Source organism: Tachysurus fulvidraco, chromosome 12 (assembly GCF_022655615.1).
Source record: "Tachysurus fulvidraco isolate hzauxx_2018 chromosome 12, HZAU_PFXX_2.0, whole genome shotgun sequence".
In the NCBI taxonomy this organism is placed as follows: domain Eukaryota; kingdom Metazoa; phylum Chordata; class Actinopteri; order Siluriformes; family Bagridae; genus Tachysurus; species Tachysurus fulvidraco.
Genome location: NC_062529.1, coordinates 11,563,259 through 11,635,347, shown reverse-complemented (window position 1 = coordinate 11,635,347; position 72,089 = coordinate 11,563,259). Strand labels below are relative to the sequence as shown.

General features: G+C 37.6%; 2 protein-coding genes and 1 long non-coding RNA gene across 8 annotated transcripts; 1 reads left to right on the top strand and 2 right to left on the bottom strand.

Moving 5' to 3' along the window:
• Positions 1 to 15,977: 15,977 nt before the first annotated feature.
• On the bottom strand, positions 15,978 to 22,750 carry LOC113659751. The gene is made up of 3 exons (XR_003444682.2): positions 21,834 to 22,750; positions 18,901 to 19,033; positions 15,978 to 16,608 (listed from the first exon to the last, which is right to left on the bottom strand). It is a non-coding gene; the product is annotated as an uncharacterized LOC113659751 (long non-coding RNA).
• On the top strand, positions 22,651 to 28,290 carry otx2b (orthodenticle homeobox 2b). Of its 2 annotated transcripts, XM_027172107.2 has the most exons (4): positions 22,651 to 22,964; positions 25,239 to 25,426; positions 26,071 to 26,222; positions 26,656 to 28,290. In XM_027172107.2, exons 2-4 carry the CDS (start codon positions 25,330 to 25,332, stop codon positions 27,277 to 27,279), a joined length of 873 nt encoding a protein of 290 aa, XP_027027908.1. In that variant the 5' UTR covers positions 22,651 to 22,964; positions 25,239 to 25,329; the 3' UTR covers positions 27,280 to 28,290. The 2 variants fall into 2 exon arrangements, with proteins under 2 accessions (XP_027027908.1, XP_027027909.1); XM_027172108.2 differs by lacking the exon at positions 22,651 to 22,964 and having other exon boundaries at positions 25,049 to 25,426.
• Positions 28,291 to 45,724: 17,434 nt separating this feature from the next.
• Positions 45,725 to 71,597, bottom strand: tmem260 (transmembrane protein 260). Of its 5 annotated transcripts, XM_027172826.2 has the most exons (17): positions 70,977 to 71,597; positions 65,781 to 65,812; positions 63,879 to 64,030; positions 55,166 to 55,343; positions 54,956 to 55,069; positions 54,336 to 54,515; positions 54,145 to 54,185; positions 53,143 to 53,229; positions 52,825 to 52,933; positions 52,468 to 52,640; positions 51,002 to 51,173; positions 50,767 to 50,906; positions 49,887 to 50,063; positions 48,945 to 48,998; positions 48,716 to 48,800; positions 48,015 to 48,300; positions 45,725 to 46,773 (listed from the first exon to the last, which is right to left on the bottom strand). In XM_027172826.2, exons 1-16 carry the CDS (start codon positions 71,080 to 71,082, stop codon positions 48,028 to 48,030), a joined length of 2,073 nt encoding a protein of 690 aa, XP_027028627.2. In that variant the 5' UTR covers positions 71,083 to 71,597; the 3' UTR covers positions 45,725 to 46,773; positions 48,015 to 48,027. The 5 variants fall into 5 exon arrangements, with proteins under 5 accessions (XP_027028627.2, XP_027028626.2, XP_027028628.2 ...); XM_027172825.2 differs by lacking the exon at positions 45,725 to 46,773 and having other exon boundaries at positions 47,423 to 48,300; XM_027172827.2 differs by lacking the exon at positions 45,725 to 46,773 and having other exon boundaries at positions 47,423 to 48,300; positions 52,897 to 52,933.
• Between the last annotated feature and the right edge of the window lie 492 nt (positions 71,598 to 72,089).

The following is a 72,089-nucleotide window of genomic DNA, read 5'->3' as shown; positions in this document are numbered from 1 at the left end:
TTTAAATTACGCCAAACTAGCCCAAGACAGACTAGACAGACTGAATTACTGCAAAAGAAAGTTACATAATTTAACTCTAAGACAGTAAAAGTTTATGATATTTACTGGTTAATACCCACTAATACTCATCTTTGACAGTGTTAATCATCACTCAAAAACAACATCCCAATGTCTGTTTCACCAGTTGCAATGTGTCTACCCCCAGCTAAAGGGAGCATCTTACTCCTTTCCAGAAGAGAACAGTTCTTTTGGAGCTGGCGATTTTCATCCCAGACACTTCATGTCAGAGGTCTACTTAAGATGGTGTCAAGGAACAACAACATTTGCAAATAAAATGGGGGTAAGCTTTTGCTTTTGCATGGACTCCTGTCCATGAAAGCCACCAAATGTACGGACAAAGAGATACCCATAAAAGAATCTGACATTAAACAGTTTCATTTTAATGCCAGGAATTTGAACAAAAGTGTCACTGCACTCATACAAAGACCTATACCTACACCCCTGGAGTACATTCCAAAACAACAGTACAACACTAATCCAGTCTACATGTGTTTAAAATTGCTTGGCACGTCAATTTTAAACACATGTAGACTAGATTAGTGTACTCAAAAAAACCTCATAAAAGTGTGCAGTTTCTTTGTTCCATGGCCTAGGTGAAACCTACATTGTTCCTCCTGTATACTATGAGAAAGACTTTCCTCTTCAAAACACTGGCATAGGCTTTTCCTGGGATGCTCACTATAATTGGGACATTCCCTCTGCCGCTCAATTTTTTTTTTTTAAATATGGACCATCATCATAGTGTGCTAGATGCCAGAGATGTGTTATAGACCTCTACCAAAATTTTGTCTACTGAATTCAAAATTTTAATCTTTAAGACTCATCAATCCCTGCCACTATAGAGGATTTGGACTCCAAAGCTTGCCCACAGGTAGTGATGGGGAATCTCACCATATATATCAGATATTCAAGTCCTTGTTTACTCTATACATTTTAAATTCTACACAAATTCTAAATTCAACTTTTATTTGAATGGTGTAAGACACTACTTGATTGACATTTCACCTTTGTAGATGTTGCACACTTGTCTAACATCTTGCACACTGCCCTACTTAGCTTCCACACAGTTATTATTCCACCAAAATGGGAACTGCCACATAAACCAATGAAAGCTCATTGCAGCGGGAATCACACTACCCAGTTTTCGGTCTATGAACATTTACTGTGTGGGTGATGCAGCAGACAGAACAATTGATGGGGTTGCCAGATTGGATTAGATTAAAAAATACTCACTTTTGTTTATTGCCTCATCCTGGTCAGGGCTGCGTTGTATCTGAATCGTATCGCAGGAACAGTGGGTGTGAGACAGGAATATACACTGTCATAGTTAGGGACACCAGTACATTGTAGGGAACCAAACTCAAAAACATTCACAGCTAGGTCAAATTAGCATAGACAATCCTTCTACTGGGAGGAAACCAGACAACCTGAGAGGAAAGATAATGAGAATATGATTTAAAAAAAAAAAACAATTAATCCAAGCTCAGGTTAAATACATTCAATAATTCATCTCATTTACAATTACATAAAATATTGAAGTAAACCCTCTAACAGTTTATTAATGTTTGCTATGATTATTCTTACCAATCCTTATCCTTAGATGTTCCATACGAGTTTTCTCTAGATGTCACTGCATAGATTATGATCCAATAAACAAAAAAGAGATGTAGATTTTTAAATTTACATTTATATTTTACCAATAGTTTTTTTTTTATCACATTGCAATGCTTAAGGTTATATCTACAAGAATATTGTCCACACAGTGCAGCCTCATTTTATTATGATTTATGGAGAACCAGATCCACTTCCTCTGTGTATCTTTTTCTCTCTCAGGATAAAAGTGTGCTAGCCACTGGGTCCACTCTTGCTGAGAAGCAGGCCAGTGATTAGTGGGGCGGAAGGCCAGTACAGCCCCTTTCATTTGGGCCTAAAGTGGGGGGGGACACGGCGGTGTATCTGTGGCTGACAATGGCGATTACCTTCCCCTTTATCTGACCAAAGAAGGGGCTTTGAGAGAGCAATCTGAGGAGCGGAGGAAATGGCACGACACGGGATTAGCCACACAACAGGATGGTAAATTAAATGTTGGAGATGAAAGAATGAGCCTCTGACATGCATCAATAGAGAACATTGGCTGCATTCTAATAACGCAGAGGAAAGAAATACCTGCAGAGATTAGTGAGAGAGGGGGATGTATGCAATTGCATACTGTATACAGACAGTGATAACTGTGATTCTAAGTCTGTGTGTGTTTGAGTAATCAGTCCACTAGTGCTCACAAATGTTATTTCACACACACTTCATTCAGAACAAAACCAAAAGGGTATGAATGGATTACACTGATTTTCAGTGTGTCCTATGAAAAAATGGATTTTCAATAGACTGGGTTTAAAGTAAAACACTACCATCTACATAACTATAACTTCTCATATATTATCTGTATGATTTCTAGAGTAGATGACTTTACAGTTATTCATAAATGAGCACAAACACAATGTCTTTTTCTACTGTATCAGTCCGATATCTGATATACACTGTTATTGTTTAGAATAATACAGGACCATGGTTTTTATTTTTTATATTTTTTTCTTTATTAATAATTAATTTTAAAAAGCATTTGTCTCTATTTTGTGCTATGTATAACAGTCTTTTAATTATGTAGATCATTTACTCATTTTGTGATAAATTTTACATTTTCACTTGCCATTGAGTGTGATAATTAAATATGGAAAATAAGGTCCATTTCTATTAAAAACCAATTCAAAATAAATGGACTTCAGTCAAAGTCATTGAAAGTTGTATGAAGTGATTAAACAGATTAATCTTATGGCTAATTAAATGCCATGTTTAGATGTCGTCTTGATTCAAGATCTAGATTTACATTTTTAGAATAAATTTGTTAACATTTACAATCACCAATTTTTTATAATATCACATTTTCATTTTGATTTCAAAGACAATATAAATTCAACTTGGTTGTGACATTTATGAGTTATGACTGCAAATGCGATGGAAAGAATGGAAAAGCAGAAGTTTTAAAAGCAGACTGAGACTGCTCAGTAGACTGACTGGAAAATTATCCCAAGAGATCTATAAACCCTTGTTTATTGTGGTTCTGGCTACAAAGATGTAAATACTACATTTGTTTTGTTTGATCCAGCCAGGAGTAAAGACATCATGTAAATAATAATCATTAAGGAATTCATTAGACTCTTTGTTCTTGACTGACAGGTATTAGACATGGAGAAAGATGGGTAGATGAGAGAACAGAAAAAACTGACAAATGACAGGATTTCTAAGTGAGAAAACAGGGAGGAAAAGGAAAGAGAGACAACCATACAGAGGCAAATGAACAAAGATGATTCTATCAAAGCGATGCTTTATCAATGTTATTAACCTAGCTAGTCAGAAAGATGAAAAAGGTTTGGGCTTAAGCTCGGCAACAATAGCAGGCAACAAAGGCCCTTCTACAGCCCCTATCAGAGCCATATATCAAATCAGCTGCCTCTGAATGATCCTGCACACAGAGCAGACGGCCTGCTGAACCTGCGCCCTCACACTCACACACTTTCGTGCAAGACAAGTGTGCCGATAAAGCAGCATTTTATAACAGACACACGTGTGCCACTGATAAGACACTATATCTTTCCCACACAAAGAGTGACATATATCCCTTTTCTTCAATCTTCTTTAAGAAATGTGTCTTAAGTGTATATCTGGTCATTTAACCACACGGCATAAAAATCATTACACCCGAGTCCTGTAGAAAAAGCAAATGCAAAGAACAACAATAAAATGAATTTAAACTGATGTCAAATACAAAGCTAGCATTTTAACAGCCAAGTACATTAAATTATGCAAATTTTGGGTAAAGTTGTTTTGTTGTACATTTACCGAAAATGCTTAATAATGCCAATATGCTTAATAATGTAGCATTTGCTTGTAGCTCTCCTACCCAATATTCTTAATATTTAATATTCTTATTCTCAACTCTCTCTCTCTCTTTCACACACACACACACACACACACACACACACACACACACACACACACACACACACACACACACACACACACACACACACACACACACACACTCACTCACACACACACATCCATGCACACTTTATCCAACAGAGTTTTTGGACATTAGGAGAAATCTGTACTCCCCTAAAGAGTGACAGTTGGCACTACATTTCTGATGTTCACTCTGATGTCATTTTTTAATTATTTAAAATAGCTAGTAAATAAAAGTTAAGTTAATAAAGGTAAATGTGGAGTAAAAGAGCAAAACCAAGAAATTATCTTAAGAGGCTCTGGGCTCACCCAAAAGTAAGATATTCCAGGTAAATCATGTTTAAATTCAAACTGTTTATGTTACCCTAGAAATAAATTGCATCTCTGACAGATAACTTTGCAATTAACGGAATGGGCTTTGGAAGAATGGTGCTCATCACTCCAGTATAGTTCAGAGATCTGTAAGTTTAATGTCATATGTATATATACTTATGTACGTATAGCAATATAGAAATGATTTACTTGCAAGCAAGAAGGAGAGTGTGTAAGTCTCTATGTGTGTGTGTGTGTGTGTGTGTGTGTGTGTGTGTGTGTGTGTGTGTGTGTGTGTGTGTGTGTGTGTGTGTGTGTGTGTGTGTGAGTACAAAATCAATTAAGCAAGCATTTGTGTATTCACGAGCACTCCTTCAGCCCCACTACTCTCCCTGACCCCATGTTACCACTCAATCATGCCAGTCCACCAAACTCCATAACCTCTCCCAGGAGCCACACCACACATGGTGACCTTTGAACTGTCAAAGACAAAGCCTATCACTCCCGCTACATGCCATATGGATGAGAAGTAAGTAAAATGTCTTCACGCTGGATGGCACTTAGCAATGAGTGAAAAATGCCGCCAATTTCATTATCCTACAATGACAGGCTAATTATTGTGTTTGTTTGCCACAAATCACTGTACAACAGACAGCCTGTCTGTGTCCTGTTTTCAGCATCTTAATTACTTCTTCTTCTTTCTCTCTCTCTCTCTCTCTCTCTCTCTCTCTCTCTCTCTCTCTCTCTCTCTCTCTCTCTCTCTCTCTCTCTCTCTCTCTCGCTCGCTTTCTCTGTTTCCTAGCTTTGGCTTGTTTGCATATAAAAGGTGGAAACTAATTGTCTGGACTATAAATATTCAGCAAGCAATTAGTCAGCTGGCCTGCCTTTGCTGAGTGTTATCACCTCAGCATTTGGAGCACAGTGCAAGCTGCTCACTCAATTCCCCGTATCTAATGGGAGTTTGATAGCACGTCCTTTTGTTTTAAGGAACAAACATCACACTTTATGATGTTCTTGTTTTTTGCTCTGTTTATTCCATGAATTTGGGCATGAAGATTTTGTTTTACGTGTTTGTATTTAAGTCTGAGCATCTATGAGGCCTCCAGACCCAAAGATGGTGCTGATAGACGACAGGCTCTGAGAAGGTAAAGTACCCATTTATTCTTTCGTTTGGTGCTTTATTCCAAATGTAAAATGTATTATATATATTTATTTATTTATTAACCACTGTTCCGGGGGGTATGTAGAGTGATTGCTCGCTATTCTGTGATTTATTCAAAGCTTAAGCAGATGAACTAATCAGGTGGGATGGAAAGTATAACAAGCAAACAAGGAAGAGTGCAGCTGAAAAGGCAAGAAAAAAGGGAACAAGAATGGCAGCTCTTTACAGATGAGCGCTGCCCAGCTTGACCTGCTGAAGTGAAGACACCCTAAAGTGGTCTTTCATCTAACCTAAGTACCACTCTTCATGGAGCAAATGAACCTGTCAGTTCTCTCTCTCTCTCTCTCTCTCTCTCTCTCTCTCACACACACACACACACACACACACACACACACACACACACACACACACACACACACACACACACACACACACACACACACACACACACACACACACAAAAAGAAAAATCTTTACTCTTCTAAAGAGTTGGCACTACATTTCTGATGTTCACTATACTTTTAATCATTTAAAATAGCTAGTAAGTAAAAGTTAAGTTAATAAAGGTAAATGTTGAAGAAAAGAGCAAAACCAAGACATGATCTTAAGATGCTCTGGGCTCACCCAAAAGTAAGCGCTAAAGGACTGAGGTCAGCTAGAAGACAGTTTGTGTCTCAGCTTGAGGAGAAAAGCCTTCCCGAGGCACTTAAAAGAAACACAGCTGAGTTTATATGTAATTGTAGTGATTTGGAGTTTCTAGTAGGAGAGATTAGCCTCCCTATACATTATCAAAATAATGTTCCAACCAGCTTCATGCAAGTGTGTAGGAAGGATATGTCACATTATGTGTATCCTTAGTTTCTTTGTATTTATATGCATCTTTTTGTTGTCACACCACCAGTCCATGCATTACACAGTTTTACATTACACAGAAAACACATATAACACTGTTTATCTAAAATTAACAATTAACCTCCATTCACTCACTGATGTTCATAAATGCCCTAGCTATGTCCACCTTGTAAAAACACAAGGAGCCCTGTTTACCCTTGAAAACTGTAGCATTGTGGGTAGCTTTTACATTTCCTGTTGCCATGCCCCAGCCATGAGCTCCATTATCCGGTATGACTATGCAGACACATGGACCAATAATGAGATGCACAGAGTCAACATGTCTCACCACCCAAGCCTGGCTGACTGCTTCACTCTGACACCTCCATTCTCCTGTCTCCTGCAGAGACAGCCCTGAGTATGGCCTTGGAGATGCATACACAACCATGATTCTATGCGTATCTACATGGAGTCACACTGTCTTCACATTTCACATTCTCAGTACTTAAAGAGACAATATACAGTATATAAATCTATAGATTTATACAATTATTTTATATTCATGAAGCAGACAAGCACTCTTCATTGGGTAACAACAGATGGCGGAGTTGATCACTTATCCAGGTTAATTTGAGTAATTCCCTGCTTCAGAACATTACCAACTCACAACAATCTGCAAATTTAGCAGGTGATTAATCAAGGTCATTATCTATGAATTCTTACAAAACCAGCAATCTCTAAAGACAACACCTTATCACTTAAATGCTCATAAAAGCCACAAAGTGTTTATTGAAATAATTTCATTAATATTAAGTATCAGTATATACAAACAATTAGCTAGATATTATAAACATACTGGAACTGAGTTTGATCAATTTTACCTTAAACATTATTAGACTTATAATTAGCTTACTTAATTTGCAGACCAATTTGCTATTTAACAATGCTAATGATGTGGTCAAGCCACAGTGTGAATGTTCCTGTACATAACTAAGTAATACCAGTTTAGGAATTAGTAAAAATAGGTTTATTAAAACAATTTCAACCAAATACAATCTGCTGACCTGAGAAAGGGGTAATGTTAATCATAAAGCCAATGTAAACCATCATTTTAAAGAATCTTTTGATAAAATATACGTAAAGCTCTCTCTATGACCACAGTACAGTGCATAAATGTAAATATAAATTCACTCCAGACAATAGATCACCACTGCAAAATATCCTATCACAACCCTCCCAGACAACACATCACCTCGAATCCCATGTTGTACAATCAATCCAGTCACTGGAGTGAAATAAGTCCTAGCTTGATATTAAAAGATAATAAATAATTTACTTAATTTAAATTTACTTAACTTAAATAAAGTGTTTTCCAATCAAATATGTCATGCTTTAAGAAGGACTGTTGTTTGCACAAACCCTTTATAATTTATGGCTACTTTATGGCTACTGTATTTTACTGTGTGATATGGGAATCAGCCCTGTTGGCTGTAGCACAGTCATACTTTCTTTCACTTTCCAAAACTGCATCACATCTGTTCTGTCTCCAGAAAGGGGAAATCAAACTTGTGCCTTTTTCAAAACAAATAACTTCACACATGTTGCGGGAGAGGAAGTTTAGACTATGCCGTAACTGCCTTACTGCTTCACTGCCTCATTCTCATCCAGCAGCTCAGCTGTCTGCCCCACCGTGCCTGCCTGCTAATTAAACATCCACGCCATCAGGCAGCCAGCTGCCGGGCCTCCCTTGAGGACGCCAATTAAGTCAGCAAAACATTTAAACTACAAAACTGTACAAGGGGAGCCATCGTAATACAGCAATCATTCGCACAAGCCCCTTGAGGCCCCCACACTGACCTGTGTGATGGCCCCCCATCTGTGAGGTACTTGGGGAAATACCACCTATATTTCTCCGATGCTCTCCAGAGACTCAGACTTATGGTCATGAGTACATTAACATTGGATCAAAGTATTAATCATGTAATGGCAAGATATAACGCAAGAGTTACCAGTCAGAAGCAGATCAATTATTAATTATTGGTGCAAGACTGAATAAATAATTAATGGACAATGTAAACTGGCAGGCAAAATTAGCAGTGAGTGTTTTTGTTCATAAATCTGAAAACAGGGAAAGAAAATGCCACAGTTACACATTTAGATTTTAAGGGAATTAGGTCCACTCAATAGAAAGACCATAAATGTCTTTCTATTGAGATAGAAAGTATATTATCTATATAGAATATACTGTATATATTTTCATTTGGGTTTTTTTTTTTTTGCTTATTATTTACTTAAGCTGTAATCAGATATAATATAATACTATAATATCTAATTACAGCTTAAATAAATAATTAACAAAAGCTGAAACAAAATTTGTGTGATGGGTAAACATGGACTGACTTTTGGACATTTGGATGTGACATTTACAGTATAGGCCAGTACATATTTAGTCTAGATATTTTCCGACTATAAAAATGTTGAAGTTACAATTTAAATGTTTAATTTTCAAAATAAATCAATAAATGTGATCAGTACTGAACATGGACTTCCTTTCAGGCATTGACATGATTATTCATGTCAGTCGCTACACTTCACACTAGTTAACCAATCAGTTAACCAGCTGATTTGTGTGACAGTAATAATTCAATTATTACAATAATTTCACTAATACAGAGTCATGAGAAGAAATGACCAGGAGTCAGATTTTCTGAAGTCAAATACTTCTATACTTCTACATAACTCAAGCAATATTTCCCCCATAGAACACACAGGGATTTCCGATCACTGTGCAAACCGCTAAACATCAGAGTGACAGTTCGAAGAGATGATTAAGACAGAACAAGTAAATAATGTTTTCATTTCCATTCCACACACCCCTGCTCCTGTTCTATGATCTGCAGTGATTAGCTGTGATTTATTTGGAAGTTAAACGAAGTTACCATGTATTATCAGTGTCTTTTTAATTATTTCAATGATCATCATGTCAGTATGAGCTGTGTTTGAGATGATTTGTGACCACATTACCTTCAAGAGAGTGTTTATCAGTGGCAGAATAAAATGGAGATGCTGCAAGGAAGAGACAAAACAAGGGATGCAATTTATATGACTGGACGTTTGAGTTGTTATTTTGTTGGGGAAAAAAATAGTCTATACCTCTAATTAACTAGTAAGTAGTATTTTAATTTTCTGCATTTTTCTGGCTATTTTCTTGAGAAAAAATACACTGGTGAGGGTGAAACAGCTTATTTTTGTGTGTTAATGCCTGACCAATTTTTATCACAAACAAAATACTAAAATAAAATGATAAAGTCTTCAGAACTGGATTTGTGGATCTTCTTCACCCAACTACTACCTAAACACAACTAAATAAATTATTGTGGGATGGCACAGTAACATTACCATAGATTTGATCATGAGCTTTGGTCCTGTCTGTCTTTGTGAAGTTTCACATGTCTCTCCATGTTCTCTGGTTTCTTTTCACTTAACACAAGCATGCCAGGAAGTGAACTGATTCTAAATTGCCCTTTGATGGGAATGAATGTGTAAATCTGAGTTTGCATGGTGCCCAGAGACGGACTGGTATCCCATACAGGATGTATTCCTATAAGGCTTCAAATTCACCATGAACCTGATTAGGATACAACTGTTAATGAATATTAATGAATTATTCTATCTTTATCAACAAAAAAAAAAAAACAACAACAAACAAGCGCCTCTGACGCTATGGACTGTCAATGACAGTTAGTATATCAGTCCTCACTATACATCATATAATTCATAAATACAATAATATCATTACAGAGGTGACAAAATTAGACAAATTCTTAAAAAAGAAAGATAACACTATTGTAAAACCTTGTCAATCACCCAGGTATATCAACAACACAAATTTAATAATCTTTTAACTTTTACCCATGTCTCTGCATTGCATACATTTGGTTTTTAAAGATGAACAAGCTTAGCAGATTTGATTGGACTTTCACTGTAGCAGGAGTCTAATCATGGCTTTTAATAAAATATTCAGTGTGAATCTTTTCACAGTTGTCAGGTTACCAGTTGTGCCAATGGTCCAGTAAATACTACAAAATATCTAACGTCTTTGTGTTATAACCAAGGATCAAATTCATACCACAATACATAAGATGTTAGCAAATAATATTATTAAAAATTATTCTAATTTCTGTATTACTACTATTCTACCTTATATTACATTTCAAGACATATATATGGCTAATATCATACATTCTAAACCAGTACTTTTTTGTTTTTACTTTATCATGACTTTATGTGTCGGCATCACCTCTACATAACAGCACCAGGAATTAAGAGGCTCTTAGGAGACAACAGTCTTATGAGTGACAGTGAAAAGTATGTCCATTGTATACTTTTAGAAATAATCATTTTTGGTCAGTGTAATAGACCAGGGACAGACTGATAGCAGAAGGTTTAAAATTGTAATGAAAATACAAAAAAAAAGTGTAGAATGGAAACTTTTGATGCTATTTTTATTTTAGGGAGCAATAAAAATAGCTGGAAAATAAAAATTACTGGAAAATAAAAATGACTGGAAAATGAAAATGACGTTCTTGTTAGGGTTAAATTTTATGAGACCTTATCTTTGTTTTCCCAAAAACATCAGGGTGTTAAAAGGCACACATTCACATGCACAAACCCACACACACTCATATGAATGTAATGATGAGTTTTATGAATATCCACAAACTGCATCTTGAGAGAAAATCACACAAACTAATGAGATCCTTTCTTTACAATGAGCAACATTAATATATATGTAAATTAGTGGAAACAAGCTGTCACTGCTATATTGTGATGCTCCTCTCTCTTTTCTCCCCTCACTTTCTATTCTCTCTCTCTCTCTCTCTCTCTCTCTCTCTCTCTCTCTCTCTCTCTCTCTCTCTCTCTCTCACTCTCTCACTCTCAACTTCTCCTTTGCTCTCTTGTACTTACAACTGTTTGGCAAATGTTAACCTAAATGCACAGATTTGTGTGAGATTTCATATTAGCCACCCTAATCAGAAATTATAAGGCATAGAAAGGCATGGGTCACTCATTCATTCATGAAGTATAAAGTAATTTAAGTATGTAGACCACTTTCTGGTCAGTTAATAAAGGTCATGTAGTCAGATTGCAATTTATTGTTTCTTAATCTGATCTTTTCAGATAATCTGAGTTCAGCTCTGCATCGTGAACCTTGTATAGTGCATGTAATAGCACTGTTCCTGGTTCAGTTCAGAAGAGATGTGTGCAGCAATGAGGAAAGACCTGTTTTAAGGACTGGGGGCTGGGATGCAGAGGCCTGCAGGTCGGCTGTTCAAAGCAAACTCTGTGCATTGTTGGGCAGCTAAGGATTAGGTCTCTCCAGCCCTGCAGAATTTGCCTTCTAATTAAAAGGGATAAAGAGGTAGGAAAATAGTGGTGCACTGTTGGGTGGGTGAGAAAGAGACAGGGGGTGAGAGGTTGGTTTGAAATGCGCTGCTTGTAAGAGTATTTACCAGCTCAGCAGTATAAGGCATATGGTAGATACAATGCAGGATGGCATGTTGCTTTTGTTCTTTTGGTTGTATGGCTTGTACATCTCCAAAAAGAAGAGTGAATACCTAAAACTTGAAATGACTTGTTCTATTTTGAAACCAACAATTTTTCACCACTTTACCATAGAATTTAACTGAATTCACACAGTATTTATACAATATATACTTGCTCTTCTCTAGAAGACACAGTAGAAGTCTATGCACATAAAAAAATCACAATTAGGTTGTAACTAAAAACAAACCTTTGGCTCACTCTGGCAGAACAGTGCCTGTGCCCAGGAGTACTAGGTCCTGGGGGTGTTTTGTTTAAATACCTCTTCTCCTCCTCTGTTGCCTTCCCCTCTCGTCAACTCACAGCAGTTTCGAAGTCCATCCCCAGGCAAGAGGTCTTGCCCCCTCACCCCTCACCCAGGGGGTCCCACAAACAAATACCCCATGCTATAAGTCTCCAGAACAGCACTGATTCTCCCACAACAGACCCAGGAGGTTAACGATGTGCCAGTAAAAAACATGACACCCTCCACCTTACACTTATCTGTCCTTTGTGTGGAAATAGATTACGCCAAGGTTATGGCATGTGCCTTATTTCTTACAGCTCTGAAAATTTATAAAGAATGACTCTGTAAAATAATAAAAGAAATGCTAAACATTCTTGAATAGATTCTATTTTAAATCATGAAATATAGCCCTGCTGGTCCTAATCATGTCTGGGAGTTGTGATTAACCACTGAATCGATCATTCAAACCATTAGACCAATTTCCATTAAACTGTGGGTTTGTTCAACAAGTAAGACCCTTTAAAAAACCTGTCAGAGATTACAAATTAGATGTGAATAAACACAGAACTGTGTTGCAGATGCAGAATTAAGTGATGCCAATGAGAAAAAAATACAGTTTATGTAAAATTGTTTGTATCTAATTACATGGGATGTAATAATTCTAGCCGGCCTCATATAAGGTGTACAATTTTACATTAAACTTTGAAAATCTGTCATAAATCAGTCAAAGTCCATCTTTAGTCTCACTAATGAAGAGCCTGGTGGTGATATGTGATCTTTACCACCACTTGAGGGCAGTAAGTGTAATTGCTCATTGCCTTTTTGTTACTTCAGTGAACAGATGCCCTCGTCTGCTCCTCATGTAACCTCCTATGATATTCCCACCCAAACTCTTAGGCTTTGGCAAAACTCCCTCTCACATAATGCCGAATCATGAGGGCCTGCTACAGTTGCTATGGGGATATGGAATGCTAGTCAAGATCCTGGAGTTTGGAGCAAATACAAAACACTGGAGTAAAAGATTAGGAAGTTGAGGCATATGCAGTTGATGCAACAGACCAAACAATTCAATTTCCAGTTTATGCATTAAGTAAAGAATAAGTATAATTTAAAAGGAAAATGTGTGAAAGTAAAAAGGGGAAAAACCCAACATTTTGTGTTTTTTCTCCAGACAAATTTTCTAAGGCTGGGGTAGGTACTCTTTTGATTATATCATAGTGACAACCATGTCTGTAATACTGTATATATTTAATGAAATGTGACATCCCAAAGTAATCACTCACTCACATTGCAGTGGTTGTTGTGGTGGGGCAGATAGATTAGGGAAAGCTTTTTTCCTGCCTTTTGGGTCTGAGCCATTGGTTGGCAAGCAGACTTTACAAGGCTCCAGTTGGTCCATTGGGGGCTGGCTGAATGATGGGGAGAGGAGTGGACATGGCCAGTCTGGCCTTGATGAGGAGGGGGGATCTGGTGGGAATGACGGAGGGTTGCTGGACTTGCGCCCAGAGTGGTGACTGCCTGTCTGTCCAGCCTGTCCGTCTAGGCTTTTACCCCTGAGTGGGCATTTCAAAGGAATATGCCTGGCCTCTCACTTTCAGTCCCACATTTATTTGAACTGCTCTCTCTCTCTCTCTCTCTCTCTCTCTCTCTCTCTCTCTCTCTCTCTCTCTCTCTCTCTCTCTCTCTCTCTCTCATTGACCCATTCATGTTCTCGTTTTTGCTGTACATTCTTTCATTTATTATTAACACATTCCTTGTCTGTCATCAATCATGCATGTTATACACAGCCCATATTGTCACTCCATGTTGCACCTTGCTCATCTTCTCCTATGCACTGTCACCCTTTTTGCCCAATTCATCAGACTTAGGCTCTGATCAAACCCACTGTGGCGTGAGAGATCAAGAACAGGAGGGAAAGACACAGAGTGAAAAATAGAGTATAGAGGGGAGGGAGTTGTAGCACTACACTGGACCCATCTGCCCGATGTCTTCCCCTGCTGCGGAGCATGATGTTGCACCATGACTCGATGGGCTCCACTGTGGTGCAGCCCATTATGCTGCTGCTTTATTGAGCTGGGCCCCATAAGCTCTACAGCTAGAACCATAATGCCTCAAATGCAACTGAGCCACGCTTCTCCTCTCAGCAGTTTCACATTTATGTCCTTTCATAACAAACAATGTACATGCTAGTGTGCACTGAGCTACATAATGAATTTGAACATTACATAAAATTTATTTAAAGTTTCATCAACATTTTACACAGCATGACAAATCCAGTGTTTGCTTGTTTTTTTTACAGAAATCAACCCAGTTTGTTGAGCTAAGAGTGATTCATGGATATTTAAATAAATATCATATCTTTAATAAAAAAATATTAAACAGATTGAATTCTGTTACCCTATCTATCAATTTTATCACATGTGACACCAACATGTAAATAATTGAATAGCATTAAAATGTTATAAATTTATTTCATTGTGTAGTATAATTCTTAAAATGGGCAAATACAAACAGAAATGGAAAGATTCTACATTACATTAAATATAAAACCTAATGTGATGCCATCAAAATGACCACTACAAAATTTCCCATCTGAAACTCGATATAAAGATCCATACAAATGTTTCAAAAGGATCTATATCGGAAAATGTATTTGCTCCAATTTTCAAACTTTACTCAGGTAAAAATAAAATACTAAAGAATTTGCTCCTAAATCAAACATCTTCCACTTTCACCACCAGCTATTAACATACAGTAGCTCCCCCATCTTTTCCTCGTTTTCCGCCTGACATTTTCCTGGCAGTGGGTCCACTCAAATTCCTGCATCCCCATCGCCAGCCGTGAGGCGTTGGACACTCAGGATTCTCAATCTTCCCTCCCCCAGCACAAATACACACCACACACACACACACACACACACACACACACACACACACACACACACACACACACACACACACACACACACACACACACACACACACACACACAGCCTATCCCAGTCTGCAACTCCATCAGATTTAACATTCCTTTCAGTTTTGCTTGGCTTCTCTGGGTAACCAGGAGAATAATAAGGTGGTGATCTGTGGTGTTGGTCAGTATATTAAAGGAGTGATCAGAAATCAGAATTATTCATTTTTAAAGCTTTCCAAAGTGAACAAAATGTTATAAGAATTTGTCACTAGGTCACACTAATCTATACATATTTCAATAAATGTATGATGTCATTTTTAAATAATTACGCTTCTTTATCTACAAAGAAATACTAAAATAAAATCATATTAAAATATTGCAAATATTGTAAAAACAAAAAAGAAATATAAAATACTCCTTTTACTGTGGTATTAAATGTATAAAAGCATTTTTAATTGTCCTAGATATTTATTTTTAAATCCTTTAGAAAGGTTACAAACAACCAAGGTTCGTGAGATAAAAACAGGCATGTTTAGACAAATTAAAAAAATAATTAAATGTTTCATCCAACCATATTCAAAGAACATTTATTTATTTATTTATCTATCTATCTATCTATCTATCTATCTATCTATCTATCTATCTATCTATCTATCTATCTATCTATCTATCTATCTATCTATCTATCTATCTATCTATTTATTTATTTATTTATTTATTTATTTTGTGTATTGCAGCACTGTCTGCAATTAGAGCCTCCAAGAAAATTCTAGATTTGAATACAAAAATTTATTTTTACCTTTGGGCTAAGGTTAATTAATATAAATTGTAGCTTAAGAGACTTAATATAAATAATGTTTTATTAGAGTAAAAGACACTGACATTTCACAGAATTAACTAAGGTAAATAAGATTATATGTTTAAACATTCTCATCACTCCTTTGTCAATAACCTGTGAATACTCTACAATCTCTGACTCCCTGTTGGCAAACAATACTTTGTGTGTATGTGTGTGTGTTTGTGTATTTGTATAGACTCCACACTGTCTGCTTATCTTGGCCCATTCCCCTCCAGAGAAGAGAAAGAGATGGAGAGATCACACTGATGAGAACCTGGGTGTCGTTTTTATCATAGCTGGACAGCTCACCAAGCTTCAGGAGCCAGTTTGACGCCTCCTTACAAACACACACACACACACACACACACACACACACACACACACACACACACACACACACACACACACACACACACACACACACACAGCACAGATTGCCTTGTGTTTACAGTCCTAATTGGAGGGGAGGGTTCCAGTTGACGGACAAGCCCTCAGAGATTCCCAACCGCTAAGAACGGCTGGCAGCCTGAGGCTGGGAAAGTGCTGGACTGTAGGCTGGGAACGTTGCGAACATGGCACGAACACGGTGGGAACATAATGGAAACATCCAACTGTCATAAGTCCTGACAGACAGCATCCACCAGGCTGAAAGAGATAATAAAGAGTTGAGAGATACTGGCAATGTTGGGATCAGTGCAGATGTGTACTGGGTGCATATGTGTGAGTAAAGGAGAAGGGGTGGGGTTTGTATTTGTGGGATGGGTGTGTTTGCTTGTGTGTGTGTTCTTACACGTGTAAACAGGCACTATGTAGTTGTGAGAGGGGGTATATTTTGGAGACTAATCGAGGGTCTTTGAGTAAGAGTGCCAGAGTGTCACTCAAAACAACGTGGGGTTTGGACTGGGCACAAACAAGGAATGCTCAACCCACATGGGGGCTCGTCCTCAACTCGCATGCTTTTCAAACTGGATGGAGGGTTAATTATATCACATAATTAAAGCACGATGGTGTGGCTGTGCTGGTTACTCTGTGGGTGTGTGGGTGTGGGTGTGTGTGTGTGTGTGTGTGTGAGAGAGAGAGAGAGAGAGAGAGAGAGAGAGAGAGAGAGAGAGAGAGAGAGAGAGAGAGAGAGAGAGAAAGAGAAAGAGAAAAAGAGAGAGAGAGAGTTCAAAACAGATTATAAAATGTTATTGACTACATTTATACAGTATATTTATCCTTTTGAGCTATTTTTTAGCCCCTAATAGTGTTATCATCAATGATGATGTAAACAAATTTCTGAATATAAGGCATCTCCTATTAATTTGTGACTCCTCTTAATTTAAGTGCTAAAGGGAACAAAACTCGAATGAGATTCATGACTTTGCTGTTCAATAATCAACAAAATCAACCTTAATAATGGATTGAGATACAATAGAGAATCTTTTATAAGAATATAAAGTAAGGTTATTTACTCTATGGTCTATATGCTGTTTTTTTTACTTTTCAAAAGTCACATATGCTTATACATACACCTACAGCATACCTCTAAGGTTAAATCAGAGCAAAAAAGAAACTTAGGACCACAAACATGAATAGCCAATTCTTGTGCACACTTGGTGAATTTATTATGGGGATTTCACACAAAATCTCACAATGTAACATTTCTTAAACGTGATCTTCTGGCCTTGCACACTACAATTCAAATCCAGGGGTTTACAAAATATGCCTGAACAAATCCAGCCTTCTGAGCTCCTGTGCCTTTGAACTTGTGGAGAAGGGTGAGCGCCACACTGCAGGGCAGGTTCGAATACACACACACACACACACACACACACACACACACACACACACACACACACACACACACACACACACACACACACACACCACAGCAATGATAAGCACAGTTAGACAGAGGCTTTGTCTATGTTAAACACTAGAATCATTGGTAGGAGTAATAGTAGAAATAGTAGTGGGTGACTAGAAAACTGACAGATCCCTGTACCTTTGTGTGTATGTTTTATCTTCATACTGCTGACAGGAAGTTTGGAAGTGTGTTTTAATTGGATCAATTTCTTAGTCACATGGCTTATAGTGCAAATAACAGGCAAACAATTAGGCTGCAGTAGTTATCAAGTGCTGCTTATATTCAACAGGGAGCAAATGCAGCTCCTACATTGCATATACAATGACTTTACTCACAAATTTAGAATTTTATGGGAGTCAAAGTGAAAGATTTGTGAGTAAAGATTTTATTAATATTGTAATCAATAGTTATTGCATTAATAGGACTATTCAGATTAAAGTAAACTGAAATATCCTTGAGGGGTGATTTTTTTTACAATGGTTACACATCACTATAATTGCAATTAAGAGTTATTGCAGAATTGTAAAATGATTCTGCAAATGGTTAAATACTAACATGCCTGATTAGTCCAAATGATCGTTTAGATTATTTTGGACCTTGCAGTACTAAAATAGCAAATATCAAATGCACAAATAATCTGTATAGTAATATATAAAGAGCCTGAGAACATAGATACATTTCTAATGCACCAGATTTTGCAGTTATACCAAGATCACAATTTAGTTCAAAGCTAATCGTTCGAAAAAGTAATTATGTTAAGTCATTAATATAACTGTGATATGTGATATAACTGGTGATGTGGTAGCCTAGTAGTTAAGGTGTTGGATTACTGATCAGAAGGTCATGACTTCAAATCCCACATGCACAGATGGGCCTTAACCCTCAATTGCTCAGTCGTATAAATTGAAATAAAAAATGTAAGTCACTCTGGATAAGGGAGTCTGCTAGATGCCGTAACTGAATTTGATAGCTTTTGACAAACCGTTCAACAAAAATCTTAACTACACAGCAATACAAAATGTTATATGTAGCCTAAATGTATGAGAACAGGACCAAACTAAATTCTCTCTCTCTCTCTATTTAAATACCTTAACCAGTTTGCATGATCTCTTTCTCCATTTTGCTCCATCACCCTCCGATCTTCCATCACAGATTTTCTCAGACCGTGGAGCATCTCGTTTAACTCCATTTTAAGTTGTTCAACACTGGGAACACGTGGCACTGGGGAAATTAGGAATGTCAATAAGGATCAAACAGGCTCTTTTATTCACACTAATTACTCTGTGCAAATACACCTTCACGTTCAAGTGCTTTGCTCATTAAAGCTGTCTCTCTCTCTGCATGCCATTTGAACATGTCACAATAATGAAACATCAGCATTACATTCAGGGAAATACATCACCAGCGTAGCGTTGGACTATATTACAGAAGCGTGATCAGTGTCTGGAAATTCAGTATTATTGTCCCAGAGCTCATTATTTTCAAAACTGTTCACTGCAAGTGTAAATGTTTGCTATCCTCCTAAAGGTTACAGTCCTTTTAAAGAGAAACCAGGAGCCAGTGTGCCATGGATTTCATTTCAATCAGTCAGGAGTCACACTTGATTAAATGCATTTGTCTTTGCTTTTCTGTTATGACACTCATTTTGCCATTGTTGTCTTAGTTTGAAGCGTCACTAAATCTGCTGCCAGTGAGCACATCACATTTTGCCTTCTTAAACCTCCTATATCAGCTCATGACCAAACAATTATGTGTGATTTATTGTCTGATACAGTAAGTGACCTTGGCAAGTGTTCAGAATCTAAATATTATTACCTCCTTTATTTTACTTTTCTTCCTGTGTATAACATCCTAAACCAGTTCAACTGGGGTAAAGTCAAGTTTATGAACAAGCCTCCATTACAGTCCTCCTTGTCTGTTCTCCTTTAAAAATGTATTGCCCAGATTTACTGTGAGGTTGTGAGTCTGGTTTGTGGCTGTGTAAAATTCAAAACTCTCATTGAGTATGTAAAATCCTCTTTTTTAATACAGACACTAAGGGAAAAGATCACTCTTTTGGTAGCCTACAGTATTTGCCAAACTTTTGCACCTGTGTGTGTGTGTGTGTGTGTGTGTGTGTGTGTGTGTGTGTGTGTGTGTGTGTGTGTGTGTGTGTGTGTGTGTGTGTGTGTGTGTGTGTGTGTGTGTGTCGGAGTGTGTGTGTGTGTGTGTGTGTGTGTGTGTGTGTGTGTGAGAGAGAGAGAGAGAGAGAGAGAGAGAGAGAGAGAGAGAGAGAGATTAAAAGCTTTAGAGGTGTCAGTGTCTCTAATGATCTCAGATTGCTACCCTACTATCATACAATTCCATAAGGATTAATAGATGGGCGTGTTTAGGACGACCCAGGGGGATCTCTTTTTACCTCACCTCTTAAACATCAAGTGCAATTCCATTTACTTTCAACACAGGCCAATGTGCAGATCTCTCTATGAGTTTGAGCCTTTTATAGGCATTTTGAATATAAAATAAAATGTAATTGTTTTTTTTTTATTATTATTAATTTATTTTAAATAATTTTATCTTGCATTATTAATAACATGCAAGAAGAATAAAACGATGATGATAATGATGATGATGATGATGATGATGATGATGATGATGATGATGATGATTGATTTATTATTATTATTATTATTATTATTATTATTATTATTATTATTATTATTATTATTATTGTTATTATTACATTTTATATAATATTTATTTAGCGAGAGTCCTCAATATAAATCCAAAACGTTAATCTAAACCCAAACTGTCGATGAAAAGTAACGGCTCTACATTATTCATGCCGGGTTTTTTTTCCCCCTTCTTTTTTTTTTTTTTTTACTTAAATAAATCACAAGTCTTTCAAGGATCCAAAGATCCCCTCCGGACTCCGGCAGTTTGAGCGCTTTATAAATAATTGAACGGTATTAAAGAGCAACGCTGGCTCGTAAAGCGGACCGGGACTTCACCGGAATTATTCACACAAATACAGACATGCTCGAAATTATTCTATACATACACATGAAAAATATTCACAGTTCCTTTTTATTATTTGGCTTATTTCTGCACTTTATTATTTGGGTATTATATGGTACATTGTTTTGTTAAAGTACTAAAGTAGTTTTACTTTACATGTATTGATCATGATTTGTTTTTATATTAATTAATAATGGGATTTGTTGCTGTAAATTGTTGCTGTAATTTCTATTCGTCAGCGTGATAAAATAAAAATAAAAAACACGGATTAAAAAGCGCAGTCTTTCCTGAATGGTTCTGCCTTCTGGGATTTTCGGATAAATAAATTCTCACTTTCTAAAGATGTTCAGATGTCCTGTTTCTGTTCTTCGTAAAATTTACGGATGAAATTTCAGAAGTTTTTTATTTTTTTGCTGAGAGTTAGAACCCAGGATTGGCTATAAAAAAGTGATTTTTCTTTCAAGCTCTGACCAGCAGTAGGTGCAGGGAACTTGTCCGTTTGCTCTTAGAAAAAGATCAGACTCAAAAAGTTTCTCTCGAAATATTTTTTCTCTGCTGAGGGAAGCAGAAATCAGAACAAAGACGATGTACAGCATCGCTAGGCGTGTTTAAATACAGAGCATAATTTGATCAATGCTTTACACATTTTCTGTATCTCTGAAATGCCAGTCATGTGTAAGGATGATCCGAATATTATAAGGTGCAGGTGTTTAATTAAACAGTAAATAATAATAATATCTATGTAAGTTATTTATACTTCCTACAACTTAAGTTTTATGTTTTATTGTTTATATAATAATAATAATAATAATAATAATAATAATAATAATAATAATAATAATAATAATAATAATAATAATAATATAAAGAAAGACATTTTAAATAAAAATAGAAAATTACATTATTTCTTGTTGTGGACTGACCTGCTTAAAGGCACACGTGATGAATACTCAATGATCAATGCCCATACAACTGCACTATTGTGAATATCACTCCTAAAACTCGTGAGATTAATAAGCCTCACCTGTGTGTAGATGATCCTGGAGGTTGTGTTTTAGTCAGATCTTCTGTTTTAGCACATCTTAAGACTAACTTGGTCGTCTGCCTTCCAAAAATTGTCCCGGATGCTTACAGCTCTTTTTTAAACTTAAAAGTGCTACCTGTACTTCTGTAGTGAATCCCTGCCTACTGCTTTCAGGCTTATCCAACATGGCCCTAGTCCAGTAGCAGTCCATCTCCAGTCAACTGTTGTTACATTTCAGTGTATCAACATGAGCACTTGCAGTGTGACGGTCATGTTGACGAGAGGACTATTTTAGGGAATTAAACCTCCTTAAATTCCTCTGGCTGAGCGACAGCAGGAGAAGCGCGCAAAAGCGTCTGCATTCAGTGTTTGCTTTTTCTCCCTTTCACCGTACCGTCTTTACAGGGTCTCGGGGATAATAAGGGGCTGAGTCTGCTAGATTTTTTTTCTCTCGGGATTGATCATTATTCCTGAGATTAAGAGTAAACGCTTTGGCGTCACCTTTGCTACTTTGCAAGTGCGCCCGTGAGCGAGATTCCCGGAAGATCACCACAAATAAAAACACTGACACGTGCTAGAAACACATAAACACATGAGATAAACATCACGTTTCTCATATAATGAAGTTTTAAGTACATGACAGACACCTAAAACATGTTAACTGTAAGGTTGGATATGGGCTATTAAGATGGAAAGTTACGCATATTTGGACTCTCGAACGTGCTCCAGCGAGGCTGCTCCCTGATTGGTTGAGGAGTTTTGCGCGTCAAAAAGTAGCCTGCGACGTTTGTTTCGCTGCCAAAGGCCCGGTGAGGGGAGCCGCGTCCAGCCCGCGAGTCCGAGAGCCGTCTCTCCATTGGCCAACGCGCTGTACAAATCACACACGGGCAAGTCCGCCTGAAGACCGGCCAATTATAACTGTACGCACTTTAAGCTCCCTAAACGATTTCGTCTGCTATCCGTTTAAGTCGAGCAGCTGAAGCTTTTAAGTTCCACGTTTCTCGTTTTTAGTGTACTGTTTTGGTTTGTATAAAAATATTTCACCATAATTAGTACCGTAACATTCGGATGTGGCCTGAATTATCGGACATATTTTGCAATTTGCAGATAAGATCAAACTGAAGATCTCCAGTAAGTAGTACATTATTTATTTATTTATTTATTTTTTAAAACATCATGTTTATTGTTCATCATTATCATGGATAAATAAGACTTATAGTTTTATTATTATTATTATTATTATTATTATTATTATTATTATTATTATTATTATTATTATTATTGTCGTTGTTGTTGTTGATGATGATGATGATGTGCTTGTTATGTTGATTTAGAGTTGATGTTGGAAGCGAGTGTATTTCTCTGTCACTTGTTTTTAACCGGGTTTCAAAACTTCAGGGGGTCGTTTGTTGTTGGTTGGTGGGTTACATTTTATTCGCTGGTCTTCAGATCGACAGTCATACTTTCATAATACAGTGGGTTTAATCATAGCTCCAGTCCACGTGTGCAAATGTGTTCTCTTGGCTGCGTAAAGCTCTGTGTGAAGTAGGGGACTGAAGACAAAGGGCGATAATTACAGAGGCGTGAAAAACACAGAGCTGCGTCAAAACAAACCGCTTTCCTTATTGACATTTTGGTTAATAATTGGAAATTTCCGTGGGCTGTGTATTGTACACGATGCACTGGTCTAATCAGTGGCTTAATACGAAGTGTTTAATTTGGTGTCGCTTAGGCTATAGTCAAATGGCACAAGAGGGTTTCTTGCTGCCTGAACAGGCCTAATATGAAATCGCAAAAATTAGATTTTGTTGTAAAAAAAAAAAAAAAAAAAAAACACGTGTTAAACGAAAATAATAATAATAATAATAATAATAATAATAATAATAATAATAATAATAATAATAATAATAATAATAATTGAGCAGTCTGACTAATGAAGAGTAAATATGTTATATGTACAAATATGAGTTTTGCATATTGTGTGTGTGTGTGTGTGTGTGTGTGTGTGTGTGTGTGTGTGTGTGTGTGTGTGTGTGTGTGTGTGTGTGTGTGTGTGTGTGTGTGTGTGTGTGTGAGAGAGAGAGAGAGAGAGAGAGAGAGAGAGAGAGAGAGAGAGAGAGAGAGAGAGAGAGAGAGAGAGAGAGACTAAATCGATGAGGCCAAATGTTCAACTGCAGGTTCAGCGTCCAGTAATTAGGGGAGCGCGTGCCATCCGGATTATCTCATTAATTTATCAACAAAAACATTTATCGTAATTAATTTTGGGATGAGGTAATAATCGAACGTCTATGCAACTGGTACTAAGCAAGTGACAGATTGAGGGAGAAAACCGTTGGATTAAAAAAAAAACCTCAAACTCCTCGGTAAGTTAGAAAGCCCTGGAGGGGTGGGGGTCGTTCGGGGGGGGGGGGGTCACATTTCCGTTTGCCAAAATCGACGTTGCTCAAATTGTTAAATGTCAAATGAAATAGTTTATTGTGAATTAATTTAGAACATTAAGTAATTTCGCAGTCTGCATTTTGTTTCTTCATGAATTCGCCTACATGAAATAACTCATTATACCCATTTTACGCGAATAAACATTTGTCTTTGGAGTTGACTTAAGAACATTTGATTTCTAAGTCTTGTTTTACATCCTTTGATGCTTATAATAGCAAAATGCCTGGCTTCTTCACCCTCTCACCCCAAAGCACTCCAAATAATCTCAAACCTCGAATCCAATTACAGAGGCGCTGAAAAGGGTGTTAGTTATGAACCAATTTTTCAACCGACTCATTAAACACTGTTAGCCAACTCTAGTCAAAATACTCCTATTTATATTTACAGGGATAGTAAGGAGCCGTAAAACACCTCATTATGAATGCATTCACAAATCTAATGGCTGAGTGGGGAACGATGAGGTCCTCTCTTATTGTCACTTGTGCTTCTCGCCAGTAGGGCTTTGTTATCGGCCTTATTTATCAGACCAACAGCGGCCTTTGTTGCCACAAATGGTCTCCAATCAATTCCCTTATGCTGAAGACAATTAGCCTGGTTCCTATGCAAATCGACTTTCTTGCCGCATGTACATTAGCAAGACTATGTTTTGAAGATTGCAAGGACTTGTTGCAATTAGATGTTACTTTTGGGGGGAATCGATAGGGGCAGTAAATAAGGGGGCAGGGATAATGGGGTGGGTTGGGATGGTGGGGTGTGTGGGGGTGTTGAGATGAGCCTTGCTCACTTCACGAGGACAGCTGGAGATCTGCAGCGGCTTTAAGAGCGCAGCTGCGGTGTGCACGCGCATTATTTTGTGTTAAGTCCCGATTGCAGTCGGAGCGCTGAGTTCATCCACGAAACTACAATAAACACCACCGCCGTATCTATTTGTGAACTTCTATCTCTATCTGTGTGATTTCGGACCAGGGTTTGCTAACGACCTCGGACCAAAAGAGGCGCGAGAGAAGAACCTCCCTTCAATATTTGCTCCAACTTTATTTCCGCGACCAACTTTAGCATGATGTCGTATCTTAAGCAACCGCCTTACCCGGTTAACGGGCTGAGTTTAACCACGTCCGGCATGGACCTGCTGCATCCGTCTGTGGGATATCCAGGTTAGTCTCACAGATTCACACAGACTGCCATTACCGTGTAAGACATAATATTAAATCAGTGATCGTGTAACTACCCAAAAGTTTTGTAGTTATGCAACGATTACAATAGTTTGAAATGTTTGAAATGCTGTTTGTAATGTTTTATCTTATGATATGCTATATTTTACAATCAGTCTGGAGTATGTTTGAGTTATCTAGGCCCATTTTTACAATTTTGTTTTTTCAAATTTCAAATTATTTTGAAGAATTCATATTGGCCTACATCAGCTGATCACTGGGAGTTAGTGAGAACTTAATAACAGTCTAAAAAGTAAGATGTGATGAAACAAGTGTGAAAATGTAGCAAAATCAATCATTATTTGTTATAGACAACAAAGTTTATGATAATCCGTTAAAGATATTGCATGTCAAAAAAAATAATAGTAAGAGGTCTAATAGGTTAATGCTGGTATAATTTCAATAATAGCTTATATCTATTATCTCACAATGCTTATTTAAGGTAGTAAACTTATTTTTATACAAGAGTGAGTGTTGACAATATTCATTTAGCCTATATGCTACAATGGTAGGCCTTGATGTTGCTAGCAAAGTTTATGTTGGCCTGAATTCAACCTCCCGGGCATTTTGTGTTTTATTGGAAATAGCTACTCCTCGAAAGCAGCGTCGGGAGAGAACAACGTTCACTCGGGCTCAGCTAGACGTGCTCGAGGCGCTGTTCGCTAAAACGCGCTACCCGGATATCTTCATGCGCGAGGAGGTGGCCTTGAAAATCAACTTGCCGGAGTCTCGTGTACAGGTCAGTATGTTGTTTCAAATAACGGAAGAAGTTTTTGCCACAATTTGTTAAAATATGCTTACTAATATCACAAAATAGTTTCCCTGGGCCATGTTCTTCAAAGAGTACTTTAGTATGAAATCCGCATGCACGAAATGCAGAATATCTTAAAGCAGTATATATATATAGAATTTGACTGTGTTTGTGTATGTTTTATATATATATATATATATATATATATATATATATATATATATATATATATATATATATATATATATATATATATATACAGAGAGAGAGAGAGAGAGAGAGAGAGAGAGAGATATTTTGGTATTATTTCTAAATGAATTAATAATTATTACAATTATTACAAATTTACATTTATATTATAAAATTACTACATGTTTACTACAGGCTACATGTTTCTAAGGGCCATTTTTCTTTATGACAGGTTTGGTTCAAAAATCGGCGCGCAAAATGCAGACAGCAACAACAGCAGCAACAAAACGGAGGCCAGAACAAAGTGCGCCCGGCCAAGAAGAAGAGCTCACCGGCGCGGGAGGCGAGCTCAGAAAGTGGCGCTAGTGGTCAGTTCACGCCGCCCTCTAGTACTTCAGTGCCGGCTATATCCAGCACGGCGGCGCCTGTGTCTATCTGGAGCCCGGCGTCCATCTCGCCGCTTTCGGAAGTGCTCTCCACCTCTTCGTCTTCGTCATGCATGCAGCGCTCTTACCCGATGACCTACACGCAGGCGACATCCGGTTACGGTCAAGGCTACGCGGGCTCAGCGTCTTACTTTGGGGGCATGGAGTGCGGTTCATACCTGGCGCCCATGCACCACCAGCTGTCGGCGCCAGCAGCCTCCGCTCTCAGCCCCATGAGCACCAGCGCCGTCACCAGCCACCTGAATCAACCGTCCACTCAGGGCTACGGCGCCTCGGGCCTCGGCTTCAACTCCACTGCGGCAGACTGCCTGGACTACAAAGATCAAACATCCTCTTGGAAGCTCAACTTCAACGCCGACTGCTTGGATTACAAAGATCAGACTTCCTCCTGGAAGTTTCAGGTGTTGTGAGAGCAGCAAGCGAGTTGTTTTTCAACAAAAAAAATAAAATAAAATTTAAAGACTAGACAAGACGCATACCTGCCATCCTTCAAAAATCTGACAAACAAATTTGGCGAGGTGGATGACTTGCGCTGCGCCTGCCTCGAGTTAGCCAGTCCTGTTCCTCAGTAACAAAGTCAATTATATAAATGGCCCCGGAGTCACATACAAACGCATACACGAGCTATATGACCACAAGCTGTTATTTAAGAAAAGAAAAAAAAAGAACCCATGTGAACTTGTAATAAGTTAGATCACAGCCATGGAACAAATCCTTACCCATGAAAAGAGGAGTTGAAAAACACTACATGTTAAAAGAAGACAGTTTATAAGTAAAGTGTACGGAATAGGCAGGCATCTGCATCCAAAACCTCTTACAGCACGCCGACTTATGTCCATGGTGGCAAAACGAGAGACACTTCCATCAGGACGATGTGAACAGCAGAGAGAATGCGTGTTTGCGTTTGTGTGTGAGCGAGATTGTGTGTGCTGAACGCCCCCAGGGCGACCTGGATGCACTACTTTATTTAAGAAAAAGTGTTTATAAGGAATCAATATGTAGTTTTTAAGAGACAATCAATGTGTGTCTTATATAAATGGTACATGTGTTTTTTTTAATCTGTGCTAGCCTTCGAAACTGTGATCTGTTGTAATTGTATGCAATTTGTGAGCTCCCTCGCAACCGTGAAAACTCGGCTGTGATTTTAATAGATTTTTCACTTTGTTCCTTTGAAGAAAAAATACGAAATGATATTAGCCACATATGAACTTAATCTGTGCGAAAATTCAAGCCGGTATAATTTGTTGAATGCTCAAAAAAGGGTTTTTCCTTCCGCTGATCACCTTTTAGTCACTTAGTGACCTATTGTCGAAAATTTTCAACCATTGCAAACAACATTAATAAACGATTTCACAATTGAATCAACATTAAAAGGCATTCAGTTTGGCTGAAGGAGCATGTAAAATAAATGAGTAAATGTACAAGCGTGTGTGTGTGTGTGTGTGTGTGTGTGTGTGTGTGTGTGTGTGTGTGTGTGTGTGTGTGTGTGTGTGTGTGTGTGTGTGCGTGCGTGTGGTGTGTGTGTGTGTGTGTGTGTGTGTGTGTGTGTGTGTGTGTGTGTGTGTGTGTGTGTGTGTGTGTGTGTGTAGGAAACTGGAGGAAATGTTTAGAAGTTGTGAATCATTTTTGTTATGTCCACACGATGCATTTGTAGACAAATATATAAAATGCTCCAAAATTATGAATTTAGAATTAATTCCTTTTATTTCCAACCAGGTTATTTTGCCTACGATTAATTTGAACGAATTAAAGAAAAACAATGCGACTACCTAGTTTCATTTAATCAGAGCTTTTAGTCTTAACTAATTGTAATTATAAATTATAAATCTTTTTAATGTAGCTGGGTTAGTCTATAAAAATAACCTTTTTATTGCATCTTGAAAACAGAACCCTTTTATCAGCCTGTGCTATTTTTCCGTTTGTTTATCTTACCTCAGAAAAAAATAAAATAATTAAAAACGAAGGACTAGCCTTATAAATTTCTATTCTTTGTAGTAGAACTTATAAACTATATGGGTAAATAATCTAAACAAGTAGTTATCCAATTATAACGATGTTACAGACTTCTCTAAATCACCCTAACCAAAAAATGTCTCTTGTGCATGGTGTAATAGGGTTTTAATGAGGGTTTTAAATTAAACGTACCTCTCCATTAGCCAAGTGTACTCATACTTTAATTATTCTGCATTGTGGAGCCCGGTTTCCGGTCCTTCCGTTTGTAGAGTCTAGGCACCGGGAATGGGGGTCTTGGGAAAGTGGCGCTAATCCGCGCCTCAAAGAGCCGCTAATCACGCTATTCCTGCCCCGGGTTTTTTTTACAGGGCAGAGGACACAGCGGGCACATTCAGATCCGCTACAACCAAAATTACAGAGGAAATAATAATATTATTAAAGTAACGTGGAAATGGAGCGTGATTTGTCCGCATCATATCGGCACAGAACCGTTATACTGAACCTGTTATTGTACAGCAGTTGAGATGTTTGGCATTGGCATCGTAGCCAAGAGTAAACGGGCTGAACTTGGTTAATATAACAGTAAAGTAATAATATAAACCTAAAAACTAAAAATAATAATAATAATAATAATAATAATAATAATAATAATTAAAAACAAACAAACAAAAAATTTATAAGAATAAGAATAATAACATAAAATATAATAATAATAATAATAATAATAATAATAATAATAATAATAATAATAATCAGTAAACAAATAACAAATACTCGGTCATTGTATTGTTTTACATTCTACTATTTAATTATAACCAATGTTTTTCCCCATGTCTCCGCATCGCCTCCACCCCAAAGAATCTTTTCCGTTTGTTTCAATCAAACGCGATTTACAGAAAAGTGCTTGAACAAAAACGCCCTGAATACTGAGCTGCTTAATGAGAAAGAAGAAGCAGAATAGTATGACGTGCAAGAGAGAAAATAATGGACCAGTGGTGAAAAGCCTTCTAAACTATACTGAAAAGCAAAGTGAGAGGGGCAGTGAAATGACTTGACGTGATCTGCGCCAATAAATATGAGCAGCTGAACATTCAATTAGCCTGCTTGACATTGCCAATAATCTCCCTTTCATTTACGTCCTTACTAAAGACACGGTCATTAAAAAGCATGACTTGAAATAATCCAAACGTTAAGATGTTGCCCAAAGCGAATCGTTCATTTTCTTTTCTCCGGAAAAGTAGAAAGGGAATGGGTTATGACCAACAGTGAATATTCCAATAACAAGAAAATCACTTCTCTCAAATCCACTCCTGAATTCTAGTGCGTTTTATTATTATTATTATAATTTATTTATTTAATCATTTTATTTTTTACATAAAATAGGCTAATTCGAAACGACGATGAACTCATGAAAAACCTACCCAAGGGAAAATGTAAATGTTCTTTATACACACTCACATACGAGTTCACTTTTTTTTTTAATTGGACTCTAACACAAAATGTACTATCGATGTTTAGAGGTGAAGGAAGAATGAATAAACACGAGAATAAAGAGAAGCCGAAAATGCGCATATTAAACAGTAATAACCTGCTTTTCTTTAATCGTTTACCTTAAATCTCATGAGTTGTTACTGATAATAAACCGCAACAATACGAGGAGGCCATGCCTTTCTTTTAAATGTGCAAATATTTGCGATTTAATTAATAAATAGTGAATTAACATTACGAATAATTGCAACTCTAAGATCTAAAATCTTTTGAACTCTGTATATATTTCTTTAGGCCTATACAAAGAATTGTGACGTCATCAATGTATATATTTTTAGGTAAAATCTTTATATAATCGAAATCTACTAAAACATATATAGATCAAATTTAATTGCACTAAAAATTCGTTTCTCAGAGGAAATATATCTCATTTACACTTTAGCCTATACATATTTAGACTAAAAGTAATAATCACTGAAATTACCGATTCATTTGTAGTGAGGAAACATCCTCATTAAATCCGGACAAATTTATTCAGTTATACAAAGGATAACATTTACTCTGCCTAAAAAAAAAATCAGTTTCATATTTGTATTGATCGAGTGTGATATTTAGAAATAAGAACTCAAAAGATAACAAAACTATTGTGATTTTAAACTTGCTTGCCTGAGTTACTGATGCACATCTCGTTATAATTCTTCTCTTAAAAGCTGATTACTGTGTATGTAGGTCATTGTGACAGTTGCTGCTTTTGTACAGGGACAGACGTGTGTCAGCTGTATCAACTGTTAATTGATTTTTTTTTGGTGACAGTTAAGTAAAAAACACCAAAAAGATTAACTACATAATATAAAAAAAATACTACTATATACTTTTTCCACTGCAAAGTATTTTAACCAAAAGTTTAACCAAGAGTTTTTGCTATTCTGTATATTTAAATATCTGAACTCAAATTCATACTCGTTTTACTCGTATTACTCATGGCAACATTCTGCTATGTCTACTGATGTAAAGGCTAATGAAAGAATAGCATTATATATTATATTCTACTATTTATAACATTTTATAATATAATAAAGGGATTGATGTGTAGAGTCAGATTTTTTAAACTTTAGACCAAGAAGTTTAGATTTTTGAACTTTAGAACAGGAAACTTCAGTGGAACTCCAGAACATTTAACTTTTTATTTATTTCAAAATGTCAATCAGTCAAGTGTTTTTCAGCTTGACAGGTAGGCATACTCAATTACGACCACACACAATACAATGAGTCCAGGGGTTTTAACTTTGAAATTGTTGCTGCTTTAAGAGTGCAGAAGTCACCCATGGATCAGACACGGCCCAAACCTTGGGGCCTCTGGTCCCGCAGAGAGCGTCTTTCTTTTTTAATTAAGGACAACGCGGCCTTAGAGGAACATGTGGGGCTCTGCTCTAATCCGCACCCCGCGTTGGTTACTGTGTTGGACTAAACAACGGCCCTCTGTTCTTTCAGCACTCACCAATCAGCCAACTTTCTTGGCCAAGTCCTAGCAAGCGACAACCTACTGTATGTGTATGAAGCATAACTTAGACTAATCACCTGATATCAGCTGATATCAACTGCTGAAAGTTAAGGGACTTTAGTAGCTTATTTATTAACGTAATTAATGCTTGCATGCTCACCACAGAAGTTCCACACCAGTCTACAAATACATCACACACACAGATCCTATAGGCTTAAATGTATATGATATCGAGTGATTACATTATCAAGTGCTGTTTATTATTTTTTGTTACTTTTCATGATATCAGGCCAAATTTGAAAAACAGAATTGCCTACATTTTTTCCACATTGAAATAATTAAAAAATAATATGCTTTTTTCGAAGAATTTTATTATAAGTAGACCTACATAGGATTTGGTCCTACTACTGTACTTTTGTATATAGTATCACTATCGAACAAACAAACAAATAATCATTATTGTCATTATCAAAGTCAGTTCAACAGAAGAATTGTCCATTTCTTAATCCAGTTCTATCATTTTTGTCACATCATGACTAAATTTGCCAATCGTTATATAATTTAAACCAATGAGGACATCGTATTTTGTCGTTAATATTATTATATTTTCAGTTGTAGTATTAAATAAACAGACTCTTGGAGGTAAAAAAAAAAAACCAAAAAAACATTATATTAATTATTATTAAAATTATTAAATGCAGTGATCAGTGAACATCTAGCTAATGCCTAGTGTTTTCCTGAAGTCCATTAAATTCTTGATAAAGATATGGGAGAGAGCAGTTATATAACTAAACAACCATAATTTCCTTTATTGAAACATCAGAGGTAAAACTCAACAAAGAGACAAATGCATTTTGGGATATGATATGACCTGAAAATAGAAGAGATACTGGTTCAACGTTCCTATAATCAAAATATAATGGAGTATTATATATATTATATATAATGAATAACACTGATTATGTCTTAACAGGGGTGGGATATATTAGCAAGTGAACAGTCACTTCTCAATGTGGATGTGTTGGATGCAAGTAATGTGGACAAGAGTAAGTATCTGATTGACTTTGACAAGGGACAAATTGTGATGGCTGGACAACTGGGTCTGTCAAACTCTAAGACCTGTGGGGTGCACCAAGTTTACAGTGATTATTAACTTCCAAAAATAGTCAGAAGAAAGGACAAAGGGGTCATGGGTACTAAGGCTCAATGCAAAGGAAAAGGTAAGTTCTTTGAATCCTAACCCACAGAAGAGGTGCTATAGTACAAAATTCTGAAAAGGTTAATGCTGCCTATGATAGAAGGGAGTTAGAACACTCAGTGCATCACAACTGCAGCATAGCAGCAAACTGGTCAGTGTTTCTATTGTGACCCCTATCCTCTGCCAAACCTACAGTATACACATCTACAATGTGCAGGTAAGCATTAGAACTGGACCATGGAGCAAAAGAAGAAGACAAGATTTTAGTCTGTTCAAGGAGGCCCCACCCTGAAACTTACATGACTTATGGGACTTGCTGCTAATGTCTCGGTGAAAGATAAGAAAACAAAGATAAGAAACCCATCTAACCATCTATACCTTGATGGGTCAGATCTGATTTTAAGGCACAAGGAGAACCTACACTATATTATAGAGGTGTTTATAATGTTATGTCTGATCGGTGTATTTCTCAACATTGAGTCTGCAGAGTTGTAGTAGTTGCAGCCCTCCACTCTGTGTTCTTTTGGGACTTGTCATTATCCCAATTAGGAAGGTGCTCAAGAGGCAGCCTTACTCATCATTTACCTGTCTAATGACCTCTCTCACACCCTTAATCTCCTGCAAATAATACATTAGTGAGAAAATGTAACAGGGACTGGAAATAATTAGGTGAAAGTGTTAGCCTGGTGTATGGTTTTTATAAGAAATAGAAATCGATATTATGTATAAAAATATATGCTATACTTATATTTGCAATAAACAATGCTAAAGATAATATCTTCCTTCTTCTCTGTGTAGGACATGCTTTATATTCACTGCAACCCTGACCAGGATACAGCACTAAAGATAAATAAACAAACATTAGTACAATGTAAAATGTAAACTTATATTCCATATCCCCACAAATCTGTTACCCCTCCTCACATCTCAGGTTCCATCCTGGCAGTGTAATTAGTCCACAGGCTCCTAATTGTTTGGGGATAAAGCAATGACCTGCTCAAGGGAAAAGTTAATCCTAATCAAAGACATCTGAGCACTTGATCATGTAGTTGAGAGCTGTGTAACTATTACTGAGCACAGAGTTACTCAGGTTTGCCTAAGGCATTAGTAATTGTTCTAAATCTACATGATTATATCTGTATTATTTATCTATATACTTTTTCATAATCATAAAAATTATAAAATTTACAGGTGGTCATTTAACAAATATGTTAAAATGTAGAGTATTTAATGTGTATTATTTTCTAAAAAACAGCTTAATGTTGACCCACAGATAGCCAAAATGAATGGAGTCAGGCACATTTTCCTCTATGTGTACATTTTTAAAAAAATCACAATAGAGCTATGACAAGTATCAGTATCCTTGTTCACTAGAGTAAAATTTGGCCCACCATCTCCTGGCCCACATGTTTAATGTAGACTGGCATTGGGCTTGCATGTGCCACACCAGCCGTTTAGCCACTTGTTTTTATTCCTCTCAGACAAAAGGGCTATTTATTGCAAGTCACAGGGTAGGCAGTGAATTTAGGCTGGGAGCAGGTGGGGATATTATGGAGCAAATCTGGCAGACTTTAGACTAGCCGACTGGCTCCAGTTGAATGGTTTGTAGTGAATTCAGCTATTTGAACATTTCTATAAAAAGTTGTGAATGAGTGGTTATATGTGGTTAGAACTCAACTAAAATATTTAGGGTTCACCATTCATTATGGCAATTGTTCCTAAACTTTTTCATTTGTGTGACGCTTTACTAACCAAAAAAGTACAGTACTAAAATCTTTTAAACCTCAAAAAAAAATTAAATTTTAGATAGATCCAGCAGTTTGATCAAGTCCTGTGGCCGTACAGAATAAATTACTTATGATAACCTTAGTGTAAGTTAATGGAAGGCTTTTAGGAACTCAAATCTAGAACTGCATAAAATCTACCATACTTCTTATGAACAATAATGTAAATTATGTAGAACCCATTTCCCTGAGCGTTTGGATCTACCTTTCAGCAGCTCGTCTGACCACAATAGAACAAACAGTCAGGATAACTTGTTGGGTCTGATATCAACCTTTGGGCCTTTATCAAAAATACTTAAACCATACACATTCCTGAGCTACATATATATTTAAAATCCAGTAAGAAGGCTAGTCTAATGGAGTTCACAACGCACAGCTGTGTATGAAATCTCTTAGTGTACAGCTTACATGAAAATGCATTATTTATCTCAATACTATTTAAATGCTTTTCACAATGTGTACTGCATAAATGTCATTCAGCTCATTCTTAACAACATGGGTCAAGGTCAAATGACCCATGCATGTATACATCCACAGACATCTAGTCTGGGCAGACAGACTTGGGTTCTTTTGTTAAAGGCTTAGAGATATCGCTTGACATTGTAGAGATGAGGAAGCAGTGTAAATATAGCCAAATTGAGTTGATCTCTATGTTTTGTTCTGTCTGCGGTCACTATGCACTTTCATTGACTTCTTATTCCCAGAGGGAGTCCAGAGAATCAGCAGAGGTCAAGTCGGAGTCTCTATGGGGAGCGATAGCTTTAACCTCTCATTCCCCTTTAAAATGACTTATCACGCCTCTAGCTATGTCACACTGCATATGACACCTGAAGAATCGAGCAGACTGACATTTCTGTTTTAATGCACTAATCAGAAAGCCTCAGAATGCCTGATAGTGGTTCCACACCATAGCTTATAGTATAATATTTTATATAATTTAATATACTATTTTAGGAAGTTTGTAAAGTGAATGGAAATGATGTAAAACCCATTTTCCCATTTTCATTGCATTAGTAAAATAAACTTGCATTAATGAAATAAAAATCGTTTTCAACACTTGCACCTCTCATTATTGCACAATTATTGCATACCTAATCATGCACTGAGGAATCTGGAATTTTTTCATCAATAAAACACACACTGCATTCTAATGAGATGTTTGTTTATTGCTGTCATGATTGTGATCAATAAATACCCCTTTGTTGGTCAGCAGTTATTCATCCTTATTTTCTTTACTTCACACACACATTTCAGCCTGTCATTATTATGTTAATAGAGATAATGGCCACTGAAATAATGACCTCCATGTAATGAAAAACATCCAGTCAATGCTTCATTAACAATAGCGCCAAACATCTCTAGATGGCCAAGTTGTACAGGATAGTGTTTTTTATTTGGTGATGAATAATTTTAATGAGGCATTTGCTGAAGTGCAAAAAATTTAAATGCTCCTGTGTTTTAGATTTCAATATACAAGTCAAAGCTCTAACCAGAACTATGGGAAATGACTGAATTTTTGAAACTGTCGACTTTCACACCACTTGTTCCATGTTATCAGACTTGCTCTCTATACCAGCCGGTGGGCTGGCAGAAAGCACTCTAGAGTTTTCTAATGAGACTCAACTGTAATTAGTGAGACACACTGGCTTAAAGGCTGAGAGTGTTTGAATTTGATGCACAGGGTGCGTTTTCATGTTACATGTCTGTTACTATGATTGTTACTATAAGATAAATGTCACTGATATGCCCTAAATCTGACAAATGCCATCGCACACCACTGCTATGATACTGCATAGATATTCCTGTTTTTTTGTACAGTATTTTCGCATAATTCTCAGCAGGTGCCGGCAGGTACTTATTGTACATGACCATCACAAATTCAGTGTGTTTGTGTGTATGTGTATCCACTGGTGAGGTTACACAGGGCACCAGGACTCTAGATGAGGTAATAGGTAGCTTAGTTATATGATTACAGTGAAACACACCGTCCATGGGGGAAAGGGCAAGGTGATAACTACGTGCTTTTCCTCATTCGTTACATCTCTGAAAACCACAGCACAATCTGCCACTCTATGTGTATGTAAAGTGTGTATGTTAATTTCACTATTGAACCAGTTAATGCAGCATATGCACATATCTGTGCAAAAAGTGGGGATCATGAAATTTTGCTATGTGCACACATATTTGCTTCTTTCTCCATAGATTTTTACTGGCAAATATGATTACATTTTCAAGCTACTGAATCAGGCCTGTTCAGTAAGGGTTAAATGGACAGGTGTTGAAAGCTTTTAAATGAGGCACTTGAATATTTTAAAACACAAAATACAGCATCTTACTGAACTTTAGCATCCAATATTAAAAGTAGAACATAAACCTACTATAATTATACAATAAGAGTGACATTTGTCAAAAATTATATTTCAGATTTATTAATATGTTTAGGGCAGACACATGTAGAAATCTCTGTTAGGATAGTCTTAGGATGCATTGGCATGAATGATATTAGAAACAATGTACTCACCTTTTCAAGATTACTAATCAGAAAACAAAAGTAGAGTCATAGCTTTTAGCTGCAGTAAAGAGCAGGTCATGCGAAATAAACTTGACAACTCATGACTCTCTCACATCCTCTCTAGAATTTTATAATTTATTTTTCATGGCATTGTTATATGAACATACAGGGAAACTCACACACATTTCCACACTCCTTCCACAGTGTCTGTCCATCAGAGGGCAGGCTGAGATGGACTGGAAGTTTGGTGGTCATGGGCAGAGACAACAGCACCACTAATTACATTCTGCCAGGTTAATCCTTCTGTGTCCCCTACACTCACTCTTTATCCCATACACACTTAGGGTGGGAGCAAGGGAGGGGCAAAGACAAACAATCATCACTCACCGTAAAGAATGGAAGTAAAAAAAAAAAAGTAAATACGAAAAAAAACAGCAGGCACTAGGAAATAAACATCTGAACACTTGAGTTGAGTTATGAAAATGCGTCTTACCAAGCAAATTACACGTTTATAATGGCACAAATATCATAAGAGCAAACATTTGTAAAACGCAATAAAAATAATTGTTGAATGTGTTTTTTTCCTATGAAAACAAATGTATTTATTTTTCTCTTTACTATTCTGTATAAACAACAACAAAAAAAACCCTAGGAATTGAGCTTTAGTGTGTCTGATGAATCATGCTTTCTTTTACACATTATGTGGATGGGGAAGAGATGACACTAGGATGCTCAATTGGATGAAGGAAAGTCAATAAAGGTGTGATGGAGAATAGTGTGATGCTATGGGCAATATTCTGCTGGCATTCATGTGGAAGTCACTTTCGTTGTACCACCTACCAAAACATTGTTACAGATCACCCCTTCATGGTAACACTATTTATAATGGCAGTGGCCTCTTTCAGCAGGATAATGTGCCATACTGCAAAAACTGCTCATGAATGGCTTGGGGGAAATGGTAATACATTTATTTTCTTGTCATGGCCTCCAAATTCCCCAAATCTGATCTCGAGCACCTGTGGACATAAAATCTGATATTTAAAATAATTTTAAATTCAAATTACAGGTTTTGTGGAGTCCATGCTTAGATGGATCGGAGCTGTTTTAGCAACACAAAGGGTGTTACACAATATTAGACAGATGTCTAAGGTTAGAGTTAGGGTTAGGGTTAAGAGGTCAGAGCTTCAGTTAATGTTCAAAAATCAATCAAAAATCAAAATGCAGAAAAGGGTGATCTCTGTGTAAATTAAAGGGAGATCACACACAGGAAATTCAAATGTTCTCCTGAGAATTTCACAATTTCTACAAAAAAATGCTTGGCCAGTGAGCTTTGGATGTTTTGAGTAATGACCAGATCTTTTCTCACACTTTGGCCTTTCCATCACCTTTGTATTCCTGGTTCCAGAACTTTTATGGCTTATCAAAATGAATTGTTTTTATCCCAAAAGACAGCTCTCTGGTCTTCATGCCGGTTTATCCTTTGAAACAGCAAATGCAGTCATCACAGGCAAAATGCAAGGCTCAAACTTACAGTAGTCTTTCAGAGGTACTATTCCCTTAAACCATTAGTCTAACTAGGCACATCTGGATAACAAGAAACACCTGTCACTCACTTAAAAAAGGTAATGGGTTCAAACAAAATGTGCCATGTTGTTAAACATCTAAATGAAAAAGAAGAATATAATACACGGTAAAAAGTGATGGATTTTCTAGCTTTTGAATAATGGATTTTGTATTGTTACAAAATTGCAGTGTTCACTAATGAGAACATAAAATCTGAGTGATGAATATTTCTGTCTAGGTTTTGTTCTTCTTCACATAATTATTAATGTGTTTGAGGAAAAAGTACTATTTGTTTGTTAGTACATTTTACAGTCTAATGTCTTTTTTCTGGGTTTCCAATATGAAATACGCAGCTGTAAATTTGTCTTAAGAACTTATTTTAACATTATCGAGTCTTGAAGGTAACTAGAATAAAAGATATCAGAAAGTTCTAATTGAACAGGGTAAACTTTTATCTCCACCATAGTAAGCACATTGGGCAGCCTGTAGAGAGAGGCCCCCACCGTCATTCTCCCAGCTTGCAATTCTCATACACACGCACCTCTTGCTGTTGGTCCTCAGACACACTGGACTGGTCATCCTTAGATTTCTGGTGCTTAACTGAACACTTTAACCTGGAAAGTGGGCTGTGAGAGTAGCTCAGTCAACCTATTACATGAGGTTGAGCTAAATAGGGGTTGTACTTTTAATTTTTCACTTTTTTTCCATCGTTGCATGCTCTAAAAACATCTTAGTGGTTTCTTTATTAAAGAGAGTTTTTCTACACTTCTATACTGGATGGTGAGTGTATTCCTGTAAGTGAGCATGCGCAGTTGCATGCTTCTGTAGCGGGTATGCTCAGAGGTGTAATGTCTGATTAGGGGATTACAGGGGAAGTGCTTCTTCGCAGTTCTCTGAGAAACAATTATTAACATGTTGGTGTCTCTAATCCTGGATAAACACAGCTTTTCAAGAACAACTGAGAGGTTCTCTCTCTTTCCTCCCTCTATTCTCCTCTTTAAATCCATCTCTAAACCCCCATAGTCAGTTGAACTCCAAAGCCTAACTAATACCAGTTGAACACACGTGGCAGTGGTGTTGAACAGTGCATTTAATACTTTCTCGGCACATGTTGCACCTAAAACACCAATCCGTACCACACCAGGCCAACAGGCAACACAGAGATGAAAGGATGATATAGTTAGGTTGTGTACAGTATGGAATAATTGTGCTTGGGAAGCTTGTTTTAAAGGGCACTGGGTTTAAGATGTTTAGAGAATTTAATCTTTTTTGTAGACCTCTCCAGGTTAATCAGCTTTCAGGCACTGGAAAGTGTGCAAGAGTGTCAGGAAAACTGTGCTAACAGGTAGAAGAGAGATGACACCTTTTGCTTCTGCTACATTAGTTTCTACACTGTTAATATATAGAACATGACAGAAATAAATCTCAATCACTATTCATTTTCTTTCTGATATGCACAATCTATCATGTCATGATGTAAAAGGATTGTATCCATGTAATCTATGTATAATAGGAAAGTGTAAATGATACCACACTGAAGTTTATTCATTTCCAATAAACGAGTATCTTATTTTTGATGGCAATATTACAGGTTGGTGAGTGTGAAGAGCTGACACACATCAGAACCCCAGTGTGCTAGACCACACCCCCTCCCTCACACACACACACACCCCACACACACACACACACACTCATCTGATGGACTTGATGGAAAGGTAGCCTGCAGCTCATAAATCAGACACAGACAGGTGATCAAAACAGCCCATTAGTCTCCATTTACACACTCTCACCCTCACACACCTCAATCTGCTGACTATTCCAACACTAGTGTGTGAATGACTTTGAAGAGTTCAAAACGGAGTTCCATTGCTGTTGCTAGTAGTAACAGGCAAGCATGTTAAACATCTCTCCACAGGTTCAAATGGAAAAGGTGGCAAAGTGTAACTCAGTGCTGAGCAATCGTGATTACAGTATTTATCAAGCCCTTTATCACCCATTGTTTCTTCAGTGTTCTTGCGATAGACCTCATGCCTTTTCCCTTCTAATGTATTTTTATACCATTTTTATTTTCACTCAAAAGTGATAAACCTTCACAGTGTTTATTACACAGCATATCTGTGGTTCTTAAATTGAGGTCTGGAGACCTCTGTGAGCCATGAAGCATGGCGATTTTTACAATTATTTTTTGTAGCAGTGCTGGAAAACATAACTACTATAAAAGTTTTTAACTACTTTTACTTTCAAGAATATGTTCCCTTATCAAACCTCTTGGTATTTATAAAGTTTGAAAGTGAACTAGACTTGAAATCTTTACACTAACTTACTTATGTTATGCTAAACACCAGAGCTGTGGTACTAAAAAGTGATTCCATTTAGCAATGTTCATGAGCAAGATCTGCATTTTCAGTGGAAACCACACACGTATTCAGGATATTAAAATTGTCAATTGATCCGATGAGGGCATCCATCACTTCCAAGCACAAATACGTTCAATTAAAATCTTTGGGCCATTATCAGCCTGTATAGTAGTATTCAGAATTAGTTTTGTGCATTACCACTTACTTTAAATGATGTTTGTGTGAACGTCAAGAAGCATTTAGCACAACATCTAATCTAAAAATGTTTACAATATGGGTGATGGGTAGCCATATTCCCTTCCTATTAGTAGTCCACTAGGCCACAATTTGTATATTAATAGACTGTTTGGTGCTGTATGTTCTCTCTGTGTGTATATAATTATCTCAAATTCTCTAAAAACATGCTGTTCGGTGAATGGGCGATCACATGATAAAATATCATACATGTGAATGTGTGTGTAAATGTGGTGTTCATTCCACCCTGGGAATGGCACTCACTCCACATGCCTTTCCTGGGATGAATTATGTATCTAACATGAGCCTGACCAGAGGATTTCTACAAGCGAGTAGGTAGTAATGATGAATGCTGGGGAAAAAACATCAAATTAATTATCCCAGCATTAAGAACCACATAAAAATAATTGACTGGTCCAAAGAGGTGAAAATGTTTTTGAATGTCTTAAAAGCTATGATATAGAAGCTTTCAAGACATTCAAGAACAGTTTGGAATACTAAACTTCCACATGGTATACACATGTATACGTAGAATTTCCACAAAAAGAAGAAACAAAATAGAAAAACTAGTATGAAGAGAAAGTTCAAACTGGTGAGGCATATGTTTGTGTATGAGATCCACACGAACGTACACACACCGGTTCAGACAGATGTCAGCCACAAATTAAGAGGAAACATAATTACAAAAAACCACAACACAGTATACAAACACCACCTCACAATACCCAAAAGCAATCACCCTGACATACACACCTTACCACTGTTAATCCCCTAGACACTGAAAAGCACACACACGCACAAATACATACTCATGCAAACTCTCTCGTGCACACACATACACACACGCAGAGTCAGTGTGTTTATCACAGTGTGCAGGCTACCAGCACCCGTTAGTCTAATTCCGTTTGTATGTTTAGATTCGTTTTGCTTTAATCTCCTCTTGTTTGTGCACATCTGCAGAAGCAGCACTCTGTGAGAGGGGGAGGGCTTGTTCCAAAAGAAAGATGGGTGCAGGTGTGTGTGTGTGTGTGTGCGAGAGAGAGAGAGAGAGAGAGAGAGAGAGAGAGAGAGAGAGAGAGAGAGAGAGAGAGAGAGAGACAATATGTACAGAAAGTTGTATGGCCACAGGATCAGGAGATATATATAATTCAACTTCTGTATGATGCTTTTGTTCAGTTTCCATTGAGAAGTGTTTATATACACTAAACCATATGAAAATGTGTGATAATTTTGTAAGTTCCAAAAGTTTGAGTCTTAGGCAGGCAAGTAGGTGCACTGAGGCACAAGCATATACACACCTGTATATAATTCATCAGCAGAAGGAAGCCCATTGTCTAAGCCCCTTTGCCCACTGAATGCCAGTTATTTAGCCACACTTATTTCTTTGTGCTGCAGTGCTGAGACCTCACTCCTGTTAGGTGTGCCCAAAGCACTCGGACTGAGATTCCCACTGCTGCCTAACCCCTGAACCACCCCTAAACCTCCTCACTCCCTCAGTCTCCAGCCTCTCACTCCTGCCTGGAGTTACTAAGCAAGTCCAGGGCCAAAAAATAAAAAAAGCGGTTAAAGAATCAACACAAAATTCTGAATCATAATCCTTTCATCTCAAAACATACTATACCCATCATTATTGTTTAATATGTTTACAGTTTGGATAGGTTTCAAGCAATGGATAAAGATAAACAGTTGTAGGATAGGGAGTGTCATGGAGGCAAGAGGGTTCTGTATGATTCTTTTGTTCAGTTTCCATTGAAGAATTTATATCTCTAAACCATATGAAAAGGTGTCAGCCAATCGACCTACCAGCATGTTATTGGATAGTGGGGGAAACCTCAAGAACCCATAAAAAAACAACCATGCACCATGATTCACCCTGTTCAAGTGTTTCCAACCTTTTTAGAGATTCCAGAGACTATTAGAAGAAGACCCAACACCATATATTTATTCATTTTAGAAACAGTGTTTTTATAGATATTCCTGCCAATAAAGTTTTGAGTATTAATAAAAGACAATAATTCACTCTCACTGTTTGCAAACGTACATGTTACCAACTGTCTAAGTATCTGATTCACAATGATTAATAATATAAAGCAAACTGTGTGTACAGCATATTAAGTATAATAATGGTGGTTTAGCTGGTGTTGCACTCAGGGATTTTGGGATCATACTGTAGGATGATATTTTTGATCCAGAGTCTCAGGAATAAACAGGCCAGCAGCAGTAACCAGGCAGCTCTCAGCTCAGAGAAGAGCAGGGCGCATCGGCCAGGCCTCCAGGCTTCTGGAAGTCTCTTCAGTCTGTCACACACAACTCACAACACCAGCTCCACCACCAACACAGCATTACAGGCCTGTTACACAGCATTACAGCACATCTTATTATCCCGCTCAACTCTCTTCATTAGCCCAATTGGATCCTGGGATTTCCATTTGTAAATGGGGAGCTTTTTAGATTAGCTGGTGTTGGCCATTATGACACATTCTCTAAACGTTCCCCCAACGGCACGATTAGCTCCTGTCTGTCAGGCTAGAAATGTAAACTTTTCAAAATGTGATTCATCCCTTTAAGCCTTCCACAAATATTTTCCACAAGAAACATTAAAAAAAAAAAAAAAAAAAAAAAAAAAAAACTGTCAACGAAGCAATCCCTGTTTCAATGTTTGTCATCATTATGAATCATAAACTACTGAAACTATGCAAGGTAAACCTTGTTAATCCTTATCACTGATGCACTTATCATTTGTAACCCTATTGCTAGGACGGAGGGAGTTATGAGCATTGTGTACTTCTCAATGCAAGAAAGAGAAAGAGTGGATATGCTCTGACTGGTAACAAAGATTTTCAGCCATGCAGACAATAAATATCTATAAGAAGACATTTTTTTTTACTTTTTGGAGCATAATATTAAAGGGGTACAAATCAATATTTAAACTGCACTATTACCTTTGTTGACGGGAAAGAGTTTGCACTCATTCTGGTTCTCTTTTTCTCTCTCAATTACAGTATCTCACTTGTTTACTGTCTGTCTCTCTCTTCCCAGTGGAAGGCAGGCTGCTGTTCCTCCCCAGGCTGGCATTCAGACATGGCCACAGCTCCAGCAGGACCATCGCACACTGAGGCAGCAAATTATGAAAATGTGGCTCTGTGTCCTCAATGGCACCACACTTCCTTAATGTGGCACAAAATTAGAACCTGAGGGGTGAGAGAGAGGAGCCCGTTTAATTGGAAAAACTGCTTTAGGCCTACACACAAGCACTCTCTCCTTCTCTCTCTCACACGCATACACACACTTGGAATAATTCATCGCACGAAAGCTGTGATATCATCTCTTACCCACCAACAGTGCACTCTCATTTATAAGGCACCTCTGCTGAGAGCCGCAGGGGTTTCTTTAAGGTGTCTAAATGTGCGTGTTTACCCTCAATTATTTAAAAAGCACTTTACAGAGATCACATAATGAGGGCACTCTGTCTGTTGAAGAGACAAAAAAAATTCTCCTAAAGGGGTCTCAATTGTTTACTCAAAGTGTGTTCAGTTATGTTGGATATTCCAATATATGTCACAGTGGTATTATCACAGTGAGACATGGTGCAAGCAGCAAATTATGTACATCAAAACAGTTATGTACATTTGTCATGTTTCATTTGCTTAAACAGGCAAGTAGGTGCACTGAGGCACAAGCATATACACACCTGTATATAATTCATCAGCAGAAGGAAGCCCATTGTCTAAGCCCCTTTGGCCACTGAATGCCAGTTTCAAGCCACACTTATTTCTTTGTTCTACAGTGCTATGCTGAGGCCTTAGGTGTGCCCAAAGCACTCGGACTGAGATTCCCACTGCTGCCTAACCCCTGAACCACCCCTAAACCTCCTCACTCCCTCAGTCTCCAGCCTCTCACTCCTGCCTGGAATTAATAAGAGAGTCCAGGGCTAAAAAATGACAAAAGCGGTTAAAGAATCAACACAGAATTCTGAATCATAATCCTTTCATCTCAAACCATACTATACCCATCATTATTGTTTAATATGTTTACAGTTTGGATAGGTTTCAAGCAATGGATAAAGATAAATAGTTGTAGGATAGGGAGTGTCATGGATGCAAGGGGGTTCACCTTTAAATGGGTTTTGAGCACACAATCTTAATCTTGGTTATTACAGGCTTCTTTTTATTATAATAGGGGATTAAAAGATCTAGGGTCTTATAAGAGATCTACAGTAAGGGTTTAATCTGAGTGTATAAGTCTGAGTCAATTGACAAGAACTGTTCTTTTTAGTAACTTTAATATGTAATCATTTAACAAATATACATGTCATTTAGTTATAATTTTCTGTTAAGCTATACTTCTTTAATATGCTTACAGAATGAAACTCAAAGTTGCATCAGAGTCAATATATATAGAACTGTATTAACTGAGATTTTTCAATAGTGATGAAATTCAATCAGTCAATGGTCATGGATTGAGAGCTTTAGAATTTTAAACAGGGATCATAAGGCCTTTCAATTCTTCAGGCTAGGCTGTCTGTCCCCCTCTAGTCCATCAGTGGAACAATGTCCACACACCTGCATAAGTGACCAAAGTTTCATCTCAACTCCATAACAGTGGCTAGCCCAGTATTGTCTCTTTCCTTCCTCTCTGCTCCCGTTCTCCAATCCCCTTCCAAGTCAGTGAAAGGAGATAGGCCCTGCAGCTAAAGCCCTCTTTTAGCACGCTCCCGGCGCAGTCTATCAGCAATGCACAGCAAGCGGAGGTGTCGCTTCTGCTCTGGCATTTCGGACAGTATCAACTCCTCTCCGGGTGCAGGGAAAAAAGAAAAACAGAAGGGGTATTATCAGGGAGGGATGAGTACAGCTAAGGCATTTTTGTCTTTTTATTCTCCTCCTAAGCCCCAGGCTGTGCTCCCAATCCGATTGGTCGATACAGCCAAGGATGTAAATGAAATGCAAAGAGCAATAAGGCTGGCTTCCATTGCCACTGTGTAATGTGTCTGTTCCACTGCAACTCTCTGTTGTTCTCTCTTTTGGCTCTTGCTTGCATTTTAGTGCCACATACTCTCTATGTCCTTGTTGAGTTTTCAGTAATGTCTTTCTGTCCATACCCCTACTGACCAGTTTGTTCACTCTGATCCCATCCTGCTATTGACTACAGCAGTGCACTCTCTTCTTTTCCCATCTCTTACTTTCTCTCTTCATCCCCCCACCTCCTGCTGGATGGGCTCTCCACTCTTATCTGCTCAGACGGCCCACATTCCAGTGTTGCCGTGGCGCCCTGCCTGCATCCACGGTCACGGCGATTCCATGGGTTCCCACAATCCCTGAGATGAGAGAGGGAGAAACAGAGCAACAATGAAAATTGATGAGAAGAAAGGGTGACAGAGAGGTATGCAAAGAAACAGACGAGTCAGGAGGGAAGTAATCAAGTCAAAATTGTGTGTGATTATATTAAAAGACACCATTCACTAAGAAGCAGCACTCTGATACATAAGCAAAACAAAATTCAGGGATGTATCATTCAGGTAGGAAGCATGTGCATGTATAGTTTGCAGGAAGGCTGCATCACTGCATCCTTAGATCACACCATGATGGATTACGAAACTGAACAAGCCTTAACAAGATATAAAATATAAAAAGATATTTAAATATAAAATAAACAGACTCATCAAATCCATAAGCATTTGGAGTTTAAAGAGGGTTGCAAGTGTACTGCACAGTAGAGACTGATAGAAGAAAAAGAAAAAAGGATGGGCAATTTCAAGAGGTTGTCCCCAGATTAGTGGGCCCTTCTTAATCTCTTTTGGCTGCTCCCAAATTGGGTTGCCTTCCAATCTCAATCCCAGACTGCTGTGCTCCTAATGTGGGAGCCACAGACACATGACAGCAGGAGGGAAAAGGATAATTATAAGTGAGGGAGAGGGAGAGAGAAAGTGAAAGACATACAAGAGATGGTTCATTAATAAAATAAACCCTGGTATAATATCAATTTATTAAGGTACAAAAATAACATATTTTGAGTGGATTCAAAATAAACACAAAGATTTCCCCCCAAAAGGTTTTACATCTACCTGTACACATAATATCATTTCACCTTACCTTACAGACACCCCCCAGCATCTCAGACAGTACTTTAATAGAAAAAACGTGTCTTATATTTTTAAGTTATTACAACACATACCTTGTGCTTACTAAGCAAAAAAAAAAATACTTAAAAAATGGTTATTAATTAATTTACACAATGTAGACATATTCAACCTAAATGCTAATATCATATATCCAAAAAAATGCTTATTTTATCAAAGTTTTTTTTTTTTCAATTTCAAGCTTAGTTGATCTATTAAGTGCTACAGTAATTTGCTAAACTTTATACCACAATATACTGGTATCAGACTGCACCATTGACCGGTATGACTGACTGAAATTGGCTGGTTTGATTTTTTCCATTCTCTTGGTTTCTTTCCTACAAGATTTTTCACCTGGCTCTGAAAGAATTGGGTATTCTATTCTCTTTGGGATATTTTTTCCCCTCAAACAGTACAGTTATATATAATAAAGTGTTCACATTTTCTGAAGTTTTATACTGGCTTATGTCGTGTTTCTCTGTGCAAGTTTCTGAGTCTGTCCCTCTCTTTATTTAGATGTGTGATGGCAGAAAGGATGGCATCGCTCTGAGGGTCCGAAGGTTCTCTCTCAATGTAGCGGGTGAAGTGATGGATACTGCGGCTCAGTAGAGTTTCTAGTCCATGCTGTCCTCCTTCTAAATGGAGCAAGCGCTCAGCAGCCAAAGCCAGATTCTTATCCCAATTAGCAGGGTAGTCCTTCTGGGCATTCACAATTTGACAATACAACTGTGAATGTAAAAAAAAAAAAAGGGGGGGGGGGGGTTAAATGCCATTTTAGAAAAAATGTAAAAATAATGCATGGATAGAAATTTCAAGAGTCTATATTCTAGAGCATAATTTTCTGTGTTAGTTATCACACACACTTACACAAATACATAAAACATATAATATATAAACATATAATATAACATACACATTTATAAAAAGCTGGCATAGATGAAAACCATTAAGTATTTCCTCAACAAATGAACAAAGAACACTCGAGTGTAACTAGAATGCATTTAGACACGTAGTGAGAAAAGTACATCACTGAATAAGCTTAGAATTTAAAATGATTTAAGACATTAAAATAAAATTAGGACATTAAATTAGGACAGTTATTTATTATCTAGATTGGCTAAAATTAGCAGATCATACACACATTGTAAGAAAGCTCATAGAGGTGCGTTTGGTTCCCTCCCTCCATCCTCTCAGCAAGGTCAAAGAGGAAAAATGGCATTTTCATTCTATAAAATGAAAGTAAAAAAAAAATTGGATGCATGATTCTTCAAGAAATTAGATTTTTATTCTGTGAACAAGAACACTGAGATCAAGTGAAATTCAATGTCTGTGGCTTGCTGAACAATAGCAATTATAGTTAAAAGCATTACCTGGCCTGCCACATCTCCTCATTGGCCACTTGCTCCCATGAGCCAGATGGAAAGCTACAATGGAAGGTCCAAAAAAAATAAAAAATAAAAATAATAATTTAGGGGAAAAATTATTTTAGACACCAAAGACAACTGTAATTCTTTATTATTATTTTACAAATGTAGTATGTTTAGAGAATAAATGCATTTTAGAAACATTGAGCATGCCAATGGTATCTAGTGGTATCTCCAAGTTTCTCTTGGCACAATCAAGCAATCCACAAGATCCTCGTAAAAACACGTGACAGCTGATATTCAGTGCCTGCAATCTTTAAAAGCACTCCCATGTGCTAAATGACCCACATATTTCTGCACTTCTTCCGTTCCATTTCATCGCACATAACCATGCGGCCTCTCCTTCAAAGGAATATTTTAGCATGTGACTTCCCGGCTAATATCTGGCTGCCAGGCAGGGACAGACACGCTTGTAGCGACCAAGAGGAGAGTAATGTCACACCATTCAACCCCGATTAGCTCGCTGAATACCAGGCAGGCACGCAGAGCCTCTGCGCTGAAGACTAGAACTAATTTCACTTTATACGCACGTATCGGCACGCTGCAGTTTAGAAAGTCATTAGGGTGGGGTCAGCAGACTAATAACGACTTTGAAGCTAGAAACGATGGCTGCCTTCCCAGCAGGACCCCAGTGCAGTGGTTAAGTGGACTTCAGCAGCAGTGGAGGATGAAGTGAGAGATGTGGCAGGAAAAAAATATGAAGATTTTTCGCTTAACAGAAATACATTTTAGAATACATTTAGAAACTCAAATTAAATACGAAAAATGTTTAAAATATATATCTGATAGCAATGGATATGGTATATAAATGGTATGAGCTGGTACATTAGCTGGTAAAATGAGAATATAAAGCAGCTGCATCGTGTAAAAACGGAGCATGTATTGTACCTGTTATGAGGCTCACTCCACTTATACAGATTCTGTGTGCGCTGGGCCCATTCCACAGGGTGCAGACGGCTTGTAAGAGGCATCAGCTGCTCACAGACCCCCCATGGCCAAAGGGAGAAAGACTTCTTCCAACTTGGGTCTCCTTCTGATAGGCCAATACACACAAACACAGGCCGGCTGCATGCAAGCACATAGAGACACACACAAATACACAACAAGTGAGTTATTAGAGGCCCATGACTCCAAGTCAAAGATTTTGCTGTTCAGAATCATGAGTTGTCTTGGTTAGCCCACAGACAGCTGTTTTTGTAACAGTTTTCTTCAGCAAACATTAGATAATACAACTTATATGTTTATAAGTCAGCCAAAAAAAGTCTTTATCTATGTGTGCTTACAGCCGATCTTATGAAAGTAAGTTATAGGAAGGCTTGGACAATTTACACTGTCAGCTAAAATTCTGCACTTTCTATTTCTATTTTTCTACAACTACGTAGATTCGTCATGCAGTTCCCTTTTCTTCTTTTCTTTCTGCAAAGCACTCAGGGTCCCTAGAGTAGAGCTTACAGTGCTTAAAGCCCCAGGCTCCAAGCCTCTGGCAAGGAAATGCTGCCGTCTAGTGGTGGGAGGGAGTAAATAACCAGACTCATCATTCACTTTCCTCTCCTTCTATTCTTTAAGCTATCCAGTATGACCTAATGAATCTGTGGTATCATGACATGCAAGGGTCTTGGAAAGTGCTGTGTTTGAGCCAGAACATTATTTAGCCACAGATATTATAGTGATTTTGTTGAACATTATTGCAAAATAGTGTGCGTGTGTGTGTGTGTGTGTGTGAGTGAGAGAGAGAGAGAGAGAGAGAGAGAGCGGGAGTTAAACTCACTGTATATTGTGTCGGATAAACTGTTCGATGTTAAAGCTATTCTTCTGTTCAGTGATAACTGGATCCCAAACTCGCCCGGGGAACTTTACTCCAGAAAGATGCTGTTGCAGCTTAGGCACATACCAGCTATAGGTCATCATCTGAGAATCAACAGCAAGGTGGCATGAAAATCTAATATTTAAATCAGCATTAAAGAGCATTAAATTTAATAATAAAATGTGCTTTGCTGCAAAACCTCTTGGTCAACGAGGCTGAGGTCTGGCCGCAGGCCCTGGCAGTAGTGCAGGTAGCGGAGTGTGTTACCAGGAAGATCACCCCTGGTCAGCACCAAAGAGCTCTCTGGGAATGAGAAAATGAGCTCACGGGCGAATCTCTCCACAACATCATTCTTACTCTGTTCAAACTCTCTGAAAGCACACACATTTTATACACTCTATTCAACACTTGAAAGTACTCAGAATTTTAAGATGCACCACACTAGCACCATTTAAACTCAAGAACAACCACTAACTTATAAAGCTGAAAGTATGACAATTTATTCATGATTACAAAAATGAGGTACAGAGCACAGATAACTCTGAAGGCAATGAAAAGTACAGGAGATCCATGACACTATCACACCCCCAGCTGGTCTGCTGTCAGCTCCTCACCCACACAGAGCCAGCGTGAGAGTGAATGAATGATGATGCAGCTGAGCACCTTGCCTCTGTAATCAGCCTCTGACAGGTGTGATGAGCGCCAACAAGTACATCCTTCCAAGCAGGCTGATCAAAGTGGCACGGTGCGAGGCACCAACCATACGGCTGTAATCTATGCGACTGCTGTGGCCAGTACGGCTAATCAACCACAGAGCGCAGGCACTTTAATCTGCATGACTAGCATGGCCAGGACAGCAAATCAAGCAGAGAGTAAAAAGAAACGGAATGAGACGGAATGTTATGAGCTCGGGAGCTTTTGATGTTTGCTGAAGCATGGACGTGACGAATAATTAACTGAGTGACTACCATGTCCGAAACACAGTGAAAACCTACAACCCCGGGAAACACAGTTGAAAGGAGAGGAATAGAAATATGAACAAAATAAAAATACTAGGAAACAGCTCATTTAAACCATTGTGCAGACCTTTAGTTCTAAGGCATCATGAATAAAACTTCACCTCTATTATATAAAATATGACCACAAATGCAATGAATGAAATTCTGAGCTTAAACACATCCATGTAGCTTATTTAAATTGAAATATTGTATTTACTATAAAAAAAAATATCAAAATTCTTCCTGTAACGTCTAACAAGGCGGGAGAATATATTCTGTGTTGTTCATGAATGGTTTGTAAGGAGAGATATATTTTTTAATTGTTAGAATGAAAAACAGTAATCATGCCACAGCTCCCAGGTACCCCTTCGTGGCTGAGCTCAAGTTACTGTCTGTGTCGAGTTTTACATGATTTCTCTGTCAGAGTAAGATTCATTAGGGTTCCTAGGTTTCCTCTTACCTACCACAAATGTGCCAGTAATTGGATTGGCTAGACTAAATCCTTACAGTGTTCTACCACAAAACTGACCACGATATAATGTTTACTAAAGACGAGTGAATTAATTTCCCATTCTCTTGAAATGTGCCAGTAATTCAGGAATTAACTGCCGATAGTTTGTTCAGTGAGTTCATTCTCAGGCAGACAAGCACACACATGCATGTTCACCTTTGGTTTATGTGAATTGTGTGTGAGAGAAGTCCTGCAGTGATGAACCAGGCTCCAACATTCCACACAGATCTCAGCCCCAGCCATCTCTCCAACAAACACACTGTCCAGTTCAGGCCCACACCAGCCAGTACACACACACCAGCATCAGCCTGTAGCCAGAAACGCTCCACCTACCCACATAGAAATATTTCATTCAACATTAGCGACCATCTTGCTGAGCAGACAAAAGTAAAAAATAAATTAAATCGAGCCTCAGTGTGTGAATCTTTCATGCAGTGCTGATATCATAGGTACCTTCAGTCCATGCATAACTGAAACTAATCATTATTTGTTACAGACACACTTAACACTCACAACTCCAAGCAGCAGGGGATTCTCAATGTCCAGGTTGGCTCTCCAGGCAAAGAACACAGAATAAACACTCACCATAACAGCAATCAGGCACACAAAAACACGACATCTCCTGGGGGTGAGAATAGACAGTTTTCTAACAAAAGGGCACATTTTTCTGTCGGCTGCAAAGGTGATGCATTCATAAAAAGCAGAAAAACTGACCTGTCAATTAAGCTATTCATCTCTCTCAGTTGTAAATACAAAACTTTTGGTGGAAACTTATTGAAGGCAGCAATTTCTATTTTCAGTTCGCATGCAGTGTTTCCTGCTGAGTCTCACCTATTACATAAAGCGTGTATCAGAGCCAATACAGCAAATACAAGCACAGGAACAGAGAGGTCCTCCACACAGTGATTATACTGAGCTCTGAAAGAAAAACACAGAGCATTAAAAGCATTTCAACGTGTCATTGAATATACGGAATGAGAAACCCATAGACCTTCTATTTCATATGCCAAGGGAAAAATAAATGTAGGACTGAAGTGATTTTTGGTTTTCTTTTGGTTTAAAAATATTAAACAAATATTTAGATATTTGGCAAACAGATGAAGTCAGGATAGGGCAGCTTGGTGAACAAGGCACAGAAGTTGAAAGACAGTGAGAGAAAGGTCAGCTCCCTATGGCACATATACTGTATATGCTGGGTTGCCCAAGCCTTCTGTTTCTGGCTGCTGTTTTCTCAAAATTTTACTATTGTTAATATTGTTTGAAAATTTTGGATATGTAAATGTCACTGATTTATAAAATGTGACTTTTAACAACTTAAATTTCTCTGGCTATTTACAGTTGTACATGTTTGTTTTTTGGAATAGATTTGGCTAAATCACAGCCCAATAATTTCTATTTAAAACAGAGACATTCTCAACACTAAAAAGGGATCTCACAAAATAGGCTCAATGTCTTTGGTAAATCATCTGAGATTAGATGATAAGACATCCAAAATAGATGATAAGACACACCTTGCTTTCTATCTTAAATTGGCTAGCTAATGTTAGTGTTGAATTATGAATGTAATACATTATTTTCAAGTATTATAATGTTATATTTTGTGTAAAGGTTTCTAACAGTTTTAGTAGCTTCTCTAGCATCTAAACATTATTTTAATAGTTTAGATTAAACTACATGAGCCCTGCAATACAGTTAAGTGAAACTGTCAAAAAATGTTCAGGTGATGAATTCAGAAGATGAAATGAAACTTTATGAACGGAACTACAAAGAAATGTCTTCCTCTCCGTAGCTATAAGAACAACATTGATCTCAGTCTAAAGCTGATATACTCACTGTAGCATCTTCACCAGGTTAACTGTACCTTCAGATTTTGCCTAAACAAAGAAAGAAATACAAAGACAAAGAAAAAACTGCATGAGGGCAAACCGTATAAATATTCACCAGAGTCAAGCATTAGCTAATATTATGCCAGCTCGCTGACCAAATGTATAAACTGTATACATTGTTTAGGTGAGAGTATGTACCAAACTGAAGGTGCCATATTCAGCCCTGAGCAGGTGCGTAAGCAGGCCACTAAGAGTCGTCTGGTCTCCCCAACTCCATCTAGCTACGTTTAAGTATGAGGAAATGGGCAGGTAGAGATAGGGCAGGAATCCGGCGAGGAAACACAAACCCAGTGATACTATGGCTGAAAAACTCAACCCCTGAAATATAAATATTCATCTCTTTCAAGAAATAAAAGATACGACGAGAAGATACTACGATACATAAAATTCACAAATAAAAGTAGGCAATGCAAAGAAATTAATAGCAAATTTTTAGCTCATGACTATTTGATCACTTCATGACTACTTTAGCTCATGATGAGTTTCCTTCTCAGATATGAAGAATGTCCAGAGCAGCCTGCCAGTTCCTAAACACTGTCATCAGAGTATGAGATATTTCAGTCCGATGCCATTTTAATTGGTTTTCAACCCAATTGACTTTAAAGGTTGAGTGGCTTTTTTTATATATATATATTTCTCTCTCATTTCTATCAATCTTAATATACCAGTATAGTATAATTTTCTGTAAAAGTACATTTTTCTATTATGTTTTATTTAAACATACACATAGGTGCTAAAAGACTGCACTTGTTTCTCACCTCGTAACTGTAGAGCTGGACCAGAGCCCAGGGAATGATGAAGACCACATACACAACCAAAGTGTGCTGATTACACAGACTCAATCCACAGCACAGTGCCCCCCACAGAGCAAACTGGAAAATGACAAACAGAAATGGTGAGTAATGATCGCGTCATGTAAATAAAAAAAATTGCATTTCGACCTGCAATTGAGAAATAGCGTTCATTACCTTTTTCTTCTTCTCCACAGTTTCTGCATTATGGAAGCAAACTGAGAGGGAGAAAATTATTCCCACAAATAAATTATTTAATGAGAAGACTTCAGCCACTAGTGACCACTGCCACACGAGTTTGGATACAGCGAAGCTTCCACACGCTAGCACGGCTCCAGGACCAGGCCCAGCCATTCTGAGAAAAGGAACACAGTCACTGCACTCAGACAACTTTCTCTCTGGGATTAGCACTAAGCTTCTGTTTTATTGCAGCTAATAAACAAAGCTACACATCCTTAATCCCCAAACTGGTGTGGATTACAGTCTGACTTTTGCACTACATGACAGTAATGGAGTGAGGTTACTTTGGTGACACTGTTGTTAGAATAAAGAGAAACAGACAATCAATCCCTTTTATACCAAAATACCAAAGGAAGAACACAGAAAATGTGCTGCCACAAAAACATGCGTTATATTAAACTAGAGTCTGGTACATACTTATTCAACTTGAGTGTATATGTAGTAACCAGCAACCATATGGTAGTGAACAGCCTGGTGCGGCAGCTGGTGGTCAGGCTGGGGGTCTGACCCGCACCAAAAGGCCCAACATTAGCTGAAAATGAATAGCTCTGCACTGGGAATTTTTTTCTTTGTCTGGTACATCAGTACCAAAATTCACCACACATTTAGTGATCTCATTCAGTATTAGTAATAGCTGAATATGCAATATTGACAATACAGAGGTTTGTGTCGCTATACATACAAAAAACTGACCATAGTTTAGCAACTGTTTTCTAGCTTGATCCTTGCATTAATCAGTTTATGCAATCACATACATTAATGTAAAAATATTTAGCTTAAAACTAAGCTAAGAGACCTTAGAATTTTCACTGCTGTATAGTTTTTGTTATATTATTTACATTTATAGCATTTGGCAGATGCCTTTATCCAGAGTGATTTACAGCAAGGCTTTTGCAGTTTTTCCGTTTTTCATAACCATCTCTGGCCTGATTAGAGAACTACCAACAGGTCTTGTTTAAAGAAGAAATGACAATGAAAACAGAATGTTTAAAAGGAAATGGACCGAGTGTATGTTCAGTCTCTCCGGGTCAAATTTGATATAAATAGAGCATTTCACTACTCAAAAACAGTAAAACTACTACAAAAAATAATCAACCACTTCAAACTGTCTTTACTCATAGCCACAAACTAATCACTAGGGGTTAAGCAGAGAAAGGCCTTTGTTGTCACTAGTCAATCATCTCTTATCCAGACTTTTGTAAAGATATGTAGTAGTCAAATTTAGTTGACTATCCCAGTGTTAATTAAAGCAAATTGTTCATAACTGTTCAAGGTCTAAAACACACCACTATCTCAACTCTTTAACAGTAATTGAGGCAAGTTTGTGTTAAGACCCAATGCTTATTAGTAAGACACACTGTGGGAGATAGCAAAAGCACATACAGCAAGGAGAATCAGAGTGTAGAGGAGAGGAAGCCAGAAAGATAGAAACCAGACCGGATAGAAATGCTGTAGAAAAAGTTGAGAATGATGCCTGGAAAAGAGCTGGAAAGAGGGGGGGGGAACTCTGTCTAGCACATTGGTTTGGAAAATTTTAGCGAGCTTGACAATTAAAGTTGGGGGGGTAGCCAGGCAGTATGGCCCTCTCCTCATTGTAGCGAGTGGCTTAGAGTCCTCATCAGCCTATCAGCTAAGTGACAGGCAGAGAGCTGCTCTATTCAGCAGCACAGATACACGCCGCAGGCCAAGCGGCTGCCAGGTCCCTCCTGACCCTGCAATCCCTTGCCGCTGACAGCTTCAAGCTCCATGGCAAATTAGGCGCTCTCACATTACAATCGCACAAGACAGATTCCATTAACGGTATCTGAAATTGAGTAGAGAGCAGGGCCCCCGCCTTATCAGACCTGACTCATAAGCAGCGGCAGCACTGCTGCAGTGCGCACGCTTAATCGCAAGCCATGATACCATTTAGACGTTTCCAGTGCCGTTTTGCCTGCCGCTGTGATAGTCGGCCACAAAAGAGCCTGATGAGACTTAGGCGAAGGGGAACAATGAAGCTTTCGAAGGGAAAGCAAAGTAAGTCTGGAAAAAAAGAGAGAGAAGAGAAGGGTAAAGATGAAAAAAAAAGAAGAATATGGGGGGAGTGGAACTCTGACTGTTTCGCCTTCCCCTTCTCCTCAACCTTATTTTTACATTCCTTTCATTTTTTTCTCCCATTTCAACACAACATGAAGCGTGATTTGGAATGTGGATGTAAGTGTACACTCACATTAATGGGGTGTCAGAGAACCAGAGGAATACTAGGTGATACTAGGTGATACCCCCCAAGCACACCTTTAAATCTACCCCCCTGTGTGTCAATTAACCCCAACACACTCTGAAATCAGGGGGCTACAGCAGGAATTCCATCCAGAGGCAGGGGCCCTCAGTGTGAAACATCACATCCAGCCTGATTTAAACCTCCCCCAAACACAAGCAGCTGAGGTTGACAGGTCTGCTCAGCTGCATTCACTCCACTCTTTAAATCTCTATCCCTCTAATGATGCTTGACATCTCTCTATTTATGAGTGTCAGCTCATCTAAGGGAAGGTGTGATGAGCTGCATGTTTCTCGTTTATATACTTGCAGGACCACCCGGGTCTCTTCTTCTCCCTCTCCATCTCTGTCTGCTTCTCTCTCTTAGCTCTGTGATAAGAGAGAATGAGCAACACTCCAGTGCAGCATTAAAGGCATGTATGCTTTTATCTCAGTGTGCTGTCTGAGATGCTGCTGTGTGCACTTCTGCAGCTGTTCATCAAAAATCTACACTCACACATGCAGAGGTAGTTATACATACATCATATGCTTATCTTTTCATACAGAACATCAATATAAACAGTTGTTCTCTAAAATTAGCCACAGAATAGTGGTAAAATCTCTAATGTATTTTTCCTTCTCAGATTAAAAAAGGGTCCCTAAAATTTACACTAGATTGTTAGGATTTTTTTTTTATTCCTAAACTTTCAACTTCATTATCATTAGTTGTTCCTTTTAAATTCATAGAGTATATTCAAAGCAGAGTGACATACGTTTATTGAAGATTTAATACTGGAACAGTATGCAGACATAACTAAATGAACTTCAGAAGTTGTGTGAGAGTTATGCACATTGCTGAAGCATAGCAGATGAATGCAACTTAAAATAACAAATTAAAAATGCAATAAAATAGCCTACATATTATATTCACAATAGGAATTCATGGCCACAACTCTGCTCACAAATAAACCGTCAGTGTGTAATCTAAAATCATAAAATACCAGAAAAGTAACAAAATGAGCTGGAACAAGAGCCATTTGATAAAAATAAAAAATGACAATGGCACAACTAGAAATGGTTTATGATTATGCATCATTTTCCTTGGACTTAGTATTCTGTGAATAAAAGGCTATATTCAGTAAAGGTCAGTAAAATATCAATTGTTCAGTAACTACAGTAAAACTTATAAAGAAAATACAAGGAATGTGATTTTTGATCCCAGAAAAGCTTTCAGAGTTTAAGGAGTTAAAAAGTAAGAGTGAAACTGTTTAGTTCATTATGATGGATGAGTATTTACTCTAAAAAGGATCTCCACATATTACAAAACAAGAATTGGAACAGGAAATAACTGCAGAATTTTGCAGTATATAATTTATTACTTTTTTTACCACTGATATAAAAGTTTTAAAAAAAAAAAGAAGCGGCACAAGAACTGATATTCATAATACATCTTGCAAAAAACCCAAGCTTACAGAATGTGAGTAGTATAAAAACTGCTGAGGGGTTGTATAAAGGTTGGAGGAAAGGTTGAAACAGGACATTAGAGAGTATTCTGTGCAGTATATTCTAAAAATTAATCATTCCCCAAACAATACAGACACTAAAACAATTTCCCACAGCAAGCCATCTTTAATCCCCTAACTACCCACACCTTGTGGACAAACAGACTCTAAGCGTGTAAGTCATTCAGTAATTTCTTTCACCATCATTATTGCAGCAAAGTCATTAGGCATCCGTGGTACTGCATTATACACAGTTGTATAGACTGTATTAATTTTGAACATATGGTAATAGGCAAATACTGATCTGCTCCTTGCTTGGCGACTGCTATTAGGAAGTGCCTGTGGAGCTGGAGAAATGTAATATGGATGTAATACTGACTTCCAATGTGGCATACACAATCTTGGGCCTCCAGGCAAAGAGAAATTAGAGTAATTGTATAATACTGTAAAATAACTGTATTTTCTTTTATTCTGAACCGAATAATCAGAGTAAAAGACTTCTTTATTTAATATCTGTTAAAGAATATTACTGCATGTATCTGAAATGAAGCATTGGTCATGCTGAGGGTGGCCATGTATCAGCAGTGTCTCAGTGTGTGATATGACACTGGGCATGGCGTAACGTTATGATAAGGCAAACATTTAAAATGTTTTCTTCTATTTAACATTTTGAATGTGCTAGTAAGACAAGCCTTGTTAAAAGATATTCAGTTTGGAATACATTTTATATTCCAAACAGAAAAAATCTGGACATGTCAAATCGCATGCAACCACTCGCACATTCATCATTAACAAGTCCTGAATAAAAAACCGATAGAGAATCATGCTGGACTGAGTGAATGTGGTGGCTATGATATGGAGAGCAGAGATACATCCATATGGTAAAGGCCCCTAGAAAAACAACAACACAGTGAGACAGGTGGGCTCTGGAGCGCAGCCAGCTGTGAAATCAGATGCTGGACTCAGGACTGGTCCAGCCTGATCTTGGCAGGTGTGTACCATCGCATGTGTGAAAGAGTGAGTCCTGGGCGAACAAGCAGCAGGAAGGATGGGTGGAGTCCCTTTTAGACCACATGGCTGATTGTGTTATGTAATGAAGATCTCAGGAAGGTGTAGAAAATGCTGAGTGATAACTATTTACTGTTTAAATATGCATTGATTCATATTATTTGTATAAATTGGATATTAAATGAATATGTTAAACAATTTACATGTTCAAAATGAACCTCAAATCATCTAATTTTGAAATGAAAGTATTAGCTCACCTAATGTTAAACTTCACTTGGGTTACTGTCTACATGAAGTTTTGCATGATTTCTGGTGTTCATGTGAGTTTCTTTAAAGTGCTCTGGTTTCCTTCCACTGACCAAGAACATGCATATACAGTATGAAGGTGTTTGCGCACTGTGTCCTGCCATGGACTACGATCACATCTGGGGTTAATTATTCTGTCTTATGCTCACTGTTACTGGGATTGATTTCAGATCAACTGCTTACTAAAAAGAGTATCACCTAATGAACATTAATAAAATGAACAAAAACGTTCACTCAGTGGCCAACCATGCTGCTAATCACAACAGGTTTGCTGACAGAGAGAAGCTTCGGTGCAATTTACTGGAAGTGAATCTCAGATGACTATCATCTACACTGTACATGAGGGCACAAGGTAGGGCCTTCATGATACATCTTATATGTAGGGAGTAAGCATACTGAAAAACATTTGAGTTTTGCCTTAGGATTGTACTGTGAAAGTGGGTAAGGAATGTAATCAAATGTTCATTAGTGATAAAGAACACATTACTATTGGGAAATAAATAAAAATGAATTTTAAAACTGCATAAACTATTTAAATGGTTAGCCTCATAAATGAACCATTGAAAGGACTTGAAGAAAGGAAAGTGTGAAAAAGAGAGAGAAACTTTAGCAAAAAAAAACAAAAACACTTGTTTACTACCATGTGGCCCTCACTATATGTAACTCCTGTACATCCAATTTCAGCTCACATGGTAACATGACTAGAAGACTAACCAAATACAGCACAGCTATTTAAGACTGCAGTGGCTTTCTTCATAATAAAAATAGTCTACATAATGAGGGTTGCAAGATATTTGGAGGTAAATTATCAAAACTTGAATGAATAAAAGAATGAATGAATAAATGAATAGGTCTTCACCTATTCATTCATTCACCTATTCATGAATTTTTTTAATCTATAAAACTAATAAAATCTACATATTATTTTAATGTGGAAAATATATCTCATGAACTAGTTCAAAGCTCTCAAATATATGTTCCCTTCCCGTTTAAAAGCAACTTTCAACAATTACCGTTATTACTGCGGCCGGCCTACCACAAAGTCTCATCAAGCACCAGTGTGAAAACATAATATGACATTCAATTTTGCTATCAAGCATGTAGTTAAGAAAAGTGTTTTAGTAATTGACAAATCAAAGGGAGGCCAAGTGATGGGTCAGAGATGCGAGTAACTAGTTTTTGAAAAGAAATGGCTTCCAAACCCATCAGCATACACAGACATCCTCCCCATTTGACTTGGAACATCAAAGACTCATGATGCTGAGGATCTTCCAATTCATTTGAATAATTAAAATAATAACTGAGCTCATGTGGTGTTTGTTAGTTACTCCATATGGTTGCTTAACACACATTCTCAGCTAGAGCTTCTATTTGCAAATGCAATGCTTTACCCAAAATATTGCTAATTAAAAATAAAAAAAATTGTACGCTAATGCAAAACACTTTGAAAAATGGCATTGTACATTAACATCTTACTGACTCATGATTTTTAAAAAATGCACAACATATATTATCATATACAGTACATACACATACATATATAATATACACACTCCCAACACTAAGTGCACATACGTGCAGTGGAAAGACATGGTGTAAGGTGCCAGGGTGGCAGTCTGGGGACAGGCCTGTCCAGGAGTGCTCCTGCTGGTTGTGGTATGCCATTTCAGCTCTCCCACAGGGCATAGATTGTTTACCTGAAGACCCAAATACCAATCCAGAAGGGCATCCCAGACTGTGCCGGAAGCTCTGAAGCCACAAAATGTCTCCCCCTCCCAGCCCTGGCATCTCACACTTGCCAGTTTCATCTTAGCCCAGCAGATGAGCATGAGGCCAAAACCACAAACCTATTATATGATCATTTGAAAATATAGATTATATATTGACAAGAGCTCATCTTTTCTGTATATTTGTGTGTGTGTGTGTGTGTGTGCGTGTGCGTGTGTGTGTGTGTGTATCCCCGATCATCTGCAGGGATGTAAGGACGTGGATGCCCAGGATATGGATAACTTTTTTTAGTCTCTTAATCCAAAATTCGATCTAAATACTTTCTGGATTATGAGAAGGAGTTGCATTTTACAAGTGACCTCAGGGCAAATCTTTTTACAAACTCTACTGAAGTGGCACCTCTCACCTCAGGCAAAGCATTCAATAAATACGTCATTAAGGAAGTCCTAAAAACCAATGAAATGTATTAATATGTGTAGATGTAAACATTTGGTAGGATTTCTTGCCTTCTTATTGTTCTAAATCAGCGGTCTCCAATCTTATCCGCAAAGGGCCGGTGCGGGTGCAGGTTTTCATTCCAACCAAGCAGAAGTCACACCTGATTCCACCTGTTTAATCAGCTGTTCTTGGCTTTTAGTAGACTCTGGTGTGGCTTCTGCTTGGTTGGAATGAAAACCTGCACCCACACCGGCCCTTTCCGAATAAGATTGGAGACCGCTGTTCTAAATAAAGGAATATTGTACATGCACTGTCATGCTGCAGCTTTTGTTTACCTGGTGTTAGCTATAAATATTAGGGATGCACTGATAATATTAATGACATTAGATAAAAGTCCTTATGTTTCTTATAAAAACAACATGTATACCTAAAGATGTGTGCGCACTGATCTGCATCCAGTATCTGTATTTAGTCAACAGTGGATCAGATCCTGTAACAAATGGTAATGATTGGAATAAGATTTGGAAGATAATTTTATTTCTTTATTTATTATACTGGGCCACTGCTTTTCTTAGGAGTTATTATTATTATTATTATATGTATAAATTATTATGTTTTAATTACCTGTTTATATTTTTATATTTATACATTACATTTACAATTTAAGTGGGTTACCATGAAAGATTTTATCTATGAAACATGAAAGAAGCTTTAAAAGAGAACATTGCAGGATGGGTATCAGTATCAGCTAATACAAACTTTTTAGTATTGTTGCACTATCAAACAGATGAAACAAAATGAGAGCAATCTGGATGTATTTCAGGATGGATGATGGCAATCAAAGTAAAGTAGACTGCAAACTGTATTAGTGTCTTCCTACTATACAAGTAACCTTAACTCGAGCATAAACCATAAGAATCAGGAGTTCACTGTTAGCAACAACTAACTCTACAATAAACGCTGACTAGGAAAAATCAAATTTCTGCAGTTAATGCTTGAGTAGAGAAAATAGCAAAAAATAAATATTTTTGTAAAGCAGTACAGAAGAGCTTATCTAAAGTGAAATAAAACCCATCAGTAATAGATTATCCTATAAAAAATGAACCTGGCAACATGTATAAATATTCTTGAATGCAATTTCATGGCCACTGTTTAAAATGATAAAACACAAAATAGAGCTAAATATCATGAACTGTTAATACTAATGAGGTTACTCGATTCTGTATTGGAATTACTGGGTAACAAAATAAAATGCATTCACACTCGGTTTTTGGTATTATACTCAACACAGAAATTGGTGTTTATGTATCCCTGATAAATAACATGTAGATGCACTGCTCCTTTAGTTTTTTTTATTTTATTTCATAAAAGCTTGATCAGACAAAAAGCTGTATTATAGTATTGTATTACACCCACAGGTGAGAGATTCCTACCTGCAGACAGTGTAGCAGAGTGCCCCACTAGCCATGGCCCCCAGTACAGCACACAGCATATTGATGGCATGTGCAGGAGAAGTTGCAGGAACCAGACAGAGGGCCAGTGAGGCCAGCATAGTGAAGAGAGGATATCCAGGGGGGTGGGCCACCTGAGAGAAGACAACATTGAGACAACTGACATACTGCAAAAAAAAACAGCACAGGATGAATGTGACCTGATCTAGCCTACCCCCACCTCCTTCATCCTCTTCCTGCTCTCTACTCAAGGACAGCCTCTGTTTTATTAGTTACAGCTACTGAGCATCAATCTCACAGACACATACACACAGACACATACACATCTCCTCCTGATAACCCACCAAAGCCCTGATCTCCTGTCTCCTTGCATTCCCAGCAATTAGGCACTAAGTCCCCTCAGGAGCGATAAGGGCTGAGCTATTAAATGCTGCCGCTCTCCTACTGGCCCGATAACACACAGAGGCATGGCAGACACACAGTACACTCTACAGTAAGAAGATGTCTGAGAGATGAGAGAACGAGAGCGTGAAAGTGAGAAGAAGAGCTCTGTATATACACAATCCGCAAGAAAAACGGCAGAGTATGAGCTAAAATGTGCGCTGACCCAAAAGAAAAATATGCCTTTGATTAAAGCATTGCATTCGCAGAAAGAAAATATTGTCTATATATTGCTAGACACTGTAACCACAAATTGCCTTGCAACATATTTATTAAAGCAATTTTTAAATAAATAAATACATATTAGTATGCCAGTGACACTGATAACACACACACAGAAAACAGCAAGTGAAATTTGGTCAATCTGCTAAAGGAGAATAATAAACAAAAGTGTACTGCTAGAGGGGTTGTTTGCGTTATTGATACTAGAATATGAATACTGCATAGATCTTGACATAATTATTGGCAAATGATATATTGTGAGAAAGGAAGAAAAAAGAAATAGCATGACACATTGTGGAATAAAAAGAAGAGAATGAAAGAGTGTGAGAGAAACAGAGGGCATGGAAAGGACAGAAGAAACAGAGACAGTATGGCAAACAGATGGTAGGGTCAGGAAGGGCACCCTGCAGTGCCAACAAGGTGATCATGAGGTGGAAATAGAGGTGTGTGTGTGTGTGTGTGTGTGTGTGTGTGTGTGTGTGTGTGTGTGTGTGTGTGTGTGTGTGTGTGTGTGTGGTGATATCCTTCAGGCATGCATGTTAGTAGAGTGTATGATGAGGAAGATGGAAGGAGAAGTGGAATTGTGCCTGTGTGTGTGGTACACTGCAGAAGTGTAGAACACACAGGTCGAGAGCTGGGATGGAGTGTGCGGGCATGCCTCAGGGAGCTTAAAGGAGTAGATCCAGTGCTCGAGGGAGGAGGGGTTGGGTACAGCCAGCGGCCTGCTGCCCGGAGAGAGCGCTCCAGCCCGAGGCCACACGGACAGACGGAGCGAGGGATTACTGGCATACTGACACTGCCACAGCCTCCCTAAAAGGATCACGGCAGCGTAATAAACTTTATTAAATAATAAAACTTATTATAACTGTTAACCCGATTTGGTTCATTCTTCGCGGCTTACACAAGCACACACATGCGTGCACAAAAAGCAGAGAGGTTAAGAATAATGAGCCTTATACTATACATAAGGCAAAGCCTACAAAAGCCATTGCATTACCATTCTATCTAATTGGATTTGAGGACCGGGGTTGCAAATTATTGCATTCTCTACTCCTAACTTAGTAAAAGAAGTACATAAAAAGGGGATGAAGGAAAAAACCTGTAGCCTACAAAGTAAATTAATCAGCCATTTTTTTTTCTCCCCACATACTTAATTAAACTTCCTTAATGCTTCTAAGAGTTAATGAGTGAATTGATTAAACAATAACGGCTAATACTTACCCCCAGCTCACAAGCAGCGGTGATCAACTCTCCTGTGGTAGAAATAACAGAGAGGGAAATTAATGTAAACCCAATAATTATTATTAAGAGACAAGTCAGCTCCCGAAAGTTTTCCCAAATCAAATACTTGCACTGGGGTTTTGCATTAATTTGCCCGGATCAAAACCTGCAAATCTTCCCAGTGTGACACTTCATAAGAGACACGCTCATTCTTTTCCATTGCGTGACGCTCCCCTGATCCCCAGGCAGGCACTGGCATGCACGCGTGTGCACATGCACACGGGAAAACGCATTCGGTCTCTCAGTTTCTACTCATGGACTAAATGCATTCATATTCAGACATATTCATACACTCTGTACACAATCATCCTAGAACGTATACACCATCCTACATCCATTTCTTTCCACAGGTCTTTATGCAATGCCACGCAAAACAAACACAAAGCTCAACACAACATCTGATATTTTAAAGCCTTTAGCATCCTCAATCGTATTCCTGATTGTACACCCCTTTTCCCTTAATCCTTATTTTTTCTGGTTTTCTATAATAGACACAGACACACAAGCAAGCATCACTAAACACACTATAAACTAAAACAATAGGGCTGAGATGCAGAGACCAATTAACTTGTTAGTAGTTTATAATGAACACCAAATTCTGCCACCTACTGGCCAGAATAGGAGGTGATTTAGGAAAAATGAGGACTTGGATATTGCACACATTCTGATGAACCTCAAGCTCTGTGTTTGTAGTAACTGATCACCAGTGAAGACCAGATTTTTGAACCTGAATATGTACATTGTGTCATTTAACAAAATAAATAATTCATTAATTTATATCAGAAATTTATCACAGACATACAATACAAACAGGAGTAAATGGGCAAGGACTGTTCAGCAAACTGAAATTTCCAAAGATGCACCTGCTTGTAAGGGAGAATATGAAACATGCAAGTTTTCTTTAATAAATTTGAGAAATTATATATATATATATAAAAAAAATAAAAAAAAAAATAATTTCAATGTCTTTCAATTTATATTTTTAGACTTTCCCCCATGTCCCCCCAGGGTCTTACAGATATCTTAGGACATTTAAGACATTTAATATTAATTAATTAATTAAGAATTTTGGAGTATTTAAAAACTATAATAAAAAATATTGTCTATTTATGTTTATTCTCCATCAAGAAAAAAACACAACTGCATTTTTCATATATAGTAAATCATAATGCCCAAATTTTTTCCCAAATATATGCGTGTCCATCTATGTGTGCTAATGCTAGCCTCAATTCCACATAATGCTCTGCCTTGTGCAAGTGAGGCTGTGATACATTAAATACTTACAAAATATATGGAATACTAGAAAAGAAAAAAAATTATAACAGCTCAAGACTCTCATAAACCTAAATAAGTAGGACAACAAACAGTTGTGTGAAAAAATCTCAATAAACAAAATAAAACCAAAGAAAAATCTTTGCTAAATGATCTGTAAAATGTAATTTTAAAATAATCCAATTTGTGGTGAGGAAAAAGTAAGGATACCGCAACAATTATTTGTACTTAAAACGGCTAAAATTACCTACAGGTGTATCACATCAGCTGCATATTATTAGAACATTGTTACAGAGCTTTTTTTAAGAAGGCTTGCCTTATTTTAATCTCAGACATTTAGTTTGGTTTGCTCTTAATTGTTGGAGTGAGAGGTTGAGCTCCAAAGAGCTCTCTGAGGCCTTCAGAAAGAAGACTGTTGATGCTAGATATGTCTGATAAGGGATATAAAAAGATCTAAAAAGAATTTGTAAATCAGATATTCCACTGTCCAAAAATCATTTGCAAGTAGAGAACATTTAAAATAACTGCCAACATGACCAGGTCAGGCCACCCAAGTAAATTCAACCCAAGAGCAGACTGCAAGATGCTTAAAGAAGTCTCCAAAACCCTAAAATATCATCAGAGGTGTGAAAGGAGGAAACCTTTGCTGTCTAAGAAAAACATGAGGGTAAAACTGAAGTATGCCAAAGAACACAGAGAAAAAGGCCAAGACATCTGGAATAATGTGTTTTGGACAGATGAGTCTAAAATCAAATTATTTGGACACCATAACTGAAGGCATGTTTCACATAAACCAAATACAGATTTCCAGAAAAAGAACCTCATACCAACTGTGAAACATGGAGGTGGAAGTATTACGGTTTGGGGATGCTTTGCTTTTCAGCAGGACCTGGCCAGCTCAACATCATACAATCCAGAAGATGCTTGAAAAACATGTGAGACCATCTGTCAGGTGGAACTGGACTTTGAAACATGACAATGACCTAAAACATACTAGTACATCCACCAAAAACTGCCTGAAAATTAAAAAAACAGAGAATTCTGAAATGGCCAATTCCAGAGTCCAGATCTAAATATTATTGAGATTCTGTGGGTGAATTGAAACAGACTGTGCATGCAAGGAAACCCCTCAAACACAGCTGAAAGTATTCTGCATAGAAGACTGGGGGGAAACTTTTGAGGATGACAGAAACTGGTAGATGGCTACAGGAAACATCTCATTGAGGTTATTTCAGTTAAAGGGGGAAACACTAGCTATTAGGACACAGGGTGTCCTAACTTTTTCACATACTCATTTTTGTTGATTACTTTTGTTTGATAAGTGAAAAAGTGATTTTTTTTTGTTGTTGTTTACATGCAATTACATCACTTTCATCTACAGGTATAAATTAAAACAAGATCAGAAATTGAGATGTCCTAATAAAGAACTAAATATTTAATTGGGTGTCCTAATTTTGTCTCATGACTGAAAATAAGACTATTTAATTTATGACAAAATAAGTCATTTTATTGACCCAAGGACACCATGGCAATTTGCAAATATAGGGAAATTCAAAATATGGTAAAAATCTGAGAAATGCTGTCTGATGCAACACACTAACCACTGGAAAATCCTATAAACTGTGTTTGCTGATGCAACCGTAAATGTTCAGTGAATTGCTGAAATTCTGAAATTGGCACTTCCAATATTTCAGTAAAGCATGGCTGTTTTGCTGTCATGTTGGAGCTCCTCTATCTGTCATTGCAGGCTCCTGACTCTTCAGTGCAGGAATTTTCTTTGCATTCACTGTTTGATTTAGCACATCCATGAGCTCATACAGACCAAATCACACATGGTGAGGTCAGGCCCACAACATCTCAAAAGACATGGCTCTCTCTTTAATCAAATTTTGTTATGTTTTCTTACGAAGAAATACATAGTTATCTCATTTTATTTTCATGCCTTTCCGGGTAAGAGCAAAAAGGAGTTCCAGCTGGTGAAGAGCAAGGTGGGGAGAAATGTGAAAACAGTGAAAGAGGAGCAGCAGTAGTAGGTGCCAAATGTCTTTTTGATAGTAGAGCACTGAGCATCCAAAGCGGTCTTTCTACCCCTTAATCTCCATCAATTCCACACTCAAATTCCTAGACAACAGTAGTCCCTTGGGGAACTTGCTGAGCCTCTCCAGGGTGCAGCACACCTAAATGGATTAGGGGTGCGAGACGGAGACCTGGAAATATTCTGCTGAGCATTCATTGGACTCTATCATACCCATGTCCTGCACTGTTTCTGTGAACCATGCTCAGGGATTTGGGTTTTTCCACTCTAAAATGCCAGCGTGGACTGAAACCAGAGAGAAAGTTACCAGGACAGAATTGAAACGCTCATAGCCCTTTGTTTAAAGGCATATATTTTAGACATATTTATAGGGTCTATTTACCCTGTAAGCCAGAAATTTGCCAGATCACACAAATATGGTAAAAATCCCCACAAACAGCTATGTTGTATTGCACAAAGATTAGGACAACCGAACAATAGCACACACATGTAATTTTTGATAAACCAAGCGACCAGTTTGTTTTGTATGTTATGTGTTGTTTATGATTATAGCAGAATGAGCACAATTACACCATAGCACTGCTGCTTGATCAGGCAGTCACAGTGAGAGCTAACTGGCTGCTGGTAACTAAAAAACAAGCTTTGTTTGAAGGGGAAATAGAAACTAGAAAACATGCTCAACATTACCTACAGTAGCTCATGAAGAGAAAAAGGTTGCTCAGCTATAAAAGCACTGTGCTGCTTAAGGCCAGACATACAGGACAGATGTACAATCTGTTTGCTAGTTTACCCTCTATCCCAAGTTAAAGTAAGTGTGACAGTGTGGGGACTTAGTGAATGTATAGACCCCTTTGGTGACTAAGAGCATAGTGACAAACCTAGCAACTATTTTGAGCTGATATTAGCAACTGTCTTGCACACAGAGATCTGGCTCTCCAGATCAACTGTATGGACTGCACAGACCTACACCATATACACACACTTCCAATATATATATTCATGAAACTCTTTACATGCTGTTTTTGCACACATTTTTTTTTCTCTTCGCACATGCTGTCTCACATTTCAGTCGTTTGCTGTTTTGCACAATTCTGTACAATATCTCAGATAACTGCTGCTATAATAATGTGTTCATTCCAGTTTTTCTGCAATATTGTTGAACATACAGTATTTACACTGGTCAGAGCTGTTGCTGTTTATTGACTTTTGTGTATTGTCTTGTAGTTTTTTGTTTGACTGTCTTTTGTCCTGTAGTATCTTGTCTCGCACTGTTTGCACCAGGTTGCACATTTGCCCTTTATGTGGCTAGGACTACTTACTAAGTCCTTATAGCTCTGTCTTTGTTTTATGTAGCACCATGACCTTGGATAAACGTTGTCTCATTTCATTGTGCAGCTATATATGGTTAAAAAAACAATAAAAGCTTCTTCATTTGACCTGACTCCAGCCCACACCACAGCTGCTGGATATACAACTATTAAAGGCTACATTACATTCACACAAAAAAGTTACATTTTAAATTGCATCTAAACTTTTTTCAGAAATAATCTTCAATCATTGTTATATATATATACACATTATATATATATATATATATATATATATATATATATATATATATATATATATATATATATATATATATATATACACACACACATATATATATATATATATATATATATATATATATATATATATATATATATATATATATATATATACACACACACATTTTATGTGTATACAGAGAGAGAGAGAGAGAGAGAGAGAGAGAGAGACAGCTGATTGGCTGAGTGATCTAAACAAAGACACGCGCAGCAGATTACCTGAGTCTCCACCTGCCACAGCGCGCGGAACATGGCGCAGGTACAGCGCGAGAACACATGCTACCGTCGCTCCTGTTAAAGTCCAACACCTTCTCTTCGCATTCATTTCACTGCGTGTACGTGTATGGAACTAATGGCCTGCTGTGGTAATGTCAGTCTCTTTCTCTCTCCTCGGTTCCCGCGTCCTGCCGGTTCCGAAAAATTCAGTTTCCTGTGAATGCGCATGTGCGAAAAATCATGACGTCTTCTGTTACTTCCCAGAGCTCTACTAGTATAATGTCGCTCCACGTGCTTTTGTAGCGTTATTATTCTGTTACATAGTATAGTGCATTTCACGCTGCTTATAAAACAGCTTGTAACTAAATCACATGTTTTAAATTATGTAACGTATTGTAGCCAGTGGTGTTATTGCACCAGCGTTAACAACTTGATAACTCGACAGCAAAGCAAAAAAAAAATTGACATTCAGCAAAATGGTCCTATTAAAAGTATCATAACATGTACATCCATGACGGAAAAATCACAAAGTATCTACGTTTAGTGCAGTAATTCCCATATTCCCGAAAAATGTGCACGTATGTGCTTTGTCGGTGGATAAACTACAGCCTCAAACGCTGCTACACTGTTGGGACTTTTCAAAATAAAGGTCACGTATTTCAATTTCACACCATGAATTAATAAATCCAATTTAGTTGTGTTGAAGATGTGCACAAGACTGGTATTTAGAAAATAGACATCAGTTTAAAACACATAAGACTTTTAAGTTCTATGTCGAAGAAAACATTTGCCTCATTATAATTATGTGTAACTAGAATGAAACCTTTAAAAATGTGTAAATATAGATTATGTTAAAGATTTACTATATTTTGCATTAATGCCCTATAGAAGATTGGTCTGTTTAGTGATCTTATATACACACATTTATGTAGTTATCTAATCAGACAATTGTGTGACAGCAGTGCAGACATCGAAAATCGGGTGTATGATCAACTTACAGCAAGTTGGTGCTAATGATCATCAGTTTCATATGTAGGTTGAAATACAGTCATTAACTGAAACAGAAACAGCTGTGCTGATTAAACCTGGGTCAAGAACAGTCAAATGCTGCTACTA

What these genes read in the sequence shown, in the direction of transcription:
- tmem260 (XM_027172826.2), bottom strand. Translation starts at nt 71,082, where the DNA reads ATGAATGCGAAGAGAAGGTGTTGGACTTTAACAGGAGCGACGGTAGCA. An exon ending in TCCAGCTCTACAGTTACGAG is followed by an intron (nt 54,516 to 54,955) that starts GTGAGAAACAAG and finishes TTTATATTTCAG; the next exon opens with GGGTTGAGTTTTTCAGCCAT. An exon ending in AATATGGCACCTTCAGTTTG is followed by an intron (nt 54,186 to 54,335) that starts GTACATACTCTC and finishes TTCTTTGTTTAG; the next exon opens with GCAAAATCTGAAGGTACAGT.
- otx2b (XM_027172107.2), top strand. Translation starts at nt 25,330, where the DNA reads ATGATGTCGTATCTTAAGCAACCGCCTTACCCGGTTAACGGGCTGAGT. An exon ending in TCCGTCTGTGGGATATCCAG is followed by an intron (nt 25,427 to 26,070) that starts GTTAGTCTCACA and finishes TATTGGAAATAG; the next exon opens with CTACTCCTCGAAAGCAGCGT. An exon ending in TGCCGGAGTCTCGTGTACAG is followed by an intron (nt 26,223 to 26,655) that starts GTCAGTATGTTG and finishes TCTTTATGACAG; the next exon opens with GTTTGGTTCAAAAATCGGCG.